This window comes from Anolis carolinensis, chromosome 2 (assembly GCF_035594765.1).
Source record: "Anolis carolinensis isolate JA03-04 chromosome 2, rAnoCar3.1.pri, whole genome shotgun sequence".
NCBI lineage: Eukaryota > Metazoa > Chordata > Lepidosauria > Squamata > Dactyloidae > Anolis > Anolis carolinensis.
The window spans coordinates 260,336,889-260,392,819 of NC_085842.1; the positions used below are offsets into that span (position 1 = coordinate 260,336,889).

General features: G+C 40.1%; 2 protein-coding genes and 1 long non-coding RNA gene across 4 annotated transcripts; 1 reads left to right on the top strand and 2 right to left on the bottom strand.

The window, feature by feature from the left end:
- Positions 1–4,713: 4,713 nt before the first annotated feature.
- On the top strand, positions 4,714–10,875 carry LOC134296652 (uncharacterized). Its single transcript, XR_010003473.1, has 2 exons — positions 4,714–5,243; positions 10,415–10,875. It is a non-coding gene; the product is annotated as an uncharacterized LOC134296652 (long non-coding RNA).
- Positions 10,876–12,013: 1,138 nt separating this feature from the next.
- On the bottom strand, positions 12,014–19,687 carry spmip10 (sperm microtubule inner protein 10). Of its 2 annotated transcripts, XM_062972138.1 has the most exons (4): positions 19,533–19,656; positions 19,111–19,247; positions 18,339–18,447; positions 12,014–13,271 (listed from the first exon to the last, which is right to left on the bottom strand). In XM_062972138.1, the coding sequence occupies exons 2-4, from the start codon at positions 19,179–19,181 to the stop codon at positions 13,065–13,067; spliced, it is 387 nt and encodes a 128-aa protein (XP_062828208.1). In that variant the 5' UTR covers positions 19,182–19,247; positions 19,533–19,656; the 3' UTR covers positions 12,014–13,064. The 2 variants fall into 2 exon arrangements, with proteins under 2 accessions (XP_062828208.1, XP_062828206.1); XM_062972136.1 differs by lacking the exon at positions 19,111–19,247 and having other exon boundaries at positions 19,533–19,687.
- A 4,153-nt stretch (positions 19,688–23,840) lies between these two features.
- On the bottom strand, positions 23,841–43,638 carry phax (phosphorylated adaptor for RNA export). Its single transcript, XM_003222981.4, has 5 exons — positions 43,420–43,638; positions 32,304–32,938; positions 27,679–27,799; positions 25,835–25,918; positions 23,841–24,172 (listed from the first exon to the last, which is right to left on the bottom strand). Exons 1-5 carry the CDS (start codon positions 43,522–43,524, stop codon positions 23,903–23,905), a joined length of 1,215 nt encoding a protein of 404 aa, XP_003223029.2. The 5' UTR covers positions 43,525–43,638; the 3' UTR covers positions 23,841–23,902.
- Between the last annotated feature and the right edge of the window lie 12,293 nt (positions 43,639–55,931).

Genomic DNA, 55,931 nt, shown 5'->3' on the forward strand with positions numbered 1-55,931 from the left:
CTAGCACCAAAACAATGTTTGAAGTCCTACAAATTAACTCCTCCTGGCTAAGCAGATAAAAATACAATTTAATGCGGTATCTCAAAAAGGGTTAGATGCCGTCCTGGTATGTGTGACGGGTGTATTTTCTGGGAGATTGGCTTGCAGGCAGTTAATTAAAGACGCCTTAAAGTTTGTAAACATTGTGGCATTTCTAGTACATGACTTGAACAAGTAGATACAAGTGCTTACAACTACCCTGATGTTCAGCTGATCTTGTTTCTGTTGAGTTTGTTTTGCAGGAGTATAATTTGCTCAGATAAAGAATAAGAGTTCCATTGTATTTCCTTGTTTCTGTGCCAACTAGAAGAGATTTCTGAGCTTGATGGGGATAAGAGAAAGAGAATGTGTAGTTTAATAGGATGTATATCTCAGTGCGTACTGCCAGTCAATCAACATATTATTTTGGTAATTTTCCTGTATTTTCTTTGGTGTGGTCTTCTTACACTTATGGATCTTAAAAACCAGAGTTTTGGACTACAGATAATATATGTACTTGTGTATTTGCATGTAGCTTCCTCTAAATTTTGGGGAGCCTTGGGCCTCTTCTACGCTGCCATATAAAATCCAGATTATCTGTTTTGAACTGGAATATATGGCAGTGTAGAACCATAATTCAGTTTAAAGAAGATAATCTGGATTATCTGATTTATTAATCTGGATTATATGGCAGTATAGATATAGCCGCAGTTAATCAGCACCTGTAAGGATTGGAAGATTCCAGACAAATGTAGTTTTTGGCTGCTTGAGGGTTGATATTAAAAATAGGCCTAACTAATCCCATACTTTACCATACCATAAACTCCATATTGACTTGATAATAGTATTGAAATACTGTAATTAAAAACAAATAAATACAAACTTAATGTAACATTTCTGCTAAAATTGATTTAATTTAAATTTTGATTTTTTTTGCCTGGTTGCTCGAGAGTTTCAGTTAACCAAGTATCATATATAGAGAGAGGGAGGATACATGTTAGATTACATGCATTGCTGCATTATGTAAAGTCATGGAATGCACCAGAGTCGGAACAGCTCCACAGTATCTTGCTCTAATTCATAGTAAAAATGCTGTGGACTGGCCCCAAATTTTGGAGTACAGTATGTGTAGATAAGCCCTAAGAATCAGGGAAGTAGGACTAAAATTCCTGCTTAGCCATTAGGGGACTTTGAGCAAGTTGCCTCCCCTTTCAGCTTCAGAGGAAGCTAAAGGCAACCCCCTCTGGACAAATCTTGACAAGATAATCTCCTTAGTAGATCTGTTTTACAGTTGTCATAAAGCAGAAATGACTTGAAGGGACAGTACAACAATTCCTATTATTATGCAAAATAGTTTAAGGTTCCATTAAATCCTATTAACTTTACAAAATTATACTTGCTGTTGATAAACTGAAATCTTCTACATCTGATTTGTTGTTTGTATTTTCTTTTGGGTACGAGAACTGTCATTATGAATTCCTCACATCAAAATCACTATATCTGGAATTCTACAGTTCTCCTAAAATGTTTATTTTCATTCTTTCTATCCAAAGTGAACAAAGTTTTTTGTGAAAATTTGAAAGGCAGGAAATGACTCACTATGACTTGCATCCTGCGGTTTAATCTCAATTTAGCTGTGTGCCCTCAAATGGTTTTTGATTTACAGCAACTCTCACAGGATTTTCTTGACAAAACTTGTTCAGAGATTTGCCTTCCTCGGAGCACTTCCAGACAGTACCAAAATCCGCAAGAAACTTAGTTTTAAAAACCTGCTTTGGCGTGGATTTCTGTCTCCCTTCCCCCCCCCCCCAAAAAAACAGGAAGTCAGCCACCCTGAAGCGCCCCATTTTATCCCTAAAAATTAAGGAAAATTTACCTGCCTGCCATAACTTTCCTCCTCACGCCCTTTTTGTGTGAGGAAATGGCGCCATCCAGGCCTATAGCGAGGGGGGGGGGGTTAGGGGTTCAACCCCCCTTCTCCCCGAAATTTTTTAGGTTAAAAAAAAACCCTGGTTTACTCATGAATTTTAACTGGTTAACCAAATCCCCATGCTAAGTCTATGAGACGCAAAACATTAAGAGTCCCTCCAGGCACTATCTCAAGCAGATATTGATAGGTCTGTAGCTGGGGGTTGGGGGTGCTAGGGGTTCAACACCCCCCCCCCGAAAATTTCAAAACCCCTCCCAATTTTTTTTTCTGGCTACGGCCCTGGCGCCATCCCCGACTTTTTGGCTCCAGGACCCCAAAAGGTTTGGGATGACAATGGGGACTCAACCCAGGTAGTCCCAGGACTATTTATTTATTTCCATCATTTCTACCCCCCCCCTTCTCACCCGAGGGGACTCAGTCAACATAGACACAATACCTCATTAGAACTGGGCCTTTCAGGAAGGCCCAGATTGAATAGGGGTATCAAATTAATTCGGAATAACTTAGTTCATTCTGAATAAATTCGTTTTACCAGAGGCAAAAACCCAGACAGGTCCTGGGATATGGGTCTGTCTGCATAGGCCCTCAGAGTCTGAGAGAATGGGACTTACTCAAGGTCATCCAGGCTGGAACTACACTACCATATAATCCCATTTCTGAATCCAGATTACTTGTTTCGAACGGAATTATATGAGCCTACACTGCCATATGATCCAGCTCAAATTAGATACTCTTGATTCAGAAACTGGATTATATGGCAGTATAGATGGGGCTTCAGTGAGTTTCGATGACTGAATGGGGATTCAAACCCTGGTCTTCAGAGTTATAGCCCCATGCTCAAAGCTCACCACCTCTTTTTAGCTCTCTAATCCAAGCTACACATTCAAACAATTGTTGAATGATGAGTGAACATGAAGGTAAATCCCAATGACTGAATGGTCCATAATATCTGTGTCCAGAATGAACATAGAATGTCTTTTTAACAGGGAAGCATTGAAACAGAATGCATCCACATTGTAGAATAAATGCAGTGTGATATCACTTTAATTTCCAGGACTCAATTCTATTCTAGGGCTTAATTCTATGGATGGCTAAAAACCTTATACAATGTAAAATGTCAACTCCCAGGATTCTATAGCATTGGGCCATGGCAGTTAAAGTGGTGTCAAACTGCATTAATTCTACAGTGTAGATGCACCCATAGACAACATCCAAAACACATTTACATGAGATATCCCCCAGACTATCTAACACGATGCTAAGGAATTCACAAGCAATGTGTGGCCACTGTGTGTGTGTGTATGTTTTTAAATGAAATAAACAAGGTTGCTGTTTATGTTCAAGGGTATTATGCAGTGCTAAATTCTTTAAAAGATGAGGAAAAACAAGCTATTTGTGTATGCTAACTGTGTCCCAGACTTATACGTAGTATTTATGGCTCTCTCTGAAGGATGTGGTTGAATACACTTGCATTGAGTAAAACTAAAAAGCAGAGGTTACTGTCTCCAGAATACTTTTCTTACTCCACCCAGATAATCTCATCAGCAAATGGAGATTGACCACCAATGAAAAGGAAACATTGCACTTCTGTTCTTTACATCAGTTTCTTATTGAACACAGGGATGACATGTTTCAACAGCAACATCGTGTCACTCAACAAAAATGGATTAGCCTTGGCTCTTTCCTCAGCTTCCTGGTTAACTGACAGGCATTTGTGCAATGAACTCACCTAAGGAATCAAAAGATCTGTGGGCTAATTCATTTAACCTCCAGCCTAGGGTTTTGTTAGCATTCTTTGGGGGTGACTCATACACGAAACAATGGCTGACATGAAAGTCACTCCTCTTTCAGAACTCCAGTTCTTCCAAGAATAACATCTGCCACAGGCTTTAGAGCCTTATCTACACAAAGGCAATTTCTCTTGTCCAAACATGATAAGATTTGCTGAATTCTCTTCTTGAACTTGGGTACATCTCGAACAAAAGTATGAGCTACTTTTAATTCCTTCTTTTTCTGCACATGTGAGGACTTCCTCCTTCTAGGTATATAATGGCCTACTAATCTGAACAAACTTGGTGTTTTAAACTTGTATGCTGCTCGTTCTCATTAGGCTTGTTGAGACAGTGTGGTATAGCTGTTTGGGTGTTGGCTTAGGATTCTGGAGACCAGAAATTACCACCCACAGTTTTCATAGGGGTGTGAAAAATATTTTTTAGTAAAGTGTGCCCATGCCTGCTGTATATGATAATGAAGGGAGAGACCAGGCAGTCGCAACCACTTGAATGCTATGGAAGGGACATATGGGGAAAAGAGTGATAGCCTAGGACTAGCCTGTGAATGAGTGTGGGCAATTAGAGGTAAGGTTAAGACCAGTTAGGAAGAGGGTAATCTGAACAGAGTTTGGGAAATACGAATAAGGACAGAGTTTAGGAAGTCCATGGGTGGCTCTTCACTGACCAAAAATCTGGACTGATCTGGCATGTTGTATCCTGTATTGGCCCCAGTATGGGTCACACAAGGACCCCCAGCTATTGTGGAGGCGAGAGGCAATCGTGATGGGCCAACATTGGTGAAAATAATTCAGTGGCATTGGGCAGCTAGCCTAACCTTCTCCTCCTACCCTTCATATTGTGGTGATTTCCAGTCATGACATGCACCCTACCTGTTTGCTGTCTCCTGGAATGACATCCATCGGGGCAACATGGTAGCATTTCATGTCCATGGGCTGCCTGAGCCCACGAAGCATGGGATGACAGTGAGGACCATTGTGGCTGGTTCCATTCCGGAACTGGTCCACCTGTTCTAACAGACCCAAAGGCGAAGGATAGTCAGAATTCTGGGCCAGAATTCAGACTATCCTCCCAACCTTAGCTAATGCGGGGCAAGGCTGTGTTAAGATGATTTTGCCCCATGTTATCCTGGATTGGCTCTGTGCAGTGTTTGACTGCCACAAAGTTGATCAGGCCCTACACCAACCTAAGTAGTCAGGGTAGATATGCCCTATGTTTAACTTAATTGTTATACAGTTGACTCTCCATTTTTGTAGGTTTAATCTGCAAAATTGATGAAACATTGATTATTTGCAGCCACCAGATACCGTTTTTAATATGGACTGCAAGCCTTACCAGACTGCAAAGGCACAACGAGGCTTGTAAATGATGTAGGGCAGCAGTGGAGATGGCGGGTAGGTGGAAGCAAGCCCAGATGGATAGGAGAGCCAGGAGGGTGGCACTCCCTGGTCCCTTTTGCTCATATCTGCCAAGAAAGAACAAGGGAAAGAGCTGTTTGGCCAAAGGTAAGCCCCCTGGGTGTGGGGGACAGCGTAGCAAACTCTGACCTCAGAAAGGAAGGGAGCATGTTAAATGTGTGTGTAAGATATTCACAGTTTTCCCACTTACATAGGGATGCTGTCCTGCAACCTGTGCTGCAAATATGGAGAGCTGACTGGAACTGTGGAATACATTTTCCATCACACATTAACAGAGGAGGCCCTAGGTAATTCTCGCGAGACCTCACGAGAAGAGCTAGTCCTCAGTTGAGGCCTTCTGCGTTCGGCGAGGAGGGAGCCGATGGTCCCTGCTGCCTCCACGGGGGGCGCTTCAACGGCGCCCCTGGGGACAATGTGCCACAAGCGGGCGCTTACATTGGTCTCTATGTTGGGCCGGCACTGCACATTAAGGAGTAAGCTTGACTCAGGGTGCCAAAGTTTAGAAAAGTATTTGCTGGCAAAATATATGGCAGACCTATAATTTGTTACAAGTAACCCAGTGTCAGTTGCTCATTGCATAATTGAAAAGTCACTTTTTTACATTGCTTATATTGATAATTACTTTATCCATTATTTCCACTTAGGGTTGGCAAGAGAATTGTCTTCTACAATTTTGCCAAGTCCTGTGAAAAAACTTGTAAAAAGTAACTTTTCGTAGTAATTGTTACCCATTACATCAAGTAACTCCACTCTTACTTATTACATTTCTTTTGCAGTATACCTTCATTTCACTCTGGTCACCCCAAAATAGTAACTAGTGGCGGAAAATTGTGTAACTTGGTATTTCCAGCTTCTGTAGAGTAGGAGATCGTTCTGAGTATGTTTTGGGAAATATGACCTCAAACCAAGATTTTAGAGCAATTATATACTAAAAGAAAGAAAATGTGTGTTTCCCCCCACCCTCAGAAAAGAGCGTGTAGTTCAGAATTTCGTAAGTGTTACAGTGACACTTAGTGGAAAGACAAGGAAAATGCCTTCTAATGTCTTAATCCCAATGTCTTTTTCTTTCCTTTCATCACATTGCAAATATTATGAGGCTGTGATCATGGTGAAGCTAATGACACTTCAACCTGTTTTTCCCTGCCTTCTTTTAAAATATTTCCTAAAGTGTTGCTGCACACCCTCTACAGTTTAACATTAACATACCAAGCAAACATATTTTTCAGGAATCCTTCCATATTACATGAATATAGCACTAAATCCATGCTAATTTTTATCATAAGGAATCCTAGGGTTTATTATTTAATGAGGCACTAGAGCTCTCCTGATGAGAATTCTAAATGCCCCTTCCTAAACCACAAATCCCAGAATTTCATAGGATGTTAAAGCTGAAACATAATTCTATAATAGTATAATGTGAAAAAGGCTAAGAAGTGCACTTCCATGTCCCCACACCCTATTCAGTGTTTACAGTCATCTCTTCATGTTAAATGTTTCCAGGTCTCAAAAACCTTTCTTCAGATTGGCTGTGTAAGAGAACACCTCATCTGAGAAAAACTGAAAAATGATGCTGAATTTGAAGTAGAAAGTTATAATTGTTGGTGTTTTGTGCTCACCAAGGGTGCGTCTTCTACACTGTAGAATTAATGTAGCTTTTAACACCACCCTAGTTGCCATGGCTCAATGCAATGGAACCGTTGGGAGTTGTATTTTTTTTTTTTTTGCAAGATCTTGAACCTTCTTTGCTGGTTCTTCACCAAACTACAGTTCCCACGATTCCAAAGCATTGAGCCATGATTGTTAAAGTGGCACCAAACTACATTAGTTCTACAGTGTGCATGCACCTCTAAATGTTAGCTACTGGTACCGTGACATATTTGTGTGACCATGATGATAAACAGTGGGTATCTGCACTACAATACTCAAGTGCCTGCTGTTTTCCTCGTTTTCCCATACTGGCAAACTGTTTCGATTTTAGGTTTCACACTAGCTGTAGTTTCTGCTTCATTCATTTTTGAGTTCAGAATGTTCCATTTTAACCTCTTCCTTAATTTTTCAATTGACTTTTTCTCTCACTGTGCTTGGGGCATAACCTTCCCGTCCTGTTTAATTTCCCAGCAAGATTTTGCCTGCAATCTTATTACTATTTCTGCAAGATATTATTTAGTTCAGTGTACTGACTCCTCCTTGGCTTTGATCCTGGAAAAAATACCAATGTTGCAACACATCTGGTTAAAAATTAGTTATATGAAGTGTCATCTGCATATTGGATCCACTGAAGTCTGTTAAATGTTTCCCTAGAATACATATAAGGTTTATCATCTTGTAACACCGCATTATTAATTAATCAATGTTCTCAGAGGCAAGTTTGCTTGCTTTCAAAAGTTATTTATTAAATTATTAAAATAAGCAACCTGAATATCTGCATAAAGTTTTGTCTTGCCCTTCTTCCCTTTTGAGGAGATAGTTACATGAATGTTCACTATTTTTATTTGTGAATTTAAAGCAAGGGACTGTTTTTCCATTCATTTTTCTTGTTCTTTCCATTAATATCTAAGGGCGCTTCCAGACAGTTCCAAAATGCAGGACAAAGAAGTGGGCTTTTAAAATGCGGGACCTCAAAGGGAGTCCAAACACAGACCTGTCAATCCTGCTGCATAGTCCCCCGCCATCCTCACAGATGTTTTTTGAAGCTGATTGAGATAGAGAGTGGACGGGGACATCTGGCAGAAGTTTTTTTTTTTTTTAAATCACTCCAGAGATTCACATATGTGGTCCAATGCATAATGGAGCAATTAAAAAAAATATATTCCCTCAGATTTCTGTCTTCCCCTAATTGTTAATTCAAGGTCTGACATTATAAAATGTAAAAGACAGAATTTGAGAGAGTTGTATGTGCTTCCCTGAGTCATCTGTGTCTCCATTTGACATTTGTTCAGCTGATCACCTGTTTGGGCTTTTCAGAAATGCATGTGCTCGGGAGGAATCAACACGGGGGGAGGGAAGGAAAGCACATGTCTTCCATGCCTGCAGAGATACACAGGCATGGAAAGGTGTGTATTCTTTCAGGAAGAATTGGGTTTAAACACGTGTTTTCCAGCACTTAACCCAATTCCTCCTGATTCCTCCTGCATTTTGGCTAAATGTTGTTCAGCCATCCCCTTTTTAACTCACTTCCTCTCGGATTTTAATGCATGTGTAGAAGGGCCCTAAGAATACTTTATCTGAGAAGATCTGCTGCTCATCTATGGTGGCACCCTATTCAGTGGGAAGTAAGCTCTATACATCTTAATGATAGCATTATTATTTGGGGAAATATATAATCACTATAGTCATTCCTATAGTTGATGCTTCACTGTAGTTTTCTATCTGGTTTATTTCTAGCTATCTCGAGGTACTCCCACTTGCTTTGAATGTTTATTGTATGCAGTTCTTTTAGAAATAATATTCAATAATTCTATGTATTCTAACATTTTATTTAACACCTAGCCAGCCAAACACAGACACATCAGAAAACAGGATGCTTTAGAATTAAAGCAGTTTGATTCCACTCTTAACTGCCATGGCTCATATGTTAACTGAGTTCTTATGATTTACTGTATTGTTTTGATTAAGGTAACTGTTTTTGTATAACTGCTGATTTTACCGTGTTTGTATTGCAATGTGTTTTAACTGATTTATTGTTTTGTATTTCGGGCTTCTGACCCATGTAGCTGCCTGGAGTCCCTGCTGGGAGATGGTGGCGGGGTATCAAAATAAAGTTACTTATTTACTTACTTACTCAGTGCTATGAATCCCGGGAGGGGTAGTCTCCATCCTTCTCTGCCAAAAGTGTTGTTGCGTCAGCTCCCAGGATTCCATAGTATTGAGCCATGGCAGTTAGAGTGGTTTCAGACTGCATTAATTCTGTAGTGTAGATACACACACAGAGGGGGGGGGGAGAGAATGTTAGACTGCCCTCTGCTGGGAATATGTTTGTTTCCTTTTACTCCAAATGTTTGTTTTGCTGCAGCAACAAAATATTTTAATCCATATAAAATGAAAAATAAATCTAGCATTTCTGTAATGTTGTCAAAGACTATGTTTTCAAAGACTCTAATGTCACAATTTATGCAGTCATATCTATTCTTCATGACATTTACAGCTTGCAGTATAAGAAATTCCTAGAACATTCCATATTGATTTTCAATAATGTGTGAACACTCATCATATACAGCTCAGAGGCCACTGTCTGCTTTATGTTCCTTATATTGAAGATAATATAATTAATGTTATTATATATCATGCTGAATTCATACAATGGATGCTCTTTTTTTAAAAAAGTCTCTAATTCACATCACTGAATAATATAGATTTAATCATTTAACCAGAGCTTTGAAAATTTATTTTTGGACTACAACACCCCAACTTTCAAAATTCTGGGAGATGCAGTGCAGACAATGTAATTTTTCTTAACTATGAGCTTAGCCTATCTGATTTTGTCCTCAATATTTGATTTTTCTTCTTGTAGTAGAAGGATATTGAATACCAATTATCATACAACTCTAATGGTCACTTGCGCTTTTAATGGGAGATTATCAAAACTGTAGTCTAAAAACAGTAACTGTCCAAAGCTTTAAGTTGTAGTTATATCACATCTTTAACATAAAATGTTAGTACACAGTTTAATAAATCATTTTGACATTTTTGCTAACTAGCTTTTCAAATCACTGTCCAAAAGTGATTTGCCGGCTACTGTTTGGTCTTGTTTGCACAATGGACCTTGGTATCCGCTAAGGATTGATTCCAGGACCTCCGTCAATATCCAAATTTATGGGTGCTGCAATTCCATTATATAAAATGGTATTAAAATACTGTCCCTTATATAAAAAGGTTTGCATTTGGGAATTAAAAAAAAAACATGAGTCAAGAGTTTATTGATTGGTTGTCCCAAATTTATAAGTTCATCACATCCTGAGAAGCTAAGGGAAATTTCAGAACATTTGTGAATAAAGATTAGTTCAATTCTGACAGTAAAACTTACAGTGTCACCAAAGGAGAAAACAAAAGGTCAATGGTTCAGTGATATGTTTTTAGTTGCAATATAGAGTGATTTGATTCTTTACTTTAGCAGTTACATTATACATGTCAAGACGAATAACAGAGACATCATCACATTCCTTCTTATGTGTCTAAAAAAGAGGGGATCAAACTAAACATTGTACAAGAAGATAGGTGCACTTTTAAAATTAATGGGTCTTTTAAATTCCCTATCACAGAATTTTCAATACATGCTGTTTTATCAAAAGCTCAGTTCAAAACAAACAGCAGAAAGAAGCAAGCCAGCCAAAATTAACAGTCCAAAGCCAAGAAGCCAGATGCAGGAGTCCTTGAAGGTCAAGCTGGAATATCTACAAGTCAAGTCAAAAATCAGAAGCACAGAATTCAAACAACAAACAGGGACCTGTGAGCCAATGCCAAGATTCAAAGTCCAATTCGCCAGAGAAGCAGCAGAGTCAAGTCAGAAACAAACAAAAGCCAAGATCACAATCCAGGGTCAGAAATCCTGGCATCCAAAAAGCAGCAGAGTCAAGTTCCAAGCCAAGAAATGATGACATTAGCCAAGGTCACATTTCAGAGCCAGAAATGCCGGGAGTCAGAGGAGCAGCAGAGTTAGGATTCAAGAAAATTATAACAATGATGTCTGCCACAATAAAACCTCACACCGAGAACCTTTCTATCCTATTGTCTCAGCTGTTGCTTGCATAATGCTCGTTTCTCTGCTAATCTCATAGACCTGCAATATTCTCTCCTGCACTCCAAAGTTAGGGGTATGCTCAACTCTTTGCTGGTCTGTTTTGATGTACTTGCTTCAGCTTGCTCAGACTTTTTTCGTGTCAGGAGTGACTTGAGAAACTGCCCGGACTGCTGGAGAGTGATTGCTACTGCTGAAGGTGCGTCTTCAGCAATGGCTGAGTTACAATGGGGAGACAGCTGGGAGCTGCTGATCTCCAGCTCTTCTTATGGCTCTTCCAGCCATTCTTTGTCCTCACTATCAGAGCTGGCCATGACAACATTTCATGTTGATGACACACTTTTTCATAATTCATTTCACTAGTAAATTGGAGGTTAAACCAATTCTTGTAAGAGATATGATACATACATAAACTATAATAACCAAATGTATGGGGACCCAACATATCACATGAAAATCGTTCACTTATATTTTCTAAAATATTTTATTTCTTATTTCAAATAGACTCGGAGGATTATGTGTCATGACAAAGCTGTGTCTTATCCCATATGGTATAGTTCTAAGCTAAAGTCTGTGTCACTTCTCAAAAGCAAAGTTAGGTAACCACTGGACACTATTTATGGTATTGCAATCAGTTTTAGGAAGGTCTTACAGCTGTGTTGCAATGGTAGAATCTGAGGAAGACACTGTCATGTGTTGTTACATGTGTTCTGTTGGTTTGACTAATGCTATAGTTTCATTCAACCATTACCATGTGCGAGGTTCACTTTGAAAAAAGGCACAAGAGTGGCTTCTCAAACAGGCAGGAGGAAATCTCTCTTTCAAGATCCCAATCACTGCCACCATTAAATGTGGGACACCCTGCCCAAAGCCCCTTTACATTTAGGCTAAGGGAATCTTTTTCTTAATATCCCACACCTTTGCCACGCCTTTTTAATATGGGATCTCTCAAATCCCACTATGACGGGGGGAATCCTTCTTTCAGGATCCCAGCCACTACCAGCTATAAACACTTGAGTCTGCGCGTGTGCATGTATAAGATGATGTGACACTGAGGTAAAGTATGTGAGACGAATCTTCCACTGACTCTAAGTAGAGCAATTCACCACTCGAGAACACTGTCTTTATTAAAAACAAAGAATTATTTATTTATGGTTTCTCTAGTCTGAAAAGGATAACTTGTTACAAAGGTTTACTTCTTCAGTTTCATTTGTACATAATATGGATAATATCTTTCATTCCTTAACATCAACCACTTGACTGAAACTTTGTCTCAACAGTATTCCTTTTCCTCAGCTTTACCCAGCTGGGAACCAGGACATAAACAAATCCTTTTATACTTTAATACAGCAATAGTAGTTCACACTTGTACACATATATCTTCTTTCTAACACACAGGCTAGAAACTAAACTGAACATACAGAAGTCTTTCTTCTAGCTCCCCTTACTAGAACCTGAACATACAGACGTCTTCTTCCTAGCTCACCGGCTAGAGAACTACCATAACTGAACCCCAGACACACACGTCTTTCCTCTAACTTCCCTCGCTAGAAACATGAATCTAATTCAACTCCTTTTTAAAACATTCCCTCCTTTTTCATCCAGTTAGCTCCGCCCCTTTCGTGCTAGCTTCGAAATGGTTACATTTCTACAGAAGCAGCTACGTTACCATGGTGACACATAGCCAATCATCAGTAGCTAACTCCTGCCCACCTTTACCACTGAATCAACATTAAATAATATAGACAAAAATCCCCAATAAAATAAGGCTTTCCGTTACACCATGGGTAGCTACTGTGAAGGTCTGATTGTTACATAATACCTTGTTGTGGTAGAGTTGTCATGGATTCATCCCATAATAGTCACCACAACATAATAAAAATAAAATAAAATGTGGCCCTGCTGTAATCAAAGCAGTAATCCCAAATTTGACTATCTTTCAGAAACAATATAATGCCCTGATTATTTAATAAATAAAAGGCCAAACCCTAGATTTTGGGTGGGATGGATCCAAGTAGATCAAATCTTCAGTTATTTCCTTGATAGTAATGAAATATTTGATTGGCAGATTTGAGAACTTCATCTGATTAGGAAAAGAATGAAAAGATCACATTGTTTCCCTTGCAGCTATGTTTAATTCATGGCTGATGCAAATCCCAAGTGGAGAAAGTGACTCAGAGTTTGATCCTGAAGCCATATGCCACAATGGACTTGTGGTATCGTGAGAGATGGGAATAAATGGGAATGTCTTCCACTGTCATTTTCTGTGGTACTTTCTGCAGAAGTTTCTTCCGATCCTCTCCATGGCAATGCCTCTCTCTTTTATCCAAAAACAAAGTGTCTTCAAGGGAACCAGTATAAAGCCCAATGTTGCCAGCATGCTAAGAAAAGGAATTCAAGCCATTATTCTGTAACAATGAGTGCTGCAAATAGATCAATAATCAGGAAATAAATTCAAGGTGATAATGGGTGTATTAACACTACTGAGTTTAGTGCTTTGGGAGAAGTTAACAACTTTGTTGAAGGATAAATCACTGGTCAAATTCTTAGAAGAATGAAATATATCTGATGTGGGGAAGATTGGAAGTCAGCTTTCCTCCCATACCTACCCCATATCCTTTTTTCTCTTTTTCTTCTTCTTCTTCACTTTTACTATGATGTTTCTCCCCCCTCCTCCCCCCCCTTCTACTTCTCTTTACTATTTTAATATATTTTACAAGATATCTTAATAAAAATTACTATACACACACATAGATACATATACATCTGAGAAGAGGAAAGGACTACAGGTCTGGAGATGAAAAAACAAACAGAAGTGAATACCTTGCTGGATTTAAAGGTGGAAAAAATGTTAAACTAAAGAAATTGACAAGGAAAGCAAGAAATCCTCTTTTAAAACTACATTATGTATCTTAGATGTATATGTAATTAGAGTAAAGGTGTATCTTAGTGAAAGAAAGTGTATAGTTAGTTATACAATTGTTGTTCAAGTAATCGTCTGTGTCTAGGCAGTGTTTTTTTCTTTGTTTTTTTTCTGTTTAAGAATTTGAATTAAAATTAAAAATGGCACTTTGAGACCACTTTTTTTTTACCACAGCTCCATCCAATGCAAACTTGGGATAGGATGGGACCAGTTAAAGTGCTACTTTGCAATGACAAAACAATGAACCATGAAAAGATACCATGGAGAGAATATATATATGTCATGTAATTCAACCTGGCTCGCTTGCGCTCTCTCTCTCTCTCTCTCTCTCTCTATCTATCTATCTATCTATATATATAGGAGTGATGGCATCGTGGCGACGCACAAAACAACAAAACTAAACACCTCCCAACCTCCAAATTTGACAACAGAATCCATCAGCCATGCCTCCAGGTTGAAACAACAAAACATCGGGTCACAAACCTCCACGGGATCTAAAAAACACCAACACCCGAAACGTGCCATGTGCGCTTGCGCAAAAAGGACTCCTCGCCCCAACATAACCATCTGCTATACACTGGATGGCACACTCTGAGCAGGGGAGCTTCTTTCCCACGTAATGGTGCCTTCCAGGCTACTTTACACCCTCCCTCCTCGAAAACAAAACCGGGAGACGGAAAGGGCACTTTCCCTTCCACAAACCTCCATCCACAATATCCTTCCGCCCGAGATGTCACTCACCCCACACTCCGCCAAAACAAGGGTGGGAGAGGGAATGCCCAGCTTTGCCTTTCCCCTCTATCTGTTACCCCTCCTCCCATGACGTCACTCCCTGGCCAACAATGGCCGTTCCCCGCGCGCGGCCTGCTCGCAAGCCCCGCCCCCCTGCGAGCCGGAGCCACTGCTTCTCCTCCTGGCTGCCTCCTTCCCCTCACTCGCCACCATCATCATCTCCTCTCACCAGAGCACCCTCCTCAGCTTCTTCCCCAAGTCAGGGAAAACGCCAGGCAACCACACCTACTACGAGGAAGTCACAGGTACCTCCTCCAGGCCAATTTTAATACCATTGAATAGCCTTGCAGCTTCAAAGCCTGGCTGCTTCATACCTAGGGGACTCCACTGTAGGCCAACTTCAATACCACTGAATAGCCTTGCAGCTTTAAACCCTGGCTGCTTCATACCTAGGGGACTCCATTGCCGGCCAACTTGAATACCATTGAATAGCCTTGCAGCATCAAACCCTGGCTGCTTCATACCTAGGGGACTCCATTGCCGGCCAACTTGAATACCATTGAATAGCTTTGCAGCATCAAACCCTGGCTGCTTCATACCTAGGGGACTCCACTGTTGACCAACTTCAATACCATTAAATAGCCTTGCAGCTTCAAACCCTAGCTGCTTCATACCTAGGGGACTCCACTGTTGACCAACTTCAATACCATTAAATAGCCTTGCAGCTTCAAACCCTAGCTGCTTCATACCTAGGGGAATCCTCTTTATGCCACCTTGCATGCCACGAAGAAAACCCCACTAAGGACTATGCCACAGCAATGCGTGGCCAGGTTGAATGACATGAGGCCATTGGCATAGTTTCATGGGGACAATAGTTTAATTGCAAAAGCATCAAGAACAGAGAAATTATTTCTATGCAATATCCCTCCATTAACTATCATAAATTAAGTTTAATGATGAAAAAAGAAGAACAGAGGTTGAGTGAGGAAAGTCACAGGCTGTGTGCACTGAGAGATTATGAGAGTTGTAGTCCAAGAAAGCAGTTTTTCTGAACTCTGTTCCACAACTTGGCAACTTGCTAGGAGAAGAAGGATAGAGAAAAGAAGGATCTTAGAAAGAGTCAGAGAAGTCGAGAGAAATATAACTTCCAACTGCTCTAATTTGAAAGGGATGGTCACAGTTATTCCTATGTTGTCCCAGTTTTCAGTTGCTTAAAAATATCAGTTTCTCACTTTTCCTCCCACATTTCCCCTTTGTCCTCAGCTTAATTCATTTGTTGCAAACTCTCTTCAAAGAGTAAAAGTAGTTCATGCCCAACTCAGTTGGTAGGAGAGGACAGGGCAGAGTATCGTCCCTCTCAGTAAACTCTAATAAAAGCAAACTGCTGTAGCCTCTCCTGTTTTGTGTTTTTCATTACAGCAATCACTTTTGCCCTCTTGACCACACTCTGATGTTGCATGGACACACATGCCCTATTTTACATTTGTAAAATGTTGGCAATCAGAGAACTACCTCAGGAGAACAAAGTACAAATGTGTCAGTATGCTTCTTCTTCAGGGCATGTTTGGCTCTGACTTTTTTTAGTTTTATTATGTGGCAGAGCTCCTTCTGAAACCCAGTATTAGGATCCAGAAATTCATTATTGATTATTCTGTGTTTTTCCAAGCTGGATTAGAGAAGCATGGTAGGTATAAAGTGAACTAGGGTAATGTGAGAGAACATGCCAGGAACCCTTACATCAGGGTTTGCTTACTGATTTTGCACTAAATCAATGGGTCTACTCTAGCTAAGATTACCGTAACCATTGAATATAAGCCAAAGTCCTTTTATGGTTCAAGAAAATAAACCTTTCCCATGTGTTCACTTGTTCCGTTCAGCTTCACTGAAAACAAGACTTTAGTTTACATTATAACTGTAAGAAAGGCAAGGGCCACAGTTATTTTGTAGTACCATTGCATAAAAGAGGAAGATAGAAATGTTCTTTTAATTCAATCTGTTTTTCTGTTAACAGCAACTCCCTGTCAAATGGAAGGACAAAATATATTCTGGCAATTCACTTATTTTGGGTTAAAAAGATGATGCTAAGGGTCCTTGAGTCCTCTTGTTTCCTGAGTTTCAAACTATAAATGGAGGGATCTCAGGCTGAAATAACTAGATAGCCCAATATGATTAACAGCTCCTTAAAAAGTTGTGGTTTTCATCTATAAAACATTGGAGGGTCTAAAAATATTGTTATCTGGGATTTTTTTTTTTCATATGAGGAGTGACCTGAGAAACTGCAAGTTGCTTCTAGTGTGAAAGAATTGGCCATCTGCAAGGATGTTGTCCAAGAGACGCCTGGATGTTTTGATGTTTTACCATCCTTGTGAGAGGCTTATCTCATGTCCCCGCATGGAGCTGGAGCTGACAGAGGGAGCTCATCCGCAATCTCCCCATATTCAAATTGGCAACCTTCAAGTCAGCAGTCCTGCCGGCACCCTTGCGCCACCAGGTGCTCCTGTTATCTGGGATAATTAAGGGAAATCTAAAACAGCTGTGGTTCTCAATCATTGCTTTTTCAGACTCATGTGACTTCTCGTTTCAGAATATCGATCATTGGTCACAGGGCCGGCCGGAGATATTTTTTTATGTGAAGCGGGGGTGCTGAAAAGCGCCCCCGCCACCGGCGCCCTGGCCCCGCCCAGCGTGCCCTGGCCCCGCCTCCCACGCTGCGTGGGAGGCGGGGCCAGGGCGAATAGTGAGGGGGGCGGGGCCAGAGTTGGCCCCGCCCCCCACCCAGCGTGCCCTGGCCCCGCCTCCCACGCAACGTGGGAGGCGGGGCCAGGGCACGCTGGGCGGGGGGGCGGGGCCAGAGCTGGCCCCGCCTCCCACGCTACCCCCGCTCGCCCGTCTGGCCATTTCTAGCAGGCCAGAGTTAAGCGGAGGTTCCTCCAGGCCGCGATTGCGGCCTGGAGGAACCTCCGCTTAACTCTGGCCTGCTAGAAATGGCCAGACGGGCGAGCGGGGGTAGCGTGGGAGGCGGAGCCAGCTCTGACGCCGCTCCCCCCCCCGCCCAGCGTGCCTTGGCCCTGCCTCCCACGCAACGTGGGAGGCGGGGCCAGGGCACGCTGGGCGGGGGGGCGGGGCCAGAGCTGGCCCCGCCTCCCACGCTACCCCCGCTCGCCCGTCTGGCCATTTCTAGCAGGCCAGAGTTAAGCGGAGGTTCCTCCAGGCCGCAATCGCGGCCTGGAGGAACCTCCGCTTAACTCTGGCCTGCTAGAAATGGCCAGACGGGCGAGCGGGGGTAGCGTGGGAGGCGGGGCCAGCTCTGACGCCGCTCCCCCCCCCGCCCAGCGTGCCTTGGCCCCGCCTCCCACACTGCGTGGGAGGCAGGGCCAAGGCACGCTGGGCGGGGGGGGGAGCGGCGTCAGAGCTGGCCCCGCCTCCCACGCTACTCCCGCTCGCCCGTCTGGCCTTTTCTAGCAGGCCAGACGGGCCAGGGCGCACTGGGCGGGAGGCGGGGCACCGTCAGGGCGGTGCCCCGCCTCCCGCCCAGCCTGACGGCGCCCCCCCGGGCCTGCGCCCGAGGCGGCGGCGTCAGGTGCCTCATTAGTGGGGCCGGCCCTGATTGGTCATGCTGGCCAAGGTTTGTGGCAAAGAAAGTCTAAAACACCTGCCTAAACAAGGGTTAAGAGAACCGCTATAAGAAAAGAACAAAAATTGCAATCACATTCTATAACATACAGCAAATACTTTGTATTTCCTAAGTGGGGGCCATATTGCACAGAATGAGATGTCTTCCAAACTTCCCTACCTTTAAATTCAGTTTGCGGTACTTCATGTCTTGTTTCCAGGGCATGACATAGAGCCTTGGAATCATCCCATGTCTGTATGAAAATCTTGGCAAGTGGCAATGGATAAGCCTAGGGACACAACAGAGCAAAAGATCCACAAAACTGAGCATTGTTTTCTCAAATGTCTTCAAATACAGCAAAAGCACTCAAGGCTTTCCTTTAATTCCCACATCAGAGAAGATATACTGAGTTTCTCAATAAAGTACGCTTTGTGTTAGGAGTTGACAACTGTGCAAAGCGAAAGGACTGCATTAGAAAACCAAGGAAGGCTGTATCAGCCTGGACACAACCAAAACTCCCCTAAAGATGCCCTTAGATACCTTCCAGGGAGCACTGGGATAATTTTATCTCCTTGAGCCATCAGAGACCTAGAAGGTAGGGGGGTTTTTTTGGTTTGTTTTAGCAATAAGGAAGATACATAGCTGGTCAAATAACAAAAAAGCTTGGTGATACCAGGATGGTGACAGCTTCCCTGTCAGATATGCAGTATCTCTACTCTGGATTTTATTGTACAGCTTTAAGGAGTTATCCAGGATCATCACATTGGAGAGCTCATCTAAAGTCTGAAACAGAAGCTAAGAGCAGATCCACCAGTAGCACCTGATGGACACAGGAGCCACCAGCTTCTACTAAGGGCAATTAGCCTTCGACTGCACTTCTTCTTCCTCAAGTCATAGTCACCATAGTAAAGGCTGCAAGTTGGTTCCACAATATCTGGAACTTGTTACCCACCAGTGATCTGAAGGATGGGCATTGGTCCTTAATATTCTTGGACTACAAGTCCTGCAATCCCCACTGATCATATTGAGTAAAGCATCTGGGAGGTGAAGTCTCAAACATCATCTGTTGAGCCAAACACTGACATGCATCTAGGAACCATGGATAAACAAGCATAACTGAGATGTTCATATTAGTTTAATCACAGAGCATGTCTAGCAGACAGGTAATTAAATATCTGTTCACTGCAAATCAATGTAATTTAAGTTTTTATCTTTTCCAGTATCTCTATATAAATCTATTCACACCTACTGAGAAGTAAACTTGGAAAAATAAGCAAATTGTTCAAGAAAAAAAGACATTATAGTAAAGCCCATTTGCCTCTGTATGTCTCTTGCAGGAGACTGATTCCTCAAAAACTGAAGTTTCTCCCTTACCCTGCAAGGTCAGTATTGACTCCTTTAGAGACCACATTGTGTTTGGATTGAAGCTGTGGTGTAGCGTTCAGGCTACTCATGTTGTAGCAGCTGCACTGGGCTCTTTGGGAGCAATCAAGATACCTGGTACTTTGGCTTAGGCAAGGTATTATGATGCATCTACCATTGTCAGGCTGATGACACAGAAGTTACAACAGGAACAAAAAGCAGATGGAAATATACAACCAGAGTAGATAGGTAAATATATTTGAATAACATGGCTTTTAAAAAGTATGGATGCACTGTTTCATACCATGTTTACAATTATAATTGGAAGTTAGAATGAAAGAAAAAATGGACAATAATTTCCAACACATTTTCAAACGTCATCAGGACCACCTTTCTTTAAATGACTGTGAATGTGAAGCTGGTATTTTTACAGATTTTAATGTATGGCGTATATTGTATTTGTACGTTTATGTTGTTCTGGTGTTCAATTATTGCCAATCTGGAAGCCGCTCTGAGTCCCTTCAGGGTGAGATAGGGCGGGGTAAAAATACAGTAAATAAATAAGTAAGTCTGGTAGCCCTCCAGATGCTGTGCTGTGCAAGTCCTAACAGCTTTAGCCAGTGCAGCTAATGGGGAAGAATGCTAGGAATTGCAGTCCAACAAGATTGGGGAGACTCATCATTCAGGCTAGAAGACCAACTGTGGTCTAGCATAGGCATGGGCAAATTCTGGCCCTGCAGGTGTTTTGGACTGCCACAATTCCTAACAGCCAGTAAGCTGCCTGGGATTTCTGGGAGTTGAAGTCCAAAACACCTGGAGGGCTGAAGTTTGCCCATGCCTGGTCTAGCACCAGTATAATATATGTTAGTCCCCCCTTTAAACAGAAAACATCCCACCCCTGTCAGGCTGCTGATGGGGCGGGATATAGAGAACACATGAGCCCCTGTTGAAGTAACTTCACTGGCTGCCTATTTGCATTCAGGCCCAATTCAAAGTGCAGGTTATCACCTATAAAGCTCTGCATGGTTCAGGTCCTGCCTATTTACGCAACCGCATTTCCCCTTATGAACCACCCTGGGCCTTACAGTCGGCTGGGGAGGCCCTCCTCTCGGTCCCTCGCCCATCGCAAGCAAGACTGGTGGGGACTAGGGAGAGGGCCTTCTCAGTCGTCACCCCCTGGCTCTGGAACGCCCTCCCCAGGGAGATTAGATAAGCAACCACTCTGACGGCATTTAGGAGAGATTTGATGGCTATTTCAACAGGCTTTTGGCAATGGTTAGCCAACAATATAATGTGGACAAGACCTGTTTACTGAAACATCAGACTCGAATATTAGGTCTTTTTAATTCATAGGAATGATGGTGTTTTATAATAATTTTAACTTTATTTATATCCCGCCACTATCTCCCAAGGGGACTATTTTTATAACTTTTATTGTTAATGCTGCTTACTTGTGTTTTAACTTACCTTGGTTGTTATTTATATTGCTTGATGTATTGTTTATTTTACTTCATGTATGTTACTGTTATTTATGTTGTGAGCTGCCCCAAGTCCCATGGGGAGATAGGGCGGGGAACAAAAAATATTATTATTATTATTGTTGTTATTAAGATGTGTATAAGGCAAGGACTGGCATTATCCCTAAACACTGTATATAGTAATTAGTCATGAAAACTCACTAGGTGACCATGAGCAGGTCAGTCTCTCAGCCTCAGAGGACAAATGCAACCCCTCCTGAATAAATCTTGCCAAGAAAACTGTGATAGGCTCACCTTTGTTGCTATGTGCCTTTAAATAATTTCCAACTTATGGAGACTGCAAGGCATGAGTATCAAGGGGTTTTCTTGGTAAATTTTGTTCAGAGAGGTGTTTGCCTTTTGTCCCTGAGGCTGTGAGAGTGTGACTTGCCTAAAGTCATCAAATGGAATTCTTGTAAGTCAGAAATGACATTAAGGCACACCACTGCCACCAAGTACTTTTACACTGCTCATTGTATAAAATGACATAAAATACATTTCTTGCCCAGAGAATATGCTATTCAAGAACAAAACAGGAGATTAAAGGTGTGAAGGGAACATGAACAATGGTAAGATAGTATGGGATCAGTCCTACAGGCAGAGACCTCTGGTGAATATCTTCTTTATTAATGTTTATGTCTCTCCACAGAAATGTTTAAAGATCTGAGTAATAGTTTCAAGAAGGATTAAAAGAATTCAAAGCAGTATGGTTCCTTTGTAAGTGTAAAGGGAATTTTTACTACAAGGTTTCTGGGCACAGCTGTCATAACAAAAGGACTGCAAGGTAATAAAAGGGAAACTACAGTTGGGGAAAATAAAATTCTGCCAAAGGCAGTTAAGTGATCAAATGTTTTTTGACAGTGCTGAAACATTTGTGTTCAATGCCATCTTTCCTTGTCACAATAACACCTGCAAGTGTTTTGTGTCTGTACTGAGCAGCCACATAAACATATAATCCAAACTGTCAAGCGAAACATTGTTACAAACTTTAAGAACACAATACTCATGTTTATAAAAGTCCATAGAATTTAATATCCCAAATTATGAAAAGTTTTTCCACTCTCCGGTCTATTTTCAGTCAGTATTTAAAGGCACAAAATATTGGAAAAAATTCAGTAAACAGAGGTTTTTCAACAAATGATCTTTATTTATTTTTGTATTCTACAACTGAAAATTAAACCTGATGTGTGCAATTATACTTGCACATATATTATTATGCTCCAGGCAAATGTACTGCAAGACATTTAAACTCTTCATTCCTTCTTTTAAGAGCATTTGATATTATGGGGACATAAAAATTGTGGATGCACTTTATAGATTGATCCCACAATTAGAACTATTGATTGGAATTGCTGCTGAAGAACAAAAAAAACCCTGTTCACCAGCTGAGGATTGCAGTTTAGGATAATAAAGGGTGTTTAAAAAAAAAGGAAATTAAAAAAATGGGGGGAAATGAAAGTATTCACAGCCTGTTAGTCATATGCAGCATATGGCTTGTTTAGAATTTGGGTTATTGAAAGCCACAGCAAAAAATAAAAAAATAAAAGGAAAAAAAAGGGGGGGGGAAGCTGAAAAGCATAACTTAAGTATTAGACCAATTTCCTAGGTAACCATCCCTATGTATATACAGCAGGAGACCCACTACATTCATTAGTATGTGTTTATAACTGAGGTCTGTGGTCTCATATGATAATAATCTTACAAAGATGGCTGTTGAACTAACTTCAACGCTAATATTTTAAATAATTCGATTTCTTATAAGAAAACTGTAGCCTATCCACAATACACATCAATACAGTAATATTTCATCAAATGAAAGATCAGCCACTCTCTTCAAATATTGAACAGAATATTTAATCCAATATTTTGGGGAGGAAATGCTGGACCACACAGAAGCTATTGCCCATATTCAAAGGATTCTTTAGATTTCATATAGTTTACTCTGAATACGCCTAGATCCAATCCACTGCACTTCACTGTAACTTTATTTCAGTAGTATTTAAGGAGATAACTTGATGCCATCTACAGCAGTAGCACAAAAACTGGGCATAAACAGAAGATATTTGAAAGAAAAGTATAAGAGGATTAGTTGTTCTACTCACTGCAAACATTTATGAAAAGTGCATTATAAATTATTTGAAGATTATTCTAAGTCAGTAACAGAATCTGTAAATTTGCTGCTTTGCAGCGAAAAGCCAAGTGCCTTTCATTGCCACTGGAATAGGAAATAAATCTCAACACTCCTTAAAATCCTCTAGAGAAAATATTCATTTTAACAGTGGTAGGCAACATAACTAATAACAATTAATAATTACCCTATATTCTCTTCTATTCTTAAAGCTCCATCTAAAGATACATATCAATTTACAATCAGATGGAAAACTAGTTTTCACCATTGTCAAGTGTTCCTAAAATGTTCCCAAACCTACCATCAACTGAGGCCACAGTTTTATTAAATGTTTCCTTGCCAGAGAACATTTTGGATGTGTGTCATTTTGCCGATTATCTTTGGTTAAATAGAAATGTTGCCATACAGTTACTCTAGGCCTCATACACAAGTATTACTCTGGAATGAGAGCATTCAGTTTTGTTCTTTACTTTAAAAGAAACCCTGAGGTGAGCGAACAAAGGCCAAGAGGTCATTGAAAAAGGACAGAAATGATATAACAAAAGGAGATCTTTTTTAAAAAAAAAACCCATGAAAACTCAAGTATTAGTGTTGTGAGAAATACAAGGCCCTCTTCAACAAATAACTGATTGACATCATGTGTATTACTCCAATAAAGAGAAAGAAAGAAATAGCCAAAATGTAAAAACTGCAATTTAATATGTCACAAAATTAAAGTATTTCAAGTACCCAGTACATTAAAAGATATCTAAATCATGAGTGTTATCTATCTCAATAGCATCCTCTGGATCCAATTTCATCTCACTGTGTCCTTCCTGCAAGTCATCTAGAGAAGCCAGGGCTTCATTGGTATCGCTAGCAAAAGTCTCTCGAGAAGCATCGTCGTATTCTTGGAGGTTGAGTCCCTTAATAGCTTTCTTCATCTTTTTCCCCAAGACTTGAATCCGCCTCTTCTTTGCAGCTTTTTTGTTCTCATACTCCTTTTGGTTTTCAACATAGAAGATTTCCTTCAAACAGAATGTTAAAACCTCATGAGGTGCTGAGAAACAATTGATAAATCGCCCTTTCAGAAGGCGAACCTTTCAGAAGGTTAACCTTCATTTTTAGGATGAAAGCCAACAAAAGTACCAATTCTTTTAAAAACATTGCTACAGAATATTAAACAATCAAATATTCCCAAAGTGGAAGGGATGTCTTATTCGAAACAGCTGTTTGCTTGCCGTCAAAGACAGGTTTGCACATAATGCTGTGACTTGTGGTCTTCCCATGCTGTAGAGCAGGAATTGGCAAACTTTGTCCCTCCAGATGTTTTGGACTTCAACTCCCACAATTCTTAACAGCCTACTGACTGTTAGGAATTGAAGTCACAAACACCTGGAGGGCCAAAGTTTACCCATGCCTGCAGTAGAGTCTAGTATTAATACGGTCTACACAGAATTACTTTCATGTTTATTGAGGGACACACTTTATCAGGCTGTCCTCTCTTCTGTTACCCTCTCAAAATGACAGCTATTTCCTCATGATATTCTCTGTGAACTGGGAATTGGCCACAGGTAGAAAAAAGATGTGAGGATGGCTCCTCTCCAATGCGGAAGGCTAGGCTTAAGAAAGCAAATCTCTTTTGGAGAGAGACTTCTCTGTTTGCAATGCTGCTGAGTTTTACACAAGGAAGATTGATTGATTTTAAAAAGAGGCAAGCTCACTCCTAAAAAACCCCAAAGCTTTCCAAACTGATTTTCAGCTCAACAAATCAAACTCATGTGAGATAAAATTGCATGGTCAAGTGCTTACATATACCAAGCACCCAATTCTTATCGCATCAAGCTTTAGTGGGTGAAACCTGTTTTTGTTCAGTTTCCCTATGAGGAGAAAGGCCTAAGTGAGAAAAGCCAACTAAAGCTGAACAGCCTCCAAAAGAAATGTCTACTGTACCAGAATTGGAGTTTCATGTCTACAAAAATGGAACCTATAATATTATGAGCATGACAGCTCTAATAACCACAATAATTATATATATTTTTTGGTATTGTTTAAATATTGGCAGGAACTTTAAATGTAGATGATGAAACATAAAATTATAATGACTAGGAAAAGTTCATTTCACATATGCAGCTGCATTTCACTTATGCATTTCTAGTGTGCAAAAAATAAAAAATAGTAAGTGATGACAGTAGGATAAATCAAATCCTGAAATTCTGAAACAGCATAACATAGTTTGCTACAATATGACTGTTAAAAACTGAATACCGTGAGAATATAGCATGACCCGAATATGTGTAAGGGACATATTTCTGAACTGACAGTGGAAATGGGAAAGCCTGGGTAATAGCGAACCCCATTAAAAAGAATGGATGCTACCAGAGTCAGTCTGGAAGACCTAGGAATTCCTAGAGGCATCCTCTTGAATACTCTGCTAGATCCTCCAGGGTGAATCTATGGTAATTTCTGACAAAAGCCGGAAGAACCTAGAAAATTCCTAGACTAGACATATTTTGTCAGAGGCAGGTAAGCAAAAACGGTGAGTACTGGTCCCACAGGGACAGTAGTAGCACTGTATCTGACAAAGTTATAATTGTAATCATAATAGCACATGCATTTTTATAAACAGAAAGAAAGTATGTTAAATGATGTATCCAGAAAATTCTATGTAATACGTGAACATAAATTACCTTAATTTGATCTCCTGTTATGCTGGGTGTGTTTTTCAGCAAGTTTAAATAAACTCCTCCTGGTGTTCTCCTCCTAGTACCATTCTGCATAATGGAAAAACAAAACTTCTAAGAGCTCAGAATAAACAGACTCTCACCACATTAACAGTGGATGTGGCTCTTAATGAGAAATGTCGCATTACTATAAGACTAAAAGCTCAATAAATATATTGGGGGAAAAAGAGAAATGTCGCATTATCACAGGATGTCTATGCCCCACACCAATGGAGCAATATACTGTTTAGCTGGCATTGCACCACCTGACATCTGCCAGGAAGTAGCAGCCAGCAATGAAAGAACCAAGGCAGTGACATCTCCAGTCCATCCTCTGTTCATATAACAGTCAGAACGCCAACACCTTAAATCAAGAAATATTCTAAGATCTACAGAGATATCCGCAGGAACACCTCAGCAAGCGAGACTCCAAAAATGGCAGGCTAAAACACGGAACTTCAATCAGTGGCTGACGCCAGATGAGAGACTCCCTCCTGGACCCACAGAAGACTGGGCAACTTGGAAGGTGCTGAACAGACTGAGCTCTGACTCCACGAGATGCAGAGCCAACCTTAAGAAATTGGGCTACAAAGTGGAGTCCATGACATGCGAGTGTGGAGAAGAGCAAACCACAGACCACCTATTACAATGTAATCTGAGCCCTGCTACATGCACAATGGAGGACATTCTCATAGCAACACCAGAGGCACTCCAAGTGGCGAGCTACTGGTCAAAGGACATTTAGTATAATACCAAGTTTTTTTTAACTATGCTTGTGTTTTCAAATATGTTACAACTTGTACCCTTGGTTCGCTTCTGACACTATATATATATATATACACACACACACACACACACACACACACAATTTTTAAAAAACGTTCTGATGTCTGGCAACGTATAAAGAAGCAGAGACGTTGTAACAGAGAAGTGTCTCAGACCATGCCTCTATCGTATCTCAAGAACCTTTCTTCCATCTGTTGAGCATTGATTCACTATGCTTCCTTAATTGTCCACATCAGATATTTATGCTAAGTACAAACTAGCTAGGCATTGCTAACATTACATACATTTAATTATCGCAATACTCATTGAAATATTAAATGAATTTTCTATAAATATGAATAACCCACTGAATAAAAATCAGACTATTAATAATTCAAGAGAATAATTCTTCTCTTCATGTTTTACCCTGGACAACTAGCCCACCCTATATTTATATTGTATATGTTTTAAAGAGAAACTTAAACCAATAAAAACAGACTAAACAGCAATTAAAAACAACAGCAAATTAAAAAGTGAATGTGAAATAGCATTATAATCCATAAGACAAAAAAGAGAAAACATTGATAATTTCCTTGTATTGGAATCATTTTTTATTTAAAAATGTAGCAAACCAACGTTTCAATCATCACTCACCGGGCTTACTTAATTTTAACATAGTAAATAGTAAACTGACAGTACCTGATTGGCCCAATTGACTAGCAGATGGATATCAAGTGCAATTTAACGCACCACATAGTTAATCTTATTATTCCAAGTTGTCACAATAATAGGTAAGTACTGTCAAGAAAGAGCAAAATCACACTTTCTCAAGAATACAGATGCCTCATAATTGGAAGGAATAGGATAGATGAGGAGACTTCGGTGTTTGGCTAGTCTGCAGGGGCTAATGAAGTCAAACTGGATGTGACTCAGAAAAAGTGCAACAAGCAGAATGTCCTCAGGAAGGGGAACAATCTCTCTCTTGCATAAATAATATTGGTTTTAGCGTACTATCCTAATAAACTGCATGGTTAATTGTCACTTACCACAATGTAAAGTCCTCCATTTTGTTCTACTTCAGCAGTTTCCATCAGTAGTTCAATAGATTTCTTTTTTCCAATGATTTTCACTACCCGCACAATCAAATCCTTCTTCGGTTCACAAAGTCTAAAAGAAAATTAAAGCTCTATAAGAGTCTTAGTCATTGCATTTTACAACCAGCTTGAAAGAAAATTTTCATTTATACATTTTATCTACTACTAGCTGTGCCCGGCCACACATTGCTGTGGCTTTTTGGATTTGTTTGTTGGCCAGGTGGATTAGCAATGAAAAGACCTGCAGCCGGAAAGTGTGGCCGTTTTCTTCCTATTGTAATCCTAGTTTGGTGAGCTGGGATACACTTAATAGTCTTGGTGTGCATGCTGTTATTAGCCACCTTGATTAGCATGTAATGGCCTTGGAGCTTCAAAGCCTGGCTGCCTCCTCCCTGGGGGAATCCTTTGTTTGGAGGTGCTAGCTGGCCCTGATTGAACCCCCTCCCTTGCTGTCCAGGGAGTTGAAGAAGGGCCAGCAGAAGACAGGGGTCAGTGGAAGGTGCCTCCCCCAGGCTGCTGTAATCAATAGCAATGATATTTAGTAATAATATGATGTGGGTGGACTACAATTTCCAAAAAATCTTGGGTCAATTCCCCCAAAACTTCCCCAATATTCACAGTTGGCCATGTTGGGTCTGTGTGCCAAGTTTGGTCAAGATCCATCACTTGCTGGGTTCAGTGTTCTCTGAATACAGGTGAACTACAATTCCCAGACCCCAAAATTGTGCCAGTATTCACAGTTGGGCATGTTGAGTCTGTGTGCCAAGTTTGGTCCAGATCTGACGTTGGCTATCTTCAGTGCTCTCTGGATACTGGTGAAGTACAACTCCTGGATAGCAAATTCAACCACCTCCAAACCCTGCTACTATACCAAGTTGGCCATGTTGGCTCTTGCACTGCATTTCATTGGGTTGTGTTATATGGGTCTACACTGTCTTATTATTATTATTATTATTATTATTATTATTATTATTATTATTATTATTATTATATAATGCGGTTTGAATGGCCTTGGACTGCTTTACATGGGTCTATGCTGACCATATAATTCAGTTTGAACTGCATTGGTCTTATATTTGCTTTCAATGGCTGCATTTCAATATTAATGTTTAGTCCATACAGGGTTATGTGATGGCATACTATGGGGCATAGCATTAATACAAAATCTCAAGCAAGCAGAGATGACTCTCAGTTATCCGGCATCGCCCACTCCCCAAGGGTGCTGGTTAAATGAGAGTCGACTATCATAGCATTAATACAAATTCTCAAGCAACCAGATACGACTCTCAGTTATCTGGCATCGACCACTCACCACGGGTGCCGGTTAAATGAGAGTCAACTGTCATAGCATTAATACAAACTGTCAAGCAACCAGAGACGACTCTCAGTTATCCGGCATCAACCACTCCCCACAGGTGCTGATTAAATGAGAGTCGACTGTCATAGTATACTCTCAAGCAACCAGAGATGACTCTCCATTATCCGGCATTGACCACTCCCCATGGGTGCCGGTTAAATGTAAGTCGACTGTCATAGCATTAATACAAACTCTCAAGCAACCAGAGATAACTCTGAGTTATCCAGCATCGACCACTCACCACAGGTGCCGGTTAAATAAGAGTTGAGTGTCATAGCATTAATACAAACTCTCAGGCAACCAGAGACGACTCTCAGTTATCTGGCATCAACCACTCCCCACGAGTGCCGGTTAAATGAGTCATCTGTCATAGCATTAATGCAAACTCTCAAGCAACCAGAGATTACTCTCTAATGTTCTGACCATTTCTATCTAAACAGCAAAACTGAGGCCCTGGGCTGAGTGGGTTGCTAGGAGACCAAGTGGGCGGAGCTTAGTCTTCTAACTGGCAGCTATTGGATAAAAACAATTATTCCTCTCCCTCTAATTAGGACTTTATTTTTCTTTTCTTTTTGTTGTCTTGTCCTTGATGCGTGGATGAGGGGTTGTGCTGTCAATTTTCGAGGTTGTGGGGTGTTTAGTTTTGTTGTTTTGTCTGGTGCCGTGATTTCATCACTCTTTTATAGGTATAGATTACCAGTATTAGTATTATGTAACATTTGTTCTGTGCAAAAAGCATAATTAATTCAACTTTAAACAAATTTAAAATTAGGGCAAAATATAGTAAGACTAAAGTCCTATGTGCTCACAGTATGCAAAAAAACCCCCAGTGAGATTTATTTCCAAATAAATGCAAAGCAAATTGCTTTCTATGAGTCGCACATGTGAGACTCATAGATTTATGCTAATTATGATAATTATTTCAGAGCAAAAAGGAATGTCTAAAAATGTCGCTTTGGTAAAAAAACGTATTTCAAATAAAAATATACATAACAACATAATCCTACATAGCTAAGCTCAGGTGTAAACTTCACTACGTTCAAGGATAATTATTCTATGTCATGCCGATGTGTATATGTTTAGTCTTAAAAGGCTGCATTATCTACAATAACCCACTTCTTTCAAAGAGATGGTCCACATTTTTCTTCTGTATATTTACTCAAGACTAAACAAATAGACACACTATACTCACAGAAAGAATCAGAAACATATAGAAAACAGTTATTTTAACTCTTGATACATAAATGTGTGTAGATAGATGCATAGTAATCATACTTTCTTTAAAAACAGGTTTTGTTCTTATTGGCAATCCATGTTATTCCATATTTTCATTCAGGTACATAGCAGAATCCACACACAATGGTTTAGTCTTATATGGTTTGTCCTGGAAATGGGAGCAGCTAAGCCAGTGATGGGCAACCTTTTGAGCTTGGTGTGTCAAAATTTGCCAAAAAAAAAAAGCATAACTCAGGTGGTGTGTCACTTTGAACCCCCCCCCCAATAATACTGCTATATTTATAGTTTAATAACAAAAATGGATAATTGTAACTATATTTAATACAATGCTCTCTCACTTATTGCGGGGGTTACATTCCAGGCCCACCTGCGATAAGTTGAAATTCGTGAAGTAGGGACACTATATTTATTTTAAAAAATATAGCATCCTTCCCTCCCTCCTTCTCTCCCTCCCTACCTCTTTTAATGTACCGTATTGCTTGAAGCCGCTCCCTCCTGTTGCATCAGGGAATATGGTGGCTACCACTAGTGCGGCAAAAGGGGCTCCACAAGCTGGGCCACTGTCTCCGTTTGGGGTGAGTGGCCAAAGCCTCGGATGAGGGAACGGAAAAGGAGGGGGAGCGTCGTCCAGGCTGAGTGAGGGGAGGGAAGGGGAGTTGAGGAAAGGAAGTGAGAGCTACCACTGGCCTCTGCGGCTGGGCTGGGCACAAAGAGAAGCTGTTACTGTGGCTCTGAGGGGGGGTTTTGTTCAGTCACATCAAGCGGCGCAGGCAGTGCAGGCCGCGGAGGGCGCCAGGTAAGCTTGGCCTGGGCTTGAGGGGAGCACCCACTTGCCTGATGTCAGCCAGAGGTGGCTTTGGTGCGCCAGTTGAGCTCCCTCATCCAAATACGGCTTGCTCCAAATCCCTGGGGCAGCGGCGGGGATAGCGCCATGCACAGGGATGCCATCCCAACTGGGTCCTTCAGGGATCCAGTTGGGATGGATCCCTGAAGGACCCAGGGATCCATCCTGGCGCCCTCCGCGGCCTGCACTGCTTGATGTGACTCAACGAAAACCCTCCTCAGAGCCACAGTAGTGGCTTCTCTTTGTGCCCAGCCCAGCCGCAGAGGCCGGTGGCGGCTCTCACTTCCTTTCCTCAGCTCCCCTTCCCTTCCCTCGCTCAGCCTGGATGACCCTCCCCCTCCTTTTTTTCTCCCTCATCTGGGCTTTGACCACTCCCCAGAACTGAGGCAATGGCCCAGCCTATGGAGCCCCTTTTGCCCACTAGCGGCGGCCGCCACACTACAGCAAATGTTTCATCCTCAACTACTGCACCTGTCCATGCAGGAGCCAAGGATGAAATGTCCTTCTTGGCATGCGGCCGCGTGTCATCAAAAATGGCTAGGCGTGTCAGTGCTGACACGTGTGTCATAGGTTCGCCATTACTGAGCTAAGCAATCGTTATTTTTCTATCCACAGTTCATTCATTATGATGTGTAAACCAGTGATTATGATTTGTCTCACTACTGAAAATTTAAAGTCATGCAACATGCTTTACTTTTAGTTTATGCCACTTTCTACTTAGAAGAAAGAGACAGATCAAAGTTGCTGGCTCACGCCACAATGAATAAAGGCTTGTTTAGCTGCCTTTGCTTGCAGGAGGTCAGACAGCATGTACCTGTACACTGCCCTGTTTATGTAGCTTTAAAGCCCTAGACGGTTCAGGTCCAGGTTATTTGACTGACCGCATCTTCTTGTACGAACCTTGTAAGCTGCTCTGAGCCCCTTTCGGGGGAGATAAAGCGGGGTATAATAATAATAATAATAGTAATAATAATAATAATAGCACATCTGAATTTCATTGGAATTTTGGAGTTTTGGGAGTTTCTTCTTCAGCAGAGGACTAGGTTGAATAATGAGATGCCTTTAAACTTCTATTATTCTGTGTATTGCTTTAAAGTCACAAAAGGCAAAGTTGTATTAGATAAAAGATCAAAATCTTACCGGTAGGCAATTTCATCTGCCACCTTTTCCTCAGGATCATCTTCAGTAATTTCATATCTCCCTTTATAATTCATTTCTTGTCTTTCACCTAGTCTTTCCTTAACTGGTCTTTTCCGTTTTAAGAGACCTTGTCCATTTGTCTCTTCCTCCTCATCATCCTCTTTTGATAATGTCTTTTTGTCATCCTGCATATATTCATCCAAGTCTTTTTCTAATGTCTTTGCCACTTCTGACTCAGATTCTCTCATGAGCTTTTTTGCCAAAAGATAGTTGTAAGCCTCTGAAGCCCGGCTTCTGTCAATAGTTCCTTCCATCCCTAGAATTCCAAGTTCAGAGGCCACTGCGTCTTGATTCTGTTCCTGAAGCACTTCACCCCAGATATTATTAATCTTTTTACCACCAAGATTCCCCTGCTTTTGTGGGTTTGAACCAATCAGGAAAGGATCTGGTTTAAGGGGAGGAAGGTTAGAACACTTCTGTCGCTTTCGTTTCCAAAGACAACTGTCTTCATCTGAATCGGAGAAGCTCTCATCACTCGAGTCCACACTTTGGGTTGTCCGATAAGGGACATTTGGTGCACAGGGTAAAATGGTACTTGGGAAAGATCTGGCTGAACTGTTGCTATCATGTTGTTTCTGAAATATAAAAAGAACAAACAGTACAGTTTTTAAAAGGAACTCTGTTTATGTGCACTAATTATCACCGCCTTGTAGGTGGGGAGTGGCTGGGTGGACATACTGATATTACGCAAAACCTATTGAAGCAAACCAGATAATAAACATTTCAGTCTTTTTGCTATCTCAATCTGAAAGAAGAAAGAGATAGACCATCCCCACAATGGGAGAAACTGTTCTTGTTTTAGCACACACTCCTTTGCAGTAGAAGAGAGATGGAAGAATGGAGTCCCATGCTAGCCCACAGATGGAAGACCCATGGCTTGTTTAGCTACCACTTCTCAGTATTACTACTTTCTGAAATTGAGAATACGTGATTTCAACTTGTCTTGATGTCAAATATGTGCCAACTAGGCTATCTACTAACAAATCAACTATCTTTCCCATTTACTTTTTGTTAAAACAAATTGATTTTAGAGACATACTGGCTCGTTTACAACTGAATTTTACTTTTCATTTAAAATAAAACCAAAGTTTTATCTGTTATAGTGAAAATGTATTGTCTTTTGATACTTAGGTGACCCAACAGTGTCAAAGAACGCAGAGTAACTTCTGCAATAGAGGAAGTTTGGTTGTCAGTACTGACAACTATGGTGCTTTAAAAACGTGGCTACTGTCAGGTATCAGGAAGGCTAAACATAAATAAACGGTATTTTATATCATATTATATGGGTTGAGAGACATTACGCTTTCCTTTTGGCTTTGGTTACAGAATAGCAACAGAATAGCATTTTCAGATTATCTTGGCCACATTATGAAATATTTAGCTGCTTTGAGTTTAAAGGATATCCGATACTGCAAACATGTTTTAGCAGAAACCTCTATCCTGAGTTTTGTTACAACTACAACCATTACACACACTATAAAACAGGCTGAAACAGAAGATAATGACATCATCTTTTATTTTTGTTATGACAAAATCTTTACCTTTTTACATATAGCAAAAATAGCAGATTAACAGCAAGCAATTCTATGATCCTATTTCATTTGGTTGGGAATTAAACACTGAACATTCTAATGTAATGTAAATATCCTGAATGCAAAAAATGCTAATGTGTTGTAAATATAATGTAACACAAATACATATCAAAATGAATGTTAGGAGACAGAATATTTCACAACTTCTTTCCCACTTACAAACATTTAACTCAATCAGTTTAAAACAATTAACACTGGCCAAAAGCAACAATACACATAGTTGCTTGAAAGGTCACAACAACCTGACAAAAACAATTTCTATTTCAGTGAGCACAAGTAATGTTTGTTCTACATTAACTATTCTTATTAAGTCTCCAATCTCTGGAGCTATTGTTTTTATAAAGGGAAAACGGAAAATGTAAGGAAATCAGAAGTTGTTTGTAATGCTCAGAATTGTAATTTTTTTTTGTATTGAGAGGGATTTAAGATCTTCAGGGGATGCCCTGCTTTTGGTCCCGCCAGCCTCACAGGTGCGGCTGGCAGGAACAATAGACAGGGTCTTTTCAGTGGTGGTTCCCCTGCCTATGGAACACCCTCCCAAGTGAAATCAGGCAGGCTCCCTCTCTCCTACCCTTCCATAAAAGAGGTAAGACTTGGCTATGGGACCAGGCCTTTGAACAATAGTAGCAGCATAAACAACAACTATATGTCTCAGGATACACTAAGGTCCCTTCTACACTGCCGTATAAAATCCAGATTATCTGTTTTAAACTGGATTGTATGGCAATGTAGACACATACATTCCAGTTTAAAGCAGATAATGTGGATTATCTGATTTGATAATCTGGATTATATGGCAGTGTAGAAGGGGCCTAAGTATTACAGTAACTGAAGTCTAATGGAGAAGATCAAAATTTATAACTAAACTAATCATTTGTCAAAATTGGATATGTATTTAGTGCAATTGATTTCTCATGAAATGTGGGGAAAATATATATAATGGTGTTGTGTATCGGGATGTACTTTTTAAAATAAAGTGTGCAGAAAATCTTTAATTAACACCAAAATTACTAGATTGTGTATTCGATTAGATAATGAATAGAATCTGTAATATATATATATTTTGAGCTTTAGGGCTTGTCAGCTAGTGTTTTTTTGTAATAGCAAAGGACACTCATCTGATGATTAAATTACAGTAATTGTTGACATGATAAGGTAAAAAAAATGTATAGCACACTAAGAAGTGCTGTTTCAAAGATAAAGAAATGTAGAAACATAGTATAGCGATTATTTTGACATACCGGAACTTGAGAAATTCTAGCACCCTGTGTGACAATGGATCACTCAACCTGACCTTCTCACAGACCTGTTGGAAAGTAAAGTAAGAAGACCCTATTTGCTGCCTTGAACTCCGTGTAGGGAAAATAATATAAAATATAGAATACAAACTTCTTGGTGAAATGGCACTTAGAATTAGATATGTGCTAATCATGGAAAAAGATTAAGGATATTAATTCCATGCATTCACATTTTACCTGCCTATGGAATTACTGGGTTAGCAGCCACTGCTCCTCCCCAACACAGACACCCTGTCAATTGTATGTTTCCCTCATGTGTTGTGGCTCACCAGGCTTTGGATGGAAGGCCATCCGAAAATACCAAGAATCTCCAGCTAAGTCTAAGGAAAGAATTCTACTGAAAATTTCGAGAGCTTTCTGTTTTTCTAACCTCTATACAGAAGGTAGTGGGTAGGCCACAGACTGCATTGCATGAATTCAGCGAGAAGTTACTTTTTAAATTACTCTTTGCCCAGACACAGCAAACTGATTTCCCAATGGTTGTTTCTCTAAACAGTGTAACCCATTAGTTTCATATATACTTTCTCTTTTTGGTCAATCATATATTAATAGATTGTTGTGAAAATGAGAAAGAGGACTATCTTTGCTGCTTTTAGATCACTGGAGGAATAAATCACTATATAGCCACAAATGGGGATAATGACTGCAGATTTAGAGAAAAACACCATAAGCAGATGTACAGCGATGCTTTACTATAGCAAAATTAACCCATAAGGGGAGGATTCCAAAGCAATTACTGGTAAATGAAGATTCAGCATACTCAAGAGGCCACTGGCTGCAGTGTGTCTACAATCTGTGTATGAACCAATTATTCGCTAGTACAGGGCACACAAGGACACAGACACACAAGGACATCAGGCCCTCTAATAAACCCCCAAACCAACTCTGTCCACATAGCTGCCTTGGAAATACCTATTACAGGGGCTAATAATGCAATCTACGACATCAGGGGTCCATGCACCTACTCCTATTCCAATGTGATACATGTCACTATTAGTAAGTATCTTCTTTCTGCATTCTGTACCTCAGTATTTGTCAAAAGTAGTGGTCCCTGAACAGGGGCTAGTCGCACATAATTTTCACAAAACAAACAAACAGTAGTCAATGAGTACAAATATTGTATTGGTCCCTGGAGTACTGGAAGGGACAGGGTGGTGGGAAGATAGAGTACTATTCTACCACAATCCATATGTAAAATACCTAATTTAAAAAGTCTGGGAGTAACAGCTTTAACCTTCTTTGACATTTTGTTTACTATCTATTATAAAGTAAGCAATTTCTTTAAAGAGAGATTAGAATGAAAGATGCCAAATTACAACTCCTTAGGAAGTTCCAGCATCTCACCAGAGGTAAGAATTGGGACAACAGATTCCTATGATATATTTTATCATGTTTTATGAGGCATGCTGCAGTAGGGGTATTTGTATTATCAACAATATATTTTGTGGAAGGCCAGTTAATAACTGCCAATGCCAATACTTTCTGCATTTAATCCCCCCCCTTCCCTGTGGATCCAAAATCCTATCAATTAAGTATATACTTGAAGATAAGAAAAGTTTTTCAGCCCTTATTTATGAGCTGAAAAAGCCTCCCTTGGCTTATAATCGGGTCAAGGCCAGCAACAGAACCTGCAGGCTATTGCTTGCAATATGTGATCTATTTTTTCTTCTACCTTATCAGTGTGTTTTCTTTTGCAAAGCCTGCCTCGCTTTTAATCAAGGGAATGTTTTGATAAGAGAAAGACACCCTTGCAAGTCAGGAAGAAGAAAAATATATATTCATTAATCTTATGAAAGCATTTTCCCCTGAGATATTTATTAAACTCGCCTATAGATATATAGGCATTAACCCCTTGTAAGCTTTTGCTATCTCTATGTACCTTTATATGTACATATACATAATGTATCTATATACATTAATTTTATATATATTTTATATAATCCTTTATACATATAGATCCATGCACCTGTGTATCTGTAGCCATACATACACATGATTTTTATATATGAATTTACCCTCATATGTTTGCAAGTCTCTGCAAATATCTACATAAAGAGAGATGTCTGGATAGATATGAATATATTCTTACCTACGTATATATAAGGATTGCAAATATTACAGGGGGAAATGAATACACAAATATATATAGACATGTATGTGTGTGTGTGTGTGTGTGTGTGGCTTGCAAATATTGTAGGGGAAATGCACACACACACACACACACAGAGGGGATTTGCAAACGTTTCAGGGGGAAATGCATATGTGAAATTAGTGTCTATAATTATAGATCTATATCTAGCCCTGCATTGTTTATATAAGTATTGAATGTTTGCCTGTTACTACAGTAGAGTCTCACTTATCCAAGCCTCGCTTATCCAAGTTTCTGGATTATCCAAGCCATTTTTGCAGTCAATGTTTTCAATATATCGTGATATTTTGGTGCTAAATTCGTAAATACAGTAATTACAACATAACATTACTGTGTATTGAACTACGTTTTCAGTCAAATTTGTTGTATAACATGATGTTTTGGTGCTTAATTTGTAAACTCATAACCTAATTTGATGTGTAATAGGCTTTTTCTTAATCTCTCCTTATTATCCAAGATATTCGCTTATCCAAGGTTCTGCCGGCCCGTTTAGCTTGGATAAGTGAGACTCTACTGTATGTTGGAAGCCGGCCTGAGTCCCCATGGGGAGATAGGGTGGGATCCAAATTAAGTTTTTATTATTACAGTATTATTATTATGTTATTGTTGATACCATATTGTTTTTGTTTCCCCTACTTTTCCACTTATAGAGCTAGTTTGTTTTTCTTTGAAATATGGTAAATATTCAAAAACATTTAACCTACTGACGCCTTGATTAATGAAATTTTATTGGTATCTATTTTTTGAAATTTACCCATAGCTGCTGCATTTCCTACCCTTGGCTTATACTCGAGTCAATAAGTTATCCCAGTTTTTTGTGGTAAAATTAGGTGCCTCGTCTTATATTCGGGTCAGCTTATACTCGAGTATATACGGCATATGTATTGGCTGTGTGCCTCAAATTCAGATAACCTTCTATGCATCTGCTTATGTGCAGTGTAGACAAAAACACACACTACGAAACAGCTGCTAATGTGTTTTGCTAGAAAAGTACAACAACTCACAACTGACTGAACTTCACCATGCAGCTTTCTCCGGCCCTTTCTGTCATATAATCCATATTCTCAAAGAAGATAATCCACATAATCTGCTTTGAACTGGATTATATGAGTCGACACTGCCATATAATCCAGTTCTAAACAGATAATCTGGATTTTATATGGTAGTGTAGCCTTGGAACCAATTCAGCAGAAGATACTAATGGTCCTTTGCTTTTCTGATATCCAGATAAGGAATGCTCACGCTATACATCTACCCAAACACAGATAATTCATAATACAGTAGAGTCTCACTTATCCAACACTCACTTATCCAACGTTCTGGATTATCAGTAGTCAGTGTTTTCAATACATCGTGATATTTTGGTGCTAAATTCATAAATACAGTAATTACTACCTAACATTACTGCATTATGTTGTCGAAGGCTTTCATGGCCAGAATCACAGGGTTGATCACAGGTCCTTTTCCTTCCTTTACAACCTGGCAAAATTTCTGGCTACACAGCTACAAACCCACATTGGGCTCACTGCACATTATATCAAGGACTCTACACACTTTATAGAAAAGATCAGCAACCTCAATCTAAGCACCAAGGACATCCTGATCAGCTTTGATGTGGTGTCCCTTTTTACCAAAGTCCCAGTAGCTGACACCCTCACACTAATCAAACAAAACTTCCCAGAAGACATCACAGCCCTGTTTCACCATTGCCTCACCACTAGTTACTTTCAGTGGGACACTGGATTCTATGAGCAGAAGGATGGAGTGGCCATGGGGAGCCCTCTCAGCCCAGTAGTAGCAAATTTCTATATGGAATACTTTGAAAAACAGGCCCTAGAAACAGCACCAAAAAAGCCAACTGTTTGGTTCAGATACGTAGATGACACCTTCACAATTTGGAGCCATGGAGAGGAAGAACTCAGCAAGTTCCTGGACCATCTTAACAGCATCCACCCAAACATCCAATTCACCATGGAAATAGAAAAGGAAGGAAAACTGCCATTTCTAGATGTTCTGGTCATCCGCAAACCCAATCAACAATTGGGCCACACAGTTTACAGAAAACCTACACATACAGATAGATACCTTCATAAAAACTCCAACCATCACCCAAGTCAAAAAAGGAGCACAATCAAAGCCCTGACAGACCGTGCACAAAGAATCTGCGAACCTCACCTCCTCCAAGGTGAACTCAACCACCTAAACTGGGCTCTACAGGCCAATGGATACTCCACCACAGACATCAGAAGAGCTGCAAGGCCAAGAACAAGCCATGAGAGTCAAGACAAAGATCCACCCAGAGGAAAGGTGTTCTTACCATACATCAAGGGAACTACTGACCGCATAGGGAAGCTGATGAAGAAGCACAACCTACAAACTATCTACAGACCCACGAAGAAAATCCAACAAATGCTACGGTCAGCGAAGGACAAGAGGGATCCTCTCTCTTCTGCAGGAGTCTACCGGATACCATGCAGCTGTGGACAAGTCTACATAGGGACCACCAAACGCAGCGCCCAAACAAGAGTCAAAGAACATGAAAGGCACTGCAGACTAATTCAACCAGAGAAATCAGCCATAGCAGAGCATTTGATGAACCAGCCTGGACACAGAATACTATTTGAGAACACAAAAATGCTGGACCATTCTAACAACTATCATGTCAGACTACACAGAGAAGCCATTGAAATCCACAAGCATGTGGACAACTTCAACAGAAAGGAAGAAACCATGAAAATGAACAAAATCTGGCTACCAGTATTACAAAACTCCAAAATCAAAACAGTAGATGGGAACCAACACAATGAGGACTTGACTGAACAAAGGATGCCCCCAGGCAAGGGACAAAACATTTCCAGTGCCAATTAGGGTGATTAACTGAAACATTAATGCTGGCTCCCAGTGACAAAGAACTCTTGCCACACCTTGGACTCTACACAGATATATATTCTTTCCTTTCCTGACTTAGTTTATCCATACCTCACAACCTCTGAGGATGCCTGCCATAGATGTGGGCGAAACGTCAGGAGAGAATGCTTCTGGAACATGGCCACACAGCCCGAAAGACATACAACAATTACTGCATTACTTTTTCTGTCAAATTTGTTGTATAACATGATGTTTTGGAGCTTAATTTGTAAAATCATAACCTAATTTGATGTTTAATAGGCTTTGCCTTAGTCCCTCCTTATTATCCAACATATTCGCTTATCCAATGTTCTGCTGGCCCGTTTATGTTGGATAAGTGAGACTCTACTGTATATGTAAAAAAACAAAACCCAACATCCAAAGCACTTCTGGTCTCAAGTGGATTGGATAAAGGATACTCAACCTGTATGTAATGAGTACATAATCACAATCTCAGCTACCCACCGAGACAATTTTGGAGTACAGTAGAGTCCCACTTATCCAACATAAACGGGCCAGCAGAACGTTGGATAAGCGAATATGTTGGATAATAAGGAGAGATTAAGGAAAAGCCTATTAAACATCAAATTAGATTATGATTTTACAAATGAAGCACCAAAATATCATGTTATACAACAAATTTGACAGAAAAAGTAGTTCAATATGCAGTAATGTTAAGTTGTAATTACTGTATTTACGAATTTAGCACCAAAATATCATGATGTATTGAAAACATTGACTACAAAAATGCGTTGGATAATCCAGAACGTTGGATAAGTGAGACTCTACTGTATTTTGGATTTCTGGATAAGGGATGCTCAACCTGTATTGACTGATGCAAATTCTCATCTAATAATAAAACCTGCAGTTTTAAATGTATTTCCTTAGGTAATCAAGTAAACAGATGGGATCGACAACAGATTACGTCCCCAAGTTACAGACAAGATAGGTGCTATAAGTTTGTTCTTAGGTTAAATTTGTGTGTAAGTCAGAACAAGTACATTTAAAAAGTGTAATTCTAGCCATATCTATATAGCTAGCTAGCTATGAACAGCATGGGGAAGGGTTAACACCCCTGTGGTGTTTGTTTTCCTGTCTGTGTCCTTGTTCAGAAGATTTCACTTTACTTTCTGTCCCTGTGATAATTGGATTTTGAAAAATGTGGCTTGTTGTACAAATAAAGATTGGTGCTAAAGCTTCAATGGAGACACCTTATCCCATGATAACTCTTTCAGGAATAATTTCCGTTCCTAGAGGTAGATTTCTCTCACTTTCTGTTGTCTCACCTCCGTTCTTAATTATGAGTTGCTTGTAAGTTGGATGTTTGTAACTCGGGGACTGCCTGTACAAATTCACACAAAACCTAAGTACAGTTAGACGCTGTTATCTGTACTCTGGACTTAACAAAATATCTGTCGCTATGCACAGACCTATAAAGGTTGAACATCCTTTATCCAGAATTCCTAAATACTCCAAAAATGCCCACAAGTGGCTGAAATAGTGGCACTCTTGCTTTCGGACAGTTCAATGAACACAAACTTTGTCTCAATGCACAATTTAAAAAATGTATATAAGATGACCTTCAGATTATGTGAGTGAGATGTATATGAAACATAAATGAATGTCATGTTTAGACTTGGGTCCCATTTCCAAGATATCTCATTATGTACTCCAAGTGAAACCTGTGTTAGAGGCATAGGACAATTGTGAAAGTGGGAAAAAATGAATAAAAAAGTCTATATGTTGTAATCTGATAAAAAGAACACCTTTTTAAAAATCTCTAGTGGTGGCTCTACACTGAAAAATTAATGCAGTTCGACACTACTTTAACTGCCATGTCTCAATGCTATCCACCAAACTACAACTCCCATGATTTCATGGCATTGAGACGTGGCAGTTGAAGAGGTGACAAACTGCAATGATTTTACAGTGCAGATGCTTTTTAGGCCCCCCAGCAAGACTCTTTCCAGTGGAATTGTTCTGGATGACATCTAAATGCCTAGAAAAGGCATGTCTACATTCTCCAACATGACTTTCTTCCATAGTTCCCTTCTGCCAGAAGTTGACCACAGAGTTGTGCTGAAGGACTTAGAAGTCCCTAAAGAAAAAACATTAAACAGATCCATGAAATGTGGAGGGCCAACTGTATATGCAGATACAAGGTAATCCAAACTTGGAAGAATCCCAAACACTTCTGGGATGCATTCTTCACTATCGAATTAGTACAGTTCGTCTCCGCTTTGACTGCCATGTTGCAACGCTATGGAACCATGGGCCCTTCCACACAGCCCTATATCGCAGAATATCAAGGCAGAAAATCCCACATTATCCAAGTGTAGACTAAGATAACCCGGATCAAAGCAGATATTGTGGGATTTTCTGCCTTGATATTCTGGGATATAGGGCTGAGTGGAAGGGCCCTACGAGAGTTGCAGTTTTATGAGGACTTTAGCTTTCTCTAGGCCCTTCCACGCAGCCATATAATCCAGAATATCAAGGTAGAAAATCCCACAATATCTGTTTTAAATTGGGTTATCTGAGTCCACGCTGACATATATTCCAGTTCAAAGCAGATAATGTGGGATGTTATTCAGCTGTGTGGAAGGGGCCAAAGAATACTAATGCCTCATTACACTGAGACTCCCATGATTCCACAGCATTGTACAATGACAATTAAACTGGTGTCAAACTGCAGTAATCCCACAATGCAGATGCACCCTAAATGTCTCAGGCTGGGAGCCTCAGGGGAAGGCCTTTATGGGCTGTGGGAAAAGAAGCCTCCCTCTGGACCCTTCCACACAGTTGAATAAAATCCCACATTATCTCCTTTGAACTGGAATATATGGCAGTGTGGGCTCAGATAACCCAGTTCAAAGCAGATATTGTGGGATTTTCTGCCTTGATCTTCTGGGCTATATGGCTGTGTCGAAGGGCCCTCAGAAAGAAGCAACTTAACGCATCCATGACAAGGGAATAAACCCCTCCGAAGCCGGCATGGAAGGCGGGCACCGTTGGGCTCCTGCTGCATCATCCGGCCTCTAAGGCTCAGGGACGCGGAAGGAAGGAAGAGGAAGGGAAAGCCAGCTCCCCTCTGGGCGCAGAGGCCTGACCTGCTGGGGGCTCCGGGCGGCCGCCGAGACCGGCATCTCGGAGTCCGAGTCGGAAATCTCCCCGTCCTCCACGTCCTGTTCCATCCCGCGGGCCTCCAGCGCCATCTTCCCGCCCCTCAGTCAGCCAGCTAGCCGAGGGAAGGAAGGAAGGAAGAAGGCCGGCAAAGCCCCGCGCGCGCTTTTCCCTTCCGCAAAGCCCTGCACTGGAAACTGCGAGTCCCATGGTGCTTTGCGCGGAAAGGAAACGGCCCGGAGAATAGCACCTTCCCCGCGAGGTACGCTGGGAATTGGAGTCTTTAAGCTTAATGGGCCTGTTCTGCTTTTAGGAGGTGCCTCCTCCTGTCTGTGAATGCCTTTTCCTCATGCTAGTAGGCAACAATGGGTGTATCTCAGGCATGGGCCAACTTCGGCCCTCCAGGTGTTTTGGACTTTAACTCCCAACGCAGCATTGCCCAAACACGAATCAAGGAACAGGGAAGGCACTGCAGACTAACTCAACCAGAGAAATCAGCCAGAGCAGAGAGCTTGATGAACTAACCTGGACACAGCATATTACAGTAGAGTCTCACTTATCCAAGCTAAACGGGCCGGCAGAAGCTTGGATAAGCGAATATCTTGGATAAGGAGGAGGGATTAAGGAAAACCTATTAAACATCAAATTAGGTTATGATTTTACAAATTAAGCACCAAAACATCATGTTATACAACAAATTTGGCAGAAAAAAGTAGTTCAATACGCAGTAATGTTATGTTGTAATTACTGTATTTACGAATTTAGCACCAAAATATCACGATATATTGAAAACATTGACTACAAAAATGGCTTGGATTATCCATAGGCTTGGATAAGCGAGGCTTGGAAAAGTGAGACTCTACTGTGTTTGGGAACTCAGAAACACTGGACCACTCTCACAACCATCATGTCGGACTACAAGCCATTGAAATCCACAAGCATGTGGGCAGTTTCAACAGAAAGGAGGAAACCATGAAAATGAACAAAATCTGGCTACCAGTATTTAAAAAACTCTAAAATTAGAACAGTAAATAAGGAACAAAACGGGAATTCCAGACAGGAAACAATCAGGGCCAGCTAACACCTCCCAACAAAGGCAGGAAGCAGCCAAACCTTGAAGGTACAAGGCTATTCAATGCTAATCAAACTGGCCAATTGCAACATTCACTCTTGCCCTAGGCGGACAAGAGTTCTTTCTCTCACCCTGAACATTCTGCAGATATATAAACCCCAACTGCCTAGTTTCCAACCTCTGCCTAGACCTCACAATCTCTGAGGATGCCTGCCATAGATATGGGTGAAACGTCAGGAGAGAATGCTTCTGGAACATGACCATACAGCCCAAAAAACTCACAGCAACCCAGTGACTCCAGCCATGAAAACCTTCGACAACACAACAATAATATTACCTGTCTCTCCTGATAGTGAGAAACGGGTAAGAAATATAATTATTATTATTAAATTGGACGCCCCAGTGGTGTAATGGGTTAAACCCTTGTGCCAACAGGACTACTGACCGATAGGTCATTGGTTCAAATCCAGGGAGAGCAGGTGAGCTCCCTCTGTCAGCTGCAGCTCCCCATGCAGGGACATAAGAGAATTCTCCCACAAGGATGGTAAAACGTCAAAACATCTGGCCGTCCCCTGGGCAACGTCCTTGCAGATGGCCAATTCTCTCACACCAAAAGCGACTTGCAGTTTCTCACGTTGCTCCTGATACGAAAAAAAAATTAAATTATTAAATTGTCTCTCGTTGATTTTAATGTGTAATTATTTAATTTATGGTAGTCTTATTATTTGTCGGTTGCACCTAATGGCATGAATGTTTGCCGCTGTATATTGTTAACCACCCTGAGTAACCCATTGGGGAGATAAGGCCGGATACAGATAAAGTTTATAATTATAATAATTTATTTCTAGACCGCCCTCTCTCCACAAAGGGACTCAGGACAGTTCACATACATATAAAAGGCAAACATTCAATGCCATAATTGAAAACACAGTATAAAAATGAGAGTTAACAAGCTTATTGCAAAACAGAATTAAAATAAAATAGTAAGAGATACAAATACTTAAATAACACAAATGACACAAATAAAATATAATTGCATGATCATTTATCCTGAATAGTTAAAACGACAAAACTGAAAATTTTTCCAAACATCAGTTGTAATTCAAAATAGACCATAGCAGCCATAAAATGCTGATTGTGCTAACCCTCCTCTACACACGGTAAGGTACAAAGGTGTATTATTAAAGTAAAAAACATACAAACATTATATATACACACACACACACAGAGTAGAGTCTCACTTATCCAAGCTGAACGGGCCAGCAGAACCTTGGATAAGCGAATATCTTGGATAATAAGGAGAGATTAAGGAAAAGCCTATTAAACATCAAATCAGGTTATGATTTTACAAATTAAGCACCAAAACATCATGTTATACAAAAAATTTGACAGAAAAAGTAGTTCAATGCACAGTAATGTTATGTTGTAATTACTGTATTTACGAATTTAGCACCAAAATATCATGATATATTGAAAACATTGACTACAAAAATGCCTTGGATAATCCAGAACCTTGGATAATCAAGTCTTGGATAAGTGAAACTCTACTGTACATACGCGAGCGCGCGAGCGCACACACACATATATATACATAAAATAAATTACATAGATAAAAACACAAAATATGATGACTTCATACATTCTTAACACTTTTGTGCAAACCCCCCCCCCCCCCCCCCCCCCCGCAAAAATATAACAAACATGCCCCAAGCAGATAACAGAGCTGACATATTGTAGCAAAAAGATTTAAACCAAAACTCATGATGGGAAGACATGATTTTGATGTGTAGGCAACGCAAACCTTCCCTCCTGTGAAATGGCCCACAGGCTCTCTTCGCAGCGCTTGCTTGCTATTTTATATAAGAGATGCCATTTTACGACACCATTGCATATACAGTAGAGTCTCACTTATCCAAGCTAAACGGGCCGGCAGAAGCTTGGATAAGCGAATATCTTGGATAATAAGGAGGGATTAAGGAAAAGCCTATTAAACATCAAATTAGGTTATGATTTTACAAATTAAGCACCAAAACTTCATGTTATACAACAAATTTGGCAGAAAAAATAGTTCAATACGCAGTAATGTTATGTTGTAATTGCTGTATTTACGAATTTAGCACCAAAATATCACGATATATTGAAAACATTGACTACAAAAATGGCTTGGATTATCCAGAGGCTTGGATAAGCGAGGCTTGCATAAGTGAGACTTTAATGGGACTTGAGCTCCCATGGATGTTGGTATCTGTTACCAGGTGAGTGTACAGCGGAATCAGCAGCGTCCAGTTAACACCACGTGCAAAAGACTCAGACCAGGCAGAGGAATTGAAAGAACAAAAGGTAACTTTACTTGTTGAGTTGAAGTCAAATAAACAGTTCAGCAATCATACAATGTCCTTGTAGTTGCATAGGATCAATAACTAATCAATCAGCATTCAAAATATATCCAGCATAGCATATTTAAATTGCTACTTGACCGTAGCTATAGAGAGCCTGTCTTTTTCTGTGCTCTCCCAGCAAGCTCAAATTCCAACTGTCAAATCCAGCCATCTGCCAACAAACTGATACATTGTTTGAGGCGTGGCTTACCTCTGCAAAAAGAGCTCAGCTCTCCTTTTGCAGAGATCTTTTACAAACAACTTTGCAAGGATTTCTTTACACACACACACAGCAATTTGGCGCAATAGTATCCACAGTGGCTCTTGTGCAGAGCTTTCCAAACGTTTCATGTTGGTGACACGTTTTTTAGACATTCATCCTTTCCTGACAGTAGTTTAGTTTTCCTAGCAAATCGAAGATTAAACCAACCCTTTATAAGAGTTTCACACACACACACACACATCTATATATATAAAAGAGTGATGGCATCACGGCAATTCACAAAACAACAAAAGTACAGGCCCCCCAACCTCAAAATTTGACAACACAACCCATCATCCACGCCTCAAGGTTGATACAACAAAAAGAAAAGAAAAATAAAGTCCTAATTAGAGGGAGAGCAATAATTTTTTTTATCCAATTGCTGCCAGTTTAGAGGGCTAATCTCTGCCCACTTGGTTGCCTAGCAACCAAGGGACAGCCAGGTTTCAGTTAGGGGACAGGCAGATTTAGGCCTCACTTAGACTTCTTCCACAGATTATCTAATTTGCACTGGATTATATGGCAGTGTAGACTCAAGGCCCTTCAACACAGCTATATTACCCATTTATAATCTTATATTATCTGCTTTGCACTGGATTATCTTGACTCCACACTACCATATAATCCACTTCAGTGTGCATTTTATACAGCTGTGAAGAAGGAGCCTCATATAATCCAGTTCTGAGCAGAGAATATAAGATTATCAATATACAGTAGAGTCTCACTTATCCAACGTAAACAGGCCGGCAGGATAAGTGAATATGTTGGATAATAAGAAGGGATTCAGGAAAAGCCAATTAAACATCAAATTAGGTAATCGTTATACAAATTAAGCACCAAAACATCATATTATACAACAAATTTGACAGAAAAAGTAGTTCCATGCGCAGTAATGCTATGTAGTATTTACAGTAGAGTCTCACTTATCCAACACTCGCTTATCCAACATTCTGGATTATCCAACGCATTTTTGTAGTCAATGCTTTCAATATATCATGATATTTTGGTGCTAAATTCATAAATACAGTAATTACTATATAGCATTACTGTGTACTGAACTACTTTTTCTGACAAATTTGTTGTCTAACATGATGTTTTGGTGCTTAATTTGTAAAATTATAACTTAATTTGATGTTTAATAGGGTTATCCTTAATTCCTCATTATCCAACATATTCGCTTATCCAACGTTCTGCCGGTCTGTTTATGTTGGATAAGTGAGACTCTACTGTACTGTATTTACAAATTTACCACTAAAATATCACAATGAATTTAAAACACTGACTACAAAAACATTGATTATGAAAAAGCAGACTGCGTTGGATAATCCAGAACATTGTATAAGCAAATGTTGGATAAGTGAGATTCTTCTTTAATATGAAATAATTACTGGGATAGAATAATGCAGAACAATATAATCTCTAAAACCAGGACAGTAAATAAACAGGAGAACTCCACACAGGAAACAATCAGGGCCAGCTAACACCTCCCAACAAAGTATTCCCATCATCAAAGTCTGGCAAATCCTGTTTTCTCAGGGCCACAGACAGTAGAAACACATAAAATATCACAAACAACACCACTCTGAAAACAAGGGAATTCCAGACAGGAAACAATCAGGGCCAGCTAACACCTCCCAAATCATCAAAGTCTGGAAAATCCTCTGTTTTCTCAGGGCCACAGACAGTAGAAGCACATAAAATATCGCAAACAACACCACTCTGAAAACAAGGGAATTCCAGACAGGAAACAATCAGGGTCAGCTAACACCTCCCAACAAAAAATTCACTCAGGGAGGAAACAGCCAGGCTTTAAAGCTGCAAGGCCATTACATCCTAATCATTTTTCCTAATTGCAGCATTCATACTTGCCTCCAACAAACAAAAAAAACCAATCAGAAATATTATATATTCACAACCTTTAGGAAATAATATCCCCTGATGGCACAGCGTGTTAAAGCGCTGAGCTGCTGAACTTCTGGACCGAAAGGCCACAGGTTTGAATTGGGGGAACGGAGAGAGCCCCCACTGTTAGCCCCAGCTTCTGCCAACCCAGAAGTTCAAAAACATGCAAATGTGAGTGCATCAATAGGTACTGCTCCGGCGGGAAGGTAACGCCGCTCCATGCAGTCATCTCACATGACTTTGGAGGAGTCTACGGACAACGCCGGCTCTTCGACTTAGAAATGGAGATGAGCACCAACCTCCAGAGTCAGACACGACTGGACTTAATGTCTGGGGAAAACCTTTACACTTGACCTTAACTACCACCAATTCCTCAATACTTTATTTCCCATACCACCAGACTTCGCCACAGCAACGCGTGGCCGGGCACAGCTAGTAATATTATATATAAAATTTAATATAATCTTTACTGTTTTGGACAGTTGATTTTCCTCTATAGCTGCTCCATGTGGTTCATCACAAACATTATATTTTCTAAATTAGAAATATGAGTATTTTAGTGGTAATTATTGCAACTGAATCAACCATTTGTGCAAATTATAAAAGTCATAACTATGCCTACACTTGAACAGCATCAATACTCCACTGCTGTAGTGGCCATCCAGAGGTGCTTTGAGTGTGCCTTCTGCCTGGCTGAAGGGGGTTGGACTAGATGCCCTTTGGGGATCTCTTTGAAAACTAGTAAAATATAGACTGCCTGGAGACCAGTGGAGGCTCCTTCTCTGGATGTTTTTGAACCGAAGCTGGTTAGCTATCTGTTGGAACAGCTTTGACTGTGGCCCCTTCCACACAGCTATATAAAATCCACACTGAACTGGATTATATGGCAGTGTGGACTCAGATAATCCAGTTCAAGCAGATATTGTGGATTATCTGCCTTGATATTCTGGATTATATGGCTATGTGGAAGGGCCCTGTGTCTTCCAGCCTGGTTGAAGGGGGCAGCCTTTGTTTCTGGGGGTGGAGTGGGGCAGTTTTTCACGTGACACACTACAGGTGGCATGGCACACATTTCTAGGCAAGAAGAAAAAATGTATGATAATCTCTAGCTCAAATTGCTGTGATTTGCAAGGTTTAAATCATTTCTTACTATAACCTGTAAAGCCTCTGCAGGATATCTATATAATTATGAAGCACTAGCTGGCTTCCGCTTTAATTTCCAGTTGTTCGACACAAGGATTATTTGTATTTTGTATTTATTTTTGGTAGGTTGCCCTGAGTCCTGTTGGAGAAGGGGTGGGATAAAAATAAAGTGTATTATTATCATTCTGTACAAAATTCATGCTTGGCATTTGTGCAGAAAACAGAATTTCTAAACACCGGCTTTATTTATGCACAGAAAGTTTGGCACAAAACAATGTACAGTATTTAATGCAGATTAAATTCCGAACAATACCATTTTCTTTGCAGAAAATAATACTTCTTCACAAAAATATTGTCTGTACAGAAAATACTGCTCCTTGTTCAGGAAACAATGTTTTCTACATCAATGTTTTGCATCGATTAAGTCCTGAATTGTGAAGATTCTCATTCGTCTTGGATTTTCCTTGCCAAGATTCTCTGACACTTAAGAAAAACATTTTGGAGGTATTTAAATATATATTTTTGAATGTTCCTTCCATCCATACTGCCTAAAAACAGCCTTCAAAACAACATACAGATCAACTTAGTTATGAGAGTGTAATGTTTGCACTGGACAAAACCTAAAATTTTATGATTCTATAGATGTATTCAATATTCATTGCCCATTAGGATCATGACTTGGGCATCTAGTGCAGAGCAAAAGGAAATGCTTCTGCTTTGTAGCAGGATAGCTGGAATGCCCTATGTTACCTCTCAGACTTCATTGTCTCTTTGCAAGATGTCGGAGTCAGAACTTGTGAACAAAGTCTCTCTGAAGTTTCTGTGGGGTCACCTGAGTTCATAATCTCTGTGAGGCATCTTGTCAGTTTCAAAGGTTCAGTGCCTGGGCTGCTTTTGGCTTTCGGGGACTTCATTGTGTCAGTGAATGGTAGCCCATGGCAGCAGTGGTCACAAAAGTCTCTTAATTAAGTGAAAACAGAAGCTGCTCTTTAAGTTGATGTCCTTACTTGATCCACCTCTGGAGCAGTGGAAGTGCCAACTGCATCAGAAAGTGCATAACTTACAGCCAGCTGGAATCTGCTTGATCTTAGAGACTAAATTAACCTTTTAGGAATAAGACTTGGTCTTAGGGTCATTGGAACTAGGCAAGTGGAACCATCTGAACTGGTTCAAGAGATATCGGGTTATAGTGAAAAATATTTCTCTGTGAAATTGATAGACAGTCTTAAAACGATGTAAATCTCAACGTAACTTAAGCGTATTTTGTTCAAAGATTTCTAGCAGGTTATGACAATTATATGGACCCTATCCATTTCCTTTCTATTCAATTTTTGTCTTTTAACACTTAGCAGCGGTTATTGTGATAGAAAAAGCAGTGGTTCCAGAAAGTGATAGTATATGGCATCTCTAGTTTGAAGTTTGTTGTAGACATTTTAAAAATCAAATGTTTTTCCTTCTGGGTTATTGGATTATTTTATAGGATTTTATGGATGCTGTATCTACAAATTAAAGCACCCATGTCTTGGAAATATGCAAACAAGCAAAAAAACAAACCTTAATTTTGCCATTTCATACAAGGGATATGATTTTACTTCATTATTGTATACAATAGGATTTGGGCATCTGTGAATTTTGGTGTCCACAGAGGGTCCTGGAACCAAACCTGAAGTTTTCAATCATCATTTTTTTTTAATTAAATGGTGAATTGAATTTAATTGAATTTGATTATTAAATAATATTTTAAGGCACATTCGACAAACGAGTTTAAAATGAGCCCTAGTGCTTTCTTTCTCCCTCACTCCCAAATATTTATTGATACAAGAAACAATAGACAAGCATTTATATTGTGATAGTTACAGTATCTAACTATCTATCGTATCTCACACACAAGACAAAATAAAAAGACGAACAGTACACCATTCCTGCTCCCATCACCCATTAAAATTGACTTCCAGCTCTTCTCTGACTTCACTATTGTTACTTAAATATATTAGTCCTCCTCTCTAAATTACATCTATTATATTTACTATCAAAATGAACCCTGGTTCATTTCTGAATTCATTTTGATCAATAAATTTCATCTCAAAGGGATGAAGGAGTGCTTTAAGTACGACAGCAATTAAACCCACACATACCTGATAGTGTAGTTTACGAATATGGTTTTCTGTAGGATCACATAGATTTCTAGACTTGAATCTTGCTATGTTTAATTTTAAAGTACAACACCTAATTTGGGTTTAAGACATTTAGTTGAGACTTGTTATTACTCTGTCAAAGAGAGAAGGACTGAATCATACCTAGAAAGTACTATGACCTGTTTGGCTTTTGTTTTGTTTCTGGTGTATCATGACCCTAAGGGCCCTTCCACACAGCCCTAAATCCCAGAATATCAAGACAGAAAATCCCACAATATCAGCTTTGAACTACGTTATCTGATTCCACACTGCCATAAATTTCAGTTCAAAGCAGATAATGTGGGATTTTATTCAGCTGTGTGGAAGGGTCCTAAATTGAGTCTTTTAGGGCATTTTCTCAGACAGATTTGTTCAGATGAGGTTTGACTTTGCCTTCTTCATAAGCTGAGATAATGTGACTTGCCTAGAATCAATCTGTGGGTTTTCATGGTCAAAAGGGTATTTGAACCCTCATCTCCAGAGTCATACCCTATGCTTTATTGTTTCCTGTTGTTCCCAAGGTCTAGAGATACCCTAAGGTACCAGATCCTGTCTGATTTTGGAAACTAAGCAGAGTCTCTGGTGGCATAGCGGATTAAAGCACTGAGCTGCTGAAATTGCTGACCGAAAGATTGGTGGTTTGAATCTGAGGAGCAGAGTGAGCTTCCACAATTAGCCCTAGCTTCTGTCAACCTAGCAGTTCGAAAACATGCAAATGTATCACTTCTGCGGGAAGGTAACGGCACTCCATGCAGTCATGCCGGTCACGTGACCTATGAGGATAAATCTATGGATAACATTGGCTCTTTGGCTTATAAATGGAGATGAGCACCAACCCCCAGTTGGACACGACTGGACTTAATGCCAGGGGAAACCTTTACCTTTACTTTAAGTAGAGTCAACTCTGGTTAGTATCTGGATGGGAGACCTCCAGGTGCTATAGACTATATTTCCAAGGAAGAACTGGCAAAACCACCTTTGACCTAAGAAAACCCTAAGATTTTCATGGAGTTGCCAGAAGTTGTAAAGTGCATACATGATTCCTAAGCCACTGAAAATAGGTTCTGGCTTGTGTTGCCACAACAAGTTTGATGTTCAACAGGTATGGAAATGCTATGCAATACAGAAAGTTTCATGTCAAAAATTCTCCTTCTGCCTCACGTCACACTGATTTATAAATACGCAGGTAAATATGCAAAACCATAGATATCACTTTGTAACACAATTTTTGTTCCTGGGTTATTAATGTCATTTCCTAATTGGGTCTATCACAAAAACATGGGAAAAGTGTATTAAACTGCAAAAACTTTGTTTTTGCGGAACATCCTGCAGCACATTTTAGAGAACATCCTGCAGTAGTTTTTGTTTTAGGATGCATGTTTTTGTGCAATGATGTTTTATTAGTGTAAGTATGTTTAGAATTTGTATTTCTTATTAAGTCTAATTTTTATTTTTTGACTGTTGTGTGTTTTTAAGTATGGCATTGAATGTTTACCTGTTATATAAGTCTACAAACCAACCTGTAAATCGCACTGAGTCCCTACAAGCATAGAAATAAAGTATTATTTATATATTTGTATTTTTATTTATTTACAGTATTTATATCCTGCTTTTCTCACCTCAAAGGTGACTCAGAGCAGACTTACAAAAGGCAACAATTCAATGTTGTATCAACAACAAATATAAAATAAACATATACATTGAAACATAAATGTATAAACCATATAAAGATTAAAACACATGATTAAACCCACACAATTATTGTTTGTTGTTTATTTATTCAGTTGCTCCTGACTCTTTGTGACCCCACGGACCAGTCCATGCCAGTGCTCCCTGTCAGCTGTCGCCACCCCCAGGTCCCTCAAGGTCAAGCCAGTCACTTCAAGGATATCGTCCATCCATCTTGCCCTTGGTCAGCCTCCCTTCCTTTTTCTTTCCATTTTCCCCAGCATCATAATCTTTTCCAAGCTTTCCTGTCTCCTCATGATGTGGCCAAAATACTTCATCTTTGCCTCTAATATCCTTCCCTCCAGTGAGCAGCCGGACATTATTTCCTAGAGTATGGACTGGTTGGATCTTCTTGCGGTCCAAGGCACTCTCAGGATTTTCCTCCAACACCAAAGTTCAAAAGCATCTATCTTCCTTCGCTCAGCCTTTCTTATGGTCTAGCTCTTGTATCCGTAGGTTGCTATGAGGAATACCATTGCTTTCACTATGCAGACCTTCGTTGCCAGTGTGATGTCTCTACTCTTCACTATTTTATCAAGGTTGGTCATTGCTCTCCTCCCAAGAAGTAAACGTCTTCTGATTTCCTGGCTGCAGTCTGAATCTGTAGTGATCTTTGTGCCTAGAAATACAAAGTCTGTTACTGTTTCCACATTTTCTTCCTTTATTTGCCAGTTATCAATCAGTCTGATTGCCATAATCTTGGTTTTCCTAATGTTTAACTGCAACCCAGCTTTTGCACTTTCTTCTTTCACCTTGTTGATAAGGCTCCTCAGCTCCTCCTCACTTTCAGCCGTCAGAGTGGTATCATCTGCATACCTAAGGTTGTTACTGTTTCTTCCAGCAATTTTAACTCCGGCCTTGCATTCATCAAGCCCCGCACGTCGCATAATGTGTTCTGCGTAGAAGTGGAATAGGTAGGGTGAGAGTATGCAGCCCTTCCATACTCCTTTCCCAATCTTGAACCAGTCTGTTATTATTATTATAGTTTTTCAATAAATATCTCACAGTGTCTCAACAGATCAACATAGTTTGTGATAGCCACAAAAACGAAGTTTCTGGAGTATAACAACTTTCAAACAAAGTTCCACACAATTAAACAGGAAATAATACTTTCAAGCCAGGAACAGATCTGTTTTTGAATTTTGTTACATAGTGTATTAGAAAACTAGATTGTGACAATAGGCTTCCAGTACAAGCATACCATAGAACTGTGCTGGTCGAAGAAAATTGTTTACAGAGGATATACTTTTCCAGATGTGGATAAATGATGGGGCGAGACTGCCCCCACTGTATTTACAGAATGAGCTATCTCAGGGTACATCTCCACTATAGAAGGAATGCAGTTTGACATCACTTTAATTGCTACGGCTCAATGCTATGGAGACCTGGGAGTTTTCTTCTCTGCCAAAGAGTGCTAGTGCCTCACCAAGTTACAACTCTCAGGATCCTATAGCCTTGAGCTATAGCAGTGAAAATGCTGTCAAAGTGCATAATGTTTTCAATACATCCTGATATTTAATCCCTTCCTACCTTACCTTATGCCATATTATCCCAGTTGACTCTCTGACACTTGTTTATGCACTTTATTAAAGCTTTGGATATTGTGTTTTATATGCCTGACCGTTTTTATCTCCAGTGGCTGGTGCTTTATTATTACTCATTTGTTCTGATTTTATGTGTTTTATTGTATTTTTAAAATGTTTAAATTGTTTTTTAAATTTTATTTATGTTATTACTGTTTTTGTTTTGATATTCGTTGTAATTGCTTTATTCTGTTTTGTTTTGGGCATCGCCCCATGTTAGCCGCCCCGATGGTGGCGGGATAGAAAAATAAAGTATT

Coding starts and splice junctions, on each gene's coding strand:
- phax (XM_003222981.4), bottom strand. CDS start 43,524: ATGGCGCTGGAGGCCCGCGGGATGGAACAGGACGTGGAGGACGGGGAG. Junction 32,939..43,419: donor CCGCCCGGAGCCCCCAGCAG/GTCAGGCCTCTG, acceptor TTTATATTTCAG/AAACAACATGATAGCAACAG. Junction 27,800..32,303: donor GCAGATGAAATTGCCTACCG/GTAAGATTTTGA, acceptor ATTTTCTTTTAG/ACTTTGTGAACCGAAGAAGG.
- spmip10 (XM_062972136.1), bottom strand. CDS start 19,612: ATGAGTAGCCTGAACGCTACACCACAGCTTCAATCCAAACACAATGTG. Junction 18,448..19,532: donor GTCAATACTGACCTTGCAGG/GTAAGGGAGAAA, acceptor TTGTGTCCCTAG/GCTTATCCATTGCCACTTGC. Junction 13,272..18,338: donor ACCGCAAACTGAATTTAAAG/GTAGGGAAGTTT, acceptor TCCTTTTCTTAG/CATGCTGGCAACATTGGGCT.